General features: G+C 40.9%; 4 protein-coding genes across 7 annotated transcripts in view; 3 read left to right on the forward strand and 1 right to left on the reverse strand.

The window, feature by feature from the left end:
- Positions 1-9,494: 9,494 nt before the first annotated feature.
- On the reverse strand, positions 9,495-28,315 carry LOC110535973 (synapsin-1). 2 transcript variants are annotated; one of them, XM_021621403.2, is made up of 13 exons: positions 27,342-28,315; positions 25,154-25,211; positions 23,482-23,573; positions 22,757-22,913; positions 19,223-19,312; positions 16,785-16,847; positions 16,521-16,663; positions 16,255-16,329; positions 16,065-16,167; positions 15,790-15,939; positions 15,528-15,597; positions 14,783-15,374; positions 9,495-12,296 (listed from the first exon to the last, which is right to left on the reverse strand). In XM_021621403.2, exons 1-13 carry the CDS (start codon positions 27,665-27,667, stop codon positions 12,161-12,163), a joined length of 2,055 nt encoding a protein of 684 aa, XP_021477078.1. In that variant the 5' UTR covers positions 27,668-28,315; the 3' UTR covers positions 9,495-12,160. The 2 variants fall into 2 exon arrangements, with proteins under 2 accessions (XP_021477078.1, XP_021477080.1); XM_021621405.2 differs by having other exon boundaries at positions 9,495-12,258; positions 27,342-28,314.
- LOC110535974 (transcription cofactor vestigial-like protein 4) lies at positions 20,688-34,231 on the forward strand. Of its 3 annotated transcripts, XM_036935808.1 has the most exons (6): positions 29,935-30,444; positions 31,008-31,109; positions 32,015-32,138; positions 32,250-32,475; positions 33,029-33,116; positions 33,228-34,231. In XM_036935808.1, exons 1-6 carry the CDS (start codon positions 30,378-30,380, stop codon positions 33,536-33,538), a joined length of 918 nt encoding a protein of 305 aa, XP_036791703.1. In that variant the 5' UTR covers positions 29,935-30,377; the 3' UTR covers positions 33,539-34,231. The 3 variants fall into 3 exon arrangements, with proteins under 3 accessions (XP_021477082.2, XP_036791703.1, XP_021477083.1); XM_021621407.2 differs by lacking the exons at positions 29,935-30,444; positions 31,008-31,109 and adding an exon at positions 20,688-20,924; XM_021621408.2 differs by lacking the exon at positions 31,008-31,109 and having other exon boundaries at positions 29,951-30,444.
- A 20,443-nt stretch (positions 34,232-54,674) lies between these two features.
- Positions 54,675-61,804, forward strand: slc20a1a (solute carrier family 20 member 1a). The gene is made up of 11 exons (XM_021621409.2): positions 54,675-54,882; positions 55,834-56,533; positions 56,677-56,817; positions 57,058-57,143; positions 57,339-57,435; positions 59,358-59,477; positions 59,613-59,825; positions 60,021-60,501; positions 60,585-60,770; positions 60,947-61,031; positions 61,274-61,804. Exons 2-11 carry the CDS (start codon positions 56,182-56,184, stop codon positions 61,427-61,429), a joined length of 1,917 nt encoding a protein of 638 aa, XP_021477084.1. The 5' UTR covers positions 54,675-54,882; positions 55,834-56,181; the 3' UTR covers positions 61,430-61,804.
- A 1,011-nt stretch (positions 61,805-62,815) lies between these two features.
- LOC110535976 (U5 small nuclear ribonucleoprotein 200 kDa helicase) overlaps positions 62,816-71,575 on the forward strand; it is a 25,524-nt gene continuing 16,764 nt past the window's right edge. Inside the window, exons 1-19 of the mRNA XM_021621410.2 lie at positions 62,816-63,124; positions 63,505-63,668; positions 63,781-63,952; positions 65,501-65,693; positions 65,810-65,964; positions 66,075-66,227; positions 66,306-66,405; positions 66,494-66,630; positions 66,799-66,879; positions 67,057-67,230; positions 67,366-67,503; positions 67,671-67,826; positions 67,974-68,144; positions 68,325-68,518; positions 68,646-68,769; positions 70,784-70,933; positions 71,062-71,172; positions 71,288-71,419; positions 71,562-71,575. The exon at positions 71,562-71,575 is cut by the window's right edge and continues 175 nt beyond it. Coding sequence (XP_021477085.1) covers positions 63,080-63,124; positions 63,505-63,668; positions 63,781-63,952; positions 65,501-65,693; positions 65,810-65,964; positions 66,075-66,227; positions 66,306-66,405; positions 66,494-66,630; positions 66,799-66,879; positions 67,057-67,230; positions 67,366-67,503; positions 67,671-67,826; positions 67,974-68,144; positions 68,325-68,518; positions 68,646-68,769; positions 70,784-70,933; positions 71,062-71,172; positions 71,288-71,419; positions 71,562-71,575 — 2,564 coding nt within the window. The 5' untranslated portion in view covers positions 62,816-63,079. The remainder of the gene's footprint in view (positions 63,125-63,504; positions 63,669-63,780; positions 63,953-65,500; positions 65,694-65,809; positions 65,965-66,074; positions 66,228-66,305; positions 66,406-66,493; positions 66,631-66,798; positions 66,880-67,056; positions 67,231-67,365; positions 67,504-67,670; positions 67,827-67,973; positions 68,145-68,324; positions 68,519-68,645; positions 68,770-70,783; positions 70,934-71,061; positions 71,173-71,287; positions 71,420-71,561) is intronic.

A 71,575-nucleotide genomic window follows, 5' to 3' on the forward strand; every position in this document is an offset into this window, starting at 1 on the left:
GCCCACACATTTTCTATAGGATTGAGGTCAAGGCTTTGTGATGGCCACTCCAATACCTTGACTTTGTTGTCCTTAAATGTATTTGGCTAAGGTGTATGTAAACTTCTGACTTCAACTGTACTTTTGAGTTATTAGGACATGCTTTTGCTAATTCAAATTGTGTTTCTAGAATATTTATGTTTTCTAGTTTTCTAAGTTCCGATGATGCTAAGCTAATTGTGCTATCTATCGCCCATTCACTTAACATATTGTCATAATTTCTGCACGGGTCATGTTGGCTATCTAGGCTTATTTTCTTGTTGCCAGCTCGTGATAGAAATGCTGTTCTTTATTTGTATTCATTTGTGTGAATGTATATAGTGATTTTTCTAATACATTTTCTCTTTTCTGTATCTGTTACAGTTTTACAGACAAAATATGTTCTACTAAAGATTATTAATGGTACCAATTCCTCCCTGATTCTTTATTGGAAGAGTGTAAACTGTCTGCCAAGCTTTGTAGCTTATGTAGCTCATGTTTTTTTCCAATTATCTTGTTGATTGATGAACAACTAAGAGCATTGAGCATGACTACCTCAGAAGAACCATATCTCTACCTTAAACAAATCCTTGCTGCTTTGTTCTGTGCAATCTGTAGCCTCCTAATTTAATTTACTGATGCATTTCCCCAGACCACAGAACAGTAGTTAACCTGACCCCCCATTAACCTTTGGGTTGTTTAAGAATCTTTCCCGGTAAATATTTAGCCATCCTTCTGATCATGCAAGCAGTTTGAATATTTGTTTTCTTCATAGATTAGTTATTTGTGACAACCATGATAAGCAGTTGTCTAGCTGCACCCCTAGTAGATTGGTTTCTGCCACCTCAATTTGTCCTTCCCCCATACTTAATTGTATCCCATTCTGTGTTGGCCTTTTGCTGGTTGAACAGACCAACGTAACCTTGGTTTTCTTGGTGTTCAAAATAAGTTTGTTACGATAACTCACTCCCTGATATTTCCCAGATCTACTTGTAGAGCTTGCTGTACCTGTTGAACCGATTGGCTTGCTGTTTACAGTGGGAAGAAGAAGTATGTGAACCCTTTATAAATACCTGGATTTCTGCATAAATTGGTCATAAAATTTCATCTGATCTTCATCTAGGTCAGAACAATAGACAAACACAGTCTGCTTAAACTAATAACACACAAACAATTATACGTTTTTATTGTATTTATTGAACACACTGTGTAAATATTCATAGTGCAGGGTGGGAAAAGTATGTGAACCCTTGGCCAGGAGGAATTTTGGACCATTCCTCTTTACAAAACTGTTTCAGTTTATTCTTGGGATGTCTGGTGTGAACTGCATGGTTCACATCAGGCAATGCTTCTTGTGAATAGCAAACTCAAATTCTGTGTTTTTTTTTTTTATAGGGAAATTTCGTCTCATTGACTGTACTCCATGTTAGCTGACTCCTGACTCCAATGAGCTTTTGGAGAAGTCATTAGCCTAGCGGTTCACATACTTTTTCAAACCTACACTGTGAATGTTTAAATGATGTATTCAATATAGACAAGAAAAACACAATAATGTGTGTGTTATTAGTTTAAGCACACTGTGTTTGTCTATTGTTATGACTTAGATGAAGATCAGATCAAATTTGATGACGAATTTATGCAGAAATCCAAGTCATTCCAAAGGGTTCACATATACTTTATCTTGCCACTGTAAATTGTAGTATCATCTGCAAATATAGTAGCTTGAATTTCAGATAAGGCATAAGGAAGGTCGTTGGTTAAGTAAAGATGTGGCCTTAAAGGCAGCTGCCCTGCGGTATTCCACAGTTTAAAGCATGAGGGAAAGAAAACAACCCATTGATATAGGTGGACTGTTTCCTGTCAGATATGACTGTACCCAATTCATTGCTGCCTCCTTAAACCAATAATGCAATAATTTTGTCTAAATTATTTCATAATCCACTAAACCAAATGCTGCACTAAAATCTAAAAATAGTACACCCACAAACCTGCCATTATCCATAGCATTGAGCCACTGGTTAGTCATGTCAACCAATGCAGTGGAATGGTTTTTGCGATAAGCATGCTGATTGGCAGTAATCAGATCATTCTTTTCCATGTGCTCCCATATTTGTCTACTCACAATACCCTCCAATATCTTACTGAGTGAAGGGAGTAGACTAATTGGTCGACTATTGGCAGGAGAAATGGGTTCTTTGCTGTCTTTTGGGATTGGACACAGTTTAGCATGCTATACATTTGCAAATGTCCCCTTTTCCAGTGACCAATTAAATATGTATTTCAGTGGAGCTGCAATCTGGGGAGCAGCATAGCAAAGTAAAAACATTCCAGATCATAACCTGTAGATTTACCTTCATGATGGGATACCGTTTTTTCTCCTTTCATTGATCTCCGTGGGGAAGTGATCATTCATTCCAAAAACAGTGTTTCTGAGTTCTCTGCCCCTGCTCGTCTCCATTTCCTTTTTCTTAAAATGTTCAAAACATGCAATAATAGCCCGTGGCCTATTCCCAGAGGCCTTAGCCATTCTATGGACTCTGGAGAAAGTGACATTACGCACAACATCTGTGGGCAGTTTCAGTTGAGTTGACATAAAGTCTCAGACAGTGTCCTCACAGCCTCTGCTGTTGTCATTCTCCGGTATCCCTGAAAAGATTACATTGTCCCGCATTGATCGACACTGTACATCAAGCAGGGTTTCTTTAAGTTGTTTGTTCTCCCTTTGCACCACGTCCACCTTGCCATGAATAACGTCTACAGTACCTTTCAGCACCGTGTTCTCTTTCCTTAGATCATCAATCTGACATTGGCTGAATTTAGACTGGTATATAATGCTGGTATATAATGCTGATATATAATTGATGTCCTCTCGTAGTATATCCAAGATACTAAGTTTGGCAAGCCTTTCATTGATGGATTTCAGCAAGTCAACATTCATATCCGTAAACCTCTCCCCACACTCCACGCGTGCCCTCTTGTTTGGGGATGGTTTGACGTCATCGTTGATACCGCTTGGCCAACTTGGATTTCGTTTCCTTTGTTGATTGGGTGTGTTGTCCTTAACAGTGCTTAAATCCTCCAAAACTAGCGACATGTTTCTTTGAGCTCGTAAGTATCTCTCGATAATGAATCGTTCAAGCTCTTCAATAGATTATGAATCCTCCAGCGTGTTTGCAGGCAGAGTAAAACAAAAATAACAAAACAACGGATGCATCTTTCCGGACCTGTACAGGCCGTCGGTAGACACACACAAAGAAATTATAATTAAACGATTGTGTACTCAAATATTTCCTGCAAACAATTAAAAGAGAGAGGGTAACTTTAGGATAAACTCACTAGCTCACTGATGTGGCAGGGCTTGAAAACTATTACGGACTACAAAGGGAAACCCAGACGCGAGCTGCCCAGTGACGCAAACCTACCAGACGAGCTAAATGCCTTTTATACTCGAATCGAGGCAGGAAACAGTGAAGTATGCATGAGAGCACCAGCTGTTCTGGACAACTGTGTGATCACGCTCTCCATAGCCAATGTGAGCAAGACCTTTAACACGTCAACATTCACAAAGCCGCGGGGCCAGACGGATTACCAGGATGTATACTCAAAGCATGCGCGGACCGAGTCTGTAATACCTACACGTTTCACCACCATAGTCCCTGTGCCCAAGAAAGCGAAGGTAACCTGCCTAAATGATTACTGTCCCGTAGCACTCACGTCGGTAGCCATGAAGTGCTTTGAAAAGCTGGCCATGGCTCACATCAACACCATCATTTAAAAAAAAAAAAAAATATTTCACCTTTATTTAACCAGGTAGTCTAGTTGAGAACAAGTTCTCATTTGCAACTGCGACCTGGCCAAGATAAAGCATAGCAGTGTGAGCAGACAACACAAAGTTACACATGGAGTAAGTAAACAATTAACAAGTCAATAACGCAGTAGAAAAAAAAGGGGAGTCTATATACATTGTGTGCAAAAGGCATGAGGAGGTAGGCGAATAATTACAATTTTGCAGATTAATAACACTGGAGTGATAAATGATGAGATGGTCATGTACAGGTACAGAGATATTGGTGTGCAAAAGAGCAGAAAAGTAAATAAATAAAAACAGTATGGGGATGAGGTAGGTAAAAATGGGTGGGCTATTTACCGATAGACTATGTACAGCTGCAGCGATCGGTTAACTGCTCAGATAGCAGATGTTTGAAGTTGGTGAGGGAGATAAAAGTCTCCAACTTCAGCGATTTTTGCAATTCGTTCCAGTCACAGGCAGCAGAGAACAGGAACGAAAGGTGGCCGAATTAGGTGTTGGCTTTAGGGACGATCAGTGAGATACACCTGCTGGAGCGCGTACTATGGATGGGTGTTGCCATCGTGACCAGTGAACTGAGATAAGGCGTAGCTTTACCTAGCATGGACTTGTAGATGACCTGGAGCCAGTGGGTCTGGCGACGAATATGTAGCGAGGGCCAGCCGACTAGAGCATACAAGTTGCAGTGGTGGGTGGTATAAGGTGCTTTAGTGACAAAACGGATGGCACTGTGATAAACTGCATCCAGTTTGCTGAGTAGAGTGTTGGAAGCAATTTTGTAGATGACATCGCCAAAGTCGAGGATCGGTAGGATAGTCAGTTTTACTAGGGTAAGTTTGGCGGCGTGAGTGAAGGAGGCTTTGTTGCGGAATAGAAAGCCGATTCTTGATTTGATTTTCGATTGGAGATGTTTGATATGAGTCTGGAAGGAGAGTTTACAGTCTAGCCAGACACCTAGGTACTTATAGATGTCCACATATTCAAGGTCGGAACCATCCAGGGTGGTGATGCTGGTCAGGCGTGCGGAGGCAGGCAGCGAACGGTTGAAAAGCATGCATTTGGTTTTACTAGCGTTTAAGAGCAGTTGGAGGCAACGGAAGGAGTGTTGTATGGCATCATGCCGGAAACACTAGACCCACTCAAATTCGCATACCGCCCCAACAGATCCACATATGACGCTATCTCAATCGCACTCCACACGGCCCTTTCCCACCTGGACAAAAGGAAAACCTATGTGAGAATGCTGTTCATTAACTTCATTGGGATAGCAGGCAGCATTTTCACTTTTGGATGAAAAGCGTGCCCAGAGTAAACTGCCTCCTACTCAGTCCCAGATGCTAATATATGCATATTATTATTAGTATTGGATAGAAAACACTATGAAGTTTCTAAAACTGTTTGAATGATGTCTGTGAGTATATCAGAACTCATATGGCAGGCAAAAACCTGAGAAAAAATCCAAACAGGAAGTGGGAAATCTGAGGTTTGTAGTTTTTCAACTCAGCCTCTATTGAAGATACAGTGGGATATTGGTTATGTTGGCTTCCACTAGATGTCAACCATCTTTAGAACGTTGTTTGATGCTTCTACTATGAAGGGGGGCTGAATGAGAGGGGAATGAGTCAGAGGTCTGCCAGCAGTCACGAGCTCAGTCATGCGTATTCACATGAGAGGTAGCTCACGTTCCATTGCTTTTCTACAGACAATGGGATTCTCCGGTTGGAACATTATTGAACGTTTATGATAAAAATATCCTAAAGATTGATTCTATACATCGTTTGATATGTTTCTACGACTAGTAATATAACCTTTTGGAATTTTCGACCGACCTTTCCTCTGGAAGTTGCACGCGCGTTTCGATTTGTTTACCAAATGCCCTAACAAAATGAGGTATATGGACATAAATGATGAACTTTATCGAACAAATCAAACATTTATTGTGGAACTGGGACTCCTGGGAGTGCATTCTGATGAAGATCATCAAAGGTAAGTGAATATTTATAATGCTATTTCTGACTAATGTTGACTGCGCAACATCGGCAGATATTTATTTTGGCTTGTTTGGGCTCATTAATGAGAGGTTTATCTAAAGTTCCATGCATAACACTTGAATTTTCATCAACATTTATAATGAGTATTTCAGTAAATTGATGTGGCTCTCTGCAAAATCACTGCATGTTTTGGAACTAGTGAACATAACACGCCAATGTAAAAAGAGATTTTTGGATATAAATATGCACTTTATCGAACAAAACATGCATGTATTGTGTAACATGAAGTCCTGTGAGTGTCATCTGATGAAGATCATCAAAGGTTAGTGATTAATTTTATCTTTATTTGTGCTTTTTGTGACTCCTCTCTTTGGCTGGAAAAATGGCTGAGTTTTTCTGTGACTTGGTGGTGACCTAACATAATCGTTTGTGGAGCTTTCGCTGTAAAGCATTTTTGAAATCAGACACTGTGGCTGGATTAACACGATTTTTATCTTTAAAATGGTGCCTAATACTTGTATGTTTGAGAAATGTGATTTATGAGATTTCTGTTGATTTGTATTTGGCGCCCTGCAATTCCATTGGCTGTTGGCTAGCGGAACCCCAGTCCTAGACAGGTTAACCAGCTCAGCATTCAACACCATAGTACCCACAAAGCTCATTACTAAGTTAAGGACCCTGGGACTAAACACCTCCCTCTGCAACTGGATCCTGGACTTCCTGATGGGTCACCCCCAGGTGGTAAGAGTAGGAAACAACCCATATGCCACTCTGATCCTCAACACTGGGGCCCCTCATGGGTGCATGCTTAGTCATCTCCTGTACTCCCTGTTCACCCACGACTGTGTGGTCAAGCACGACTCCAACACCATCATTAAGTTTGCTGACGACACCAGAGTGGTAGGCCTGACCCAGAACCTATATACTAGGCAGTGTCAGAGGAAGGCCCCAAACATTGTCAAAGACTCGTCACCCAAGTCATAGACTTTTCTCTCTGCTGTCGCACGTTAATGTTATGTCTTTTTCTTGTGTTACTTTTGATCATTTAGGAAATATTTTCTTAACTTTATTTTCTTAACTGCATTGTTGGTTAAGGGCTTGTAAGTAAGCATTTTACAGTGTTGTATTCGGCACATGTGACAAATAAAATGTGATTTGATACTAGCAAATCTCCAGATTTACTTCCGGGTGTTTTTATTTAAACAATAATTTAGTTAGCATACAGTGGCAGGTAATCTCCCTAAATATGATTGTTCACACTTCATAGCTTTGACTGAATTTCCCATTTCATTACTGTGTAAAGATCCTGAGTGGCACAGCGGTCTAAGGCACTGCATCGCAGTGCTAGAGATGTCACTAAAGACCCAGGTTTGATCCTGGGTAGGATTGGTCGGGGTAGGCCGTCATTGTAAATAAGAATTTGTTCTTTAACTGACTTGCCTAGTTAAATAAAGGTTAAATAAAAAAGTATTGTAAATATCTATGAAGGGCGCAAAACATGTCCAGTCGTCAACCATTCCCTAATGTGACATGTCAGATTATGAGTTGTTCTGTTTTAGGTTGTCATTTTCTATTCTTATGCTAATTACTGTGTCTGTCTGGGTATCAGAGACAGTCAGAACCAGATGCACCTGTGCTCACGGTGTCTCAGGGCTGTTTAAGTAGGTCCGATCTAGAAATAGTGAGAGAAAGAGATGTCAGGGCCCCCTCCTCGCTCTGCCATCTTTGTCTTTGCCCTCCCTCCCTGTCGGTGACAATGCAAGGCTCATGTTATCACAGAAATTGTATTAATCTCTATCAAGATAATGAGAGCTGAACTCATTAAAGACATTTCCCCCAACACTGCATTACTGACTAACAGCACCAGGCAGGGCTTGAGTGGAGCTGTAGACCTGAACTACTTCCTAAAAGCTTTAGAATAGATTTACTGTATTTGCTCCTTGAACTAATATAACATGTTGCACTTGAATGTGTGTTATTTTGTCATATATAAACACTTTTCTTCCTTCTGATAGATAGGGTTGACAACATCTCATATGTCACTGTCACTCCACCTCCACTCTACATCATGTGGTTGTCAGTGCGATTCTCATGTCATATTGTGTCAACTCGAGAGGTGGAGAGGTAGCAGTAAACGACACTATGCCATTTGTATGCCAGGAGATCAGAGAGGGATTTTGTGCAAGTACTTATTCAACATGAAATCATCTCATCACTGTCGAGATGAAGGTCTCTCTATAGGTCATCAGATATTTAAGAAGATTTATAGTGAGGTTGGAAACAGCAGCGCTCTGAGTATCGAGATAAGAAATGCAGGCAGACAGAGCTTTAAAATCCTGTGTGACCTTTCAGAAAAAGTTAGCCGGTTAGAACCCATACAACATCCTGCAGAAATTGGATTCTGCACTCCAGACACACTAGTGTATAATGAAAACTTTCAAGGGAAACATAAATTGATCCATGGTGTAATTAAAATATCGAACTCCCTCATCCTTCCCTAGCTATGTCCTTCTGCTGCATGGGCCAACCATGGAGTTTTGACAGAGCTCAGGGACTTTTCTTTTACAAGACAGTTGTGCAACACAGCCATGGGTTGACTTTGTCTTAACAACCTTTTCTCCAAGCCAAGTCACAGCAAGAGCACTCAAGGGAGTACTTGGATTATTAATATACAAAATAAAGCTTAAAACAAACAAGCCATGAAGCAAGTTCTCTGTCCAGAGTAAAGAGACCAAGAATAACAATATTATCTAGATCTATTTGGCCGTATGGGGTAAATGCTGCTGTTGTCTGGTAAGACATTCCTATTGAATTTACAGGGTTGGTGTGTTTGCTTGTACTGTATATTAGCCTTGAATGAACACACATGTTGCACTGTAATAATAAAAAAGAAGCCATGATCAGCTTTGGATATTTTCTGTGCTTGCTGGCTCAGTTTTAATGAATAGGATCATTTGAAAGTGGATAGTATTTTGTAGTAATGCTGGCACCAAATCGTATATCCTACGTCTCACCATACTACATTTATTATCCATTTCGTATAGCTGGCATATCATGCATGAAAATAGAAATCTTACAAGGTTACCAGATGTTTAGAATATCCTCTACAGCCCATTTGTTGCTGTAATATGGTTCAAGCCTGTTGCATTCCTTCCTGTTAAGGTGGCGCCAACCTGTGGTATTCTATTTTCTGTATATATCTTTCTCTTATAACATGTTCTCCAAGCAATAACACATTATTTCTGTCCTTACAACAATATGATAAGAAAGACATTATCAGAAAATAATCATTTAGGCCACTCCACTCTAGGTACTGTATTTTGAAACTAGGATCTCATTTTGGTGCATTGTGCGTGTGGTAAAGTTCACAGTACATACTGTAAAGGCCTCTGAGCCTTCCACTGGCTGGTCAGTCAGACTGCAACCCTGCACCACCTTGTGGTCACATTGGTAGAGCTAAACCTTATTACACCAATATTATTGAGTCAAACCTTATGTATAGAATAGCTTATCTCTCTGTGTGTACTGTATGCAACTATGCTATCATTCCACAGAGGAAATGAGCCATTGGCTATTCACAGTTTTGCACTGGGCTTGCTGATGTCATATCTACTCAATGATAAGTTATCCTTTATCTGACTCATTCCTCATTTGAACATAACAAAGAAAATGTTTAATCAATGTTACTATTGGTCTTGAACTTTATTGAATATGTGCACATGTTGATAGCATAGTAGTTTTCACATAATTATTCAGCTACATTGCAAATAACATCAACTATACGTTTCTACATGTATTTTAACACTCCACCATGATTTACAATATATTTAATATTTCCTCTTCATTGTTGTTTATTTTAGATACATATATAGATTTCTTATTTTATACATCTGGCAGGCATCAATATTGACAATCAATTTCACAGAAATTCATAGTGCAGATAACAGATAAAACCTTTCCAAAATAAAACATCTGCATTTAGAAAACAGGAAAACCACTTTACCAAAGGAAAAAGGCATAGCCTACCAATTGTAAACATACATTCAAATATACCCATTAAAAAGAATGTAAACATTTAAAAGAAACATGTACCATGTCAACAAACACGTCTATGAATGTCAACAAATAGGATTCATCAAGATTGTTGTAATTATCACCCCAATGTGTAACCCACAGGAGGATTATAACTCCAAACATAGCTATGAGTTATAGGAGGGAGAGCATACCACTCTGTTACGAGCAGAGGCAGAGGGCAGAGTAAAACAGTAACAATGCATGCCAATCACGCCTTCATCTAGACAAGTCAATTTCACAGATTTGTAGGAGGTATCATTTGAGGTTTCTGTGATCCACACAAAATGGTATACCATGACAATTCTGTTTGCCGAGTTCTGATTTACATTGAGTCCTATTATAAGAAGTTTAATAGACGTTCGAAAATCAAAGACATGTAATCCTGAATAGAAGAGAAACTGAAGTTAAAAAAGCTTCTTCAAAAAGTAGAAATAATCCATGACCATAAATGCCAGTACTAAAAAGGGCATAATCCCCAAAAAATGAATGACAGAAATGCCAAAAATCAACAACCAACATCCACAAGTATTCATTGAAAACACACAAAATATTAACAAGCAAGTCAGCGGGGGGGGGGGGGGGGGGGGGGCGTGACGAATCTGCATAATTTGTATGTCACTATCTATACAACAATTCTATTTGGTTTGACAGTTTTACAGAACAACATGAACACGTTTATGCACCACTTATCACAAGGGGTCACTGTGGATACACAAAGGGGCAGATGCACAGGGGTTCTGCAAGGAGGTTGGGACTTTCCGAAATTGGCTCCAAAACAACATATTGCCATGTTGACATGGAACACACTCTTTTTGGAAGACATGTTTAGTGCCCTTGAAAGAGGTCTCAGCAATGGGCTCTCTTTCTGACCAATTATCAAAGGGGTCATTGATTGATATTTTGGGGAGAAAGTGTTATGAGTAGAAAATCTAACAGAAGTATAATGCAGTGCTATATCCCACAGGGGGAATCCCAGTGCGTTTATTTTACACTGCCTACATGATCCATGGGACATTCCTTGGCTGAGCATTTCATTGGACTAGGCCTCCTGCTCACAAGCTGTGACCCTGTTGGGAACCAGGGGACAGACAGCACAGGCACCCAGACACTCTCCACTCACAGAGACAGCAGCATTCCAGGCCCTTGTGGGCTGGTAAAATAGAGCTCTAAGACGGCTGTGTCTCTGCAATCTGACATTAAAATCAAAAAAACATCTATTGGGTCATTTCAAATAACAAATACATTCTACCTCAATAAAAACACATGCTTTTACTATCATTTGCAGTAGATCATTATCCTAATTACAGTGCAACGTATGGAAGACCTGACTCCTGACACGAGTGTGTCACAATCACCAGGACATCCCTGAGACAATACCATTTGATCTGACTGAACTCTGTGTCTGTGTAAGGCATGTTTTCCAAGATGAGTGCTATTGGGGTTTTGTCCTAATGTAACAGGAGAAGGGAGAGGGAGGCAGCAACGGCATTCTCACAAAAATAACACATACTTTTGCAATGCTAACTACTCTAGCTAATTACATGTGACAACACGGTTACAAGCGCCAAAGTGAGTGGTTGAAACTGCAACCATACCTCCTTTATTGACATGCATCTAAAGCAACATCACTTAGAATAAATGGGTAGCTCAAACAGCTACAGTGTTGCTTTACTGTAACAATGAAGTGACCTACTGTGATGGTTTAGTGATGGTTCATTTGAGAGCCAACCAAAAGTTGGTCAAATGTGTCACTGTGATTTTACAGTAACAACAGAAAACTGGCAACACTTTCATGAAGATTACCAGTGTATTGATCCCACTATTAGCATAAAAAACATTCAAAATGATCAAAGGATGACCAAGCAGATATCTTTCAATACATACCATACAAACAGCCACTGTCCCATTATATAACAACACAATCTATAAAGGGACAAGAATCTTCACCCTTTTTTCAGAAATTTAAACACACGTGCAACAACAAGAGAAGTGTGTGTGTGTGTGTGTGTGTGTACAAATAATTTTGAATGTGAAGGTGACTGGGAATGTTTCAGACTGACACCAACAAACCTAGCTGTATTATATTCTATGTGTGGTCTTGAAATGTATAGGCAGTGGATGTTTTATAATGAATGTTCACATCAATGTACATCAATGTCCATAATAGGGAGGTGAAGTCCTGTTGGTCCTTTGCGCATTGGCGGGGAAGGGTCTGTCTTTCAGTCTGTCTGTCTTTCTGTCGGTGTGGGAGGGGGGCTTACTCCATCTCTCAGTCTGAAAAGAGACTGGCAAAAGATTTGCGTAGGTTGCGTATGGTCTCAGCCTTCACCTCATCCTGGCTAAGGCTGGCCTGCGGGGCTGGGGTTTCTGGAATGTTGAAGGCATTGGTAAGAGACTGGGACTTGCTATAAAGAGAGGAAATGGCAATAGAGGAGAGGAAGAGGCTATTAACGTCATGCAGCAAACTCATGGAATGGTAAGACTAGGGTATGGCAGGAGAAAAAGAGAGAGAGACACACGAGTTCCTTCAGTATGTAATATAATTCATTACATAACTGATTCAGTGCATTGATCAGCTCAACTTGATCGGTGAATGACAAATGGCATGCTCCTTTTTCAACTTTGATTTTGACCTGGGTTCCAAGTTCTGGAGGGCACGAAGAGAAATGAATTGAAGGAATTGTCTGCAGCTTTGACTGTTAATAGCTTGTTAAAGCCATATTCCTGATGCAGTCCTAATCTACTACATAACACTTTCTCTTACTCCTTCCACATTTGGGCCCTCTATCACATGCACTAAGGAACACTGCTCTTTTAAATCTTTGTTTTATTGAACATGCCGTAATGATAAAGGTATTTTAATGACATGACGAGTGCCTTGGTCTTCCTTGTTTGTTTTTTTATGACCAATTAACCCCTATACCAAAGATCACCTTTGAACGACGAACACCTACTGTTGTGTATCCTAGTAGCAATTCCTCTCTTCCTTTCTCTGCGAACACTGCTCCAGTTTTAAAGGATGTATCAACTAAACTTCATTTTTCATTCATCACCAGAGAATTACAAAGAAATTCAACATGGTCATACCCGATGGTATTTAATACCAACCTCTCGTCAATGAGACCATCAAATCTAGCATGATCAAAAATAGTCCTTGTAATTTCCTGATCCTCAATGGAAAAGTAATAGTCATCATGTCTTTCATTACAATTATTCATTACTTTTTCAGTGTTTCCTGAAATTGGACATATTTCATGTTATTGTTGAATCCTGTGAAGAATAATCTGAATCTAAACTTGATCAGCCATGCACATAATCACATGCTTGATTGTAAAAGCTTTTAACACACACTTCTACCGTTTCTGCAAATTATTTTGTAGAGCAATGATAAAGGGGAGCACAACATATAGGCAACAACAAATTCCCAAGGTTTGACAAACAAAAAAAAGGGTTGAAGGAGTGCAGGAAATTCTAGATGATGGCAGTCACTGGAAAAGGGCTTGTTGAATAGTGTGCAGTACACGAAGTGTGAAAAAAACATTCCTTTGAGCATGATTTTACATGATACAGAAACAGTCCACAAGACTTATGCATATGAGTGATTCATGCACACCCAGTCCAAACATTTGTAATGTCGATCAAATAGCGATCTTATAACATATCCCATTACAAAACATAGATTATTTCCAAATTCAATATTTATCTCAATATCTAGCCTACAGGAATAACAGGATCATGCACATCAGTCCCCATGGTGGAGATAAAAATAAATTAAAGCTAAATCTGGAACACAGAATCCTCTCATCAGTTATATAACCATCTTTATCTAGAGTGAGATAGATAGAGCATCCTGTGTGGCTGACTGGTGTCATATTACATCTGACAAAAACAACAGGAGGATGTTACATCCTCTCCCTCAACGTGATCAAGACAAAGGAGATGATTGTGGACTACAGGAAAAGGAGGACCGAGCACGCCCCCATTCTCATCGACGGGGCTGTAGTGGATCAGGTTGAGAGCTTCAAGTCCCTTGGCGTCCACATCACCAACAAACTAACATGGTCCAAGCATACCAAGACAGTCGTGAAGATGGCACAACAAAACCTATTCCCCTTCAGGAGACTGAAAAGATTTGGCATGGGTCCTCAGATCCTCAAAAGGTTCTACAGCTGCACCGTCAAGAGCATCCTGACGGGTTGCATCACTGCTTGGTATGGCAACTGCTCGCCCTCCGACCGCAAGGCACTACAGAGGGAAGTGCGTACGGCCCAGTACATCACTGGGGCCAAGCTTCCTGCCATCCAGGACCTCTATACCAGGCGGTGTCAGAGGAAGACCCTAAAAATTGTCAAAGACTCCAGCTACCCTACGGCAAACTGTACCGGAGCGCCAAGTCTAGGTCCAAGAGGCTTAAGTCTAGGTCCAAGAGGCTTCTAAACAACTTCTACCCCCAAACCATAAGACTCCTGAACATCTAATCAAATGGCTACCCATACTATTTGCAGCCCCCCCCCCCCCCCCCCTTTACGCTGCTGCTACTCTCTGTTATTATCTATGCATAGTCACTTTAATAACTCTACCTACATGTACACATTACCTTAATTACCTTGACTAACTGGTGCTCCCGCACATTGACTCTGTACCGGTACCCCCTGTATGTAGCCTCGCTATTGTTATTTTACTACTGCTCTTTAATTATTTGTTACTTTTATGTCTCATTGTTTTTAGGTATTGTTCTTAAAACTGCATTGTTGGTTAAGTGCTTGTAAGTAAGCATTTCACTGTAAGGCACATTTGAAATATTAAGCTATTGAGTAATAAAGGTGGCATACACTAAGCAAAAATATATTGTTTTGAATGTTTTGGGATATTTTAGGAAAGCTTTGCTTACTTCAGTGGAGGGGTGGCTCCCATAGTAGGGTGGTCATGGCTGGGCTTCAGTGGGGGCTGGGGTTTCTGCTGCAGAGGAGGTTTCCCTCCGGGGCCTCCCTGGCCCTGGGCACTAGGGCGGGGCTGCTGAGTAGTAGGGGCCCCGGGGCGACCTTGTTGGGCTGGAGCCCTCTGCTGCTGTGGAACCTGGGGACCTCCTCCCTGGGACTGTTGCCTGGCAGGCTGACCTGGCTTTTGCTGGGGCCTCTGCTGGGGCTGGCCCCCTGTGGGCTTCTGGCCCGGGCCTCCAGGGGGGGGTCTCTGCTGCTGCTGGGGTCCTGACTGCTGTGGCCTCTGGCTCTGAGGGGAGCCACCCTGGCTCATGGATCTCTGGGGGGAGCCCTGACCAGAGGAGGGTTTCTGCCCTTGCCCTGGGGGACGCTGCTGGGCCCCAGCTCCTGGGCTGGCCTGTCTGGCCTGCTGTGGTGCCTGGGCAGAGGGGTTCTGGGTGTTGGAGCTTTGGGCAGGGGACTGGCCTTGGGGTGAGGGGCGCTGCTGGGAGGGGGAGCCTTGGCGAGGGGCTATACTGCTGGTGGGGGCTTGTTGTGGGCCACCTGAAGGAGACAGAGCACTGTTTATCCAGAGTCCAGAGTCCCTATCAAGCAGTCATTTAAAAACAACTATGTAGCTATCTTATTACCAGCTAATGAACAAAAGCAACAGTGTCAATTGGGATTTGGGGCCTTAATATAGAGCCATTTTCTTACCTTGGGGAGGAGGGCGTTGCTGAGCCTGTGGCACTTTGGGTTGTGAGATGGGCTGAGGGGATGCAGCTTTCTGAATGGCCAACATATCATAATGAGACACAGAGTTAATGGGTTACAAATACACTTTTAGTTGATCAATTGACCAAATATACTGGCCAATTAACAAAAGAGACCACTCATCTAAACACACGGCTTTTGACAATTGTTGACTCATTTTAAGTGTAATAAACTGAGTTGTGGTTAGCAACAGTGTGTCTGTCACCTGTGCGGGCTGTGCAGCTGTGGGGCGGACAGGAGAGGGACTTGCAATGTGTGGGACTGTCTGGTTCATTTTGGAGACGACCAATTCTGCAATTTGTGCACGGTCTTCATCCTGCTGGTCTCCAATCAGGGGCATGGAGCAGCCCACCACCTGAGGGAACGAGGGGGGGAAAATGACATGTTAATACAATGCTGTTACCAGTGTAAATACAGTGTTACTACACAGGTATAAGAGCAACATAATATAAATAGTTAAAAATACTTCTAATCCTTTACCTCTATGATGTAATCCTTGCCATCTTTCCCATGCAGAGCCTCCACAGCACACATATCTAAACCACCAAACACCTCAGAGCAGGAGTCCACCCACATTCGATACCTACAATGTTGGAGAACACTGTTACTAACTAGGAAACACACGGCTGTCTGTCTGATGCACAAAGGCCCAGTCTGTGATAGAACTCACCTGTCTGACATGGCTATCTGCTCCAGCATGGCTGAACCAGTGTTGGTTTTCCAGTTCCCTGAAATCGATGTCCGCCTGTTAAAAAGACAAGATCTACCATTTAGCATGTTCTCTCTTGATCATCTAATTCACATCAATGTTGGGATATGCAGTCTAAATGGATCTTGCTGGTCTTTGATCTGTAGCCTGTGCTAAATAGCTTGGAAATTTGTAGAATGGATTGACCTCAGTCACACCACAACAAGGAGCTCATTTATTTCACTCACATGTAGGCCTTGTAATTGTCTCCAATCTTCTGGATGCGGACATCGTACTTTGCATCAATGAAAGGTTCAGATGTGGCATAGGTCTTGGTCAGAGCAACAACACTGGCAATATCTTGGAAGTCATATTGATTGTCCACTTTCACCTACAGGGTAAAGATACGATTGAAATAGATTATGTTAATAGTAATTACTTGTGAAGCATAAACACTGATCCAGGCCTACTTTATCTCATTTAAAACAGTAACAAGAGCAGGCCTATCCTACCTTCCCCATCCCTGAGTGGGCGTGGCCCATTTTCACCACCACAGGGAAACCAGGAGTGGTGATCTGGAGCAAAAGACAACACAACACCCTCCATTGGCAAACATCATACTACACAGTCTCCAGATATGTAGGTTTGTTTGACTAAAGGGAATGTGCAGCACAGAGTTTCTTAGTAAATTGCTAATTGAGTAAACTATAAACTCAAAGTTGCTGTTCTTTGCTAAAAGAGTCAGGATACAGCTAAATAAGAAAGCCACACTTGTTAATGGGCTATATAGATAAGATGATACAGTGAAATCAACTGAGTGAGAACCCTTGTAATTAAAACATCTACTGTATACTACCGTTCAAAAGTTTGGGGTCACTTAGAAATATCCTTCTTTTTGACAGAAAATACATTTTGTCATTAAAATAACATCAAATTGATCAGAAATACAGTGTAGACATTGTTAATGTTGTAAATAACTATTATAGCTGGAAACGGCATATTTTTAGGTGTACAGAGGCCCATTATCAGCAACCATCTCTCCAACGTTCCAATGGCACGTTTTGGCACGTTAGCTAAAAGTGTATCATTTTAAAAGGCTAATTGATCATTAGAAAACCATTTTGCAATTATGTTAGCACAGTTGAAAACTGTTGTGCTGATTAAAGCAATAAAACTGGCCTTCCTTAGACTAGTTGAGTATCCGGAGCATCAGCATTTGTGTGTTCGATTTTCAGGCTCAAAATGGCCAGAAGCAAAGAACTTTCTTCTGAAACTCGTCAGTCTATTCTTGTTCTGAGAAATGGCAGCTTCATTAAATAGTACCCTCAAAACACCCGTCTCAATGTCAACAGTAAAGAGGTGACTCCGGGATGCTGGCCTTCTAGGCAGAGCTCGTCTGTCCAGTGCCTGTGTTCTTTTGCCCATCTTAATCTTTCCTTAGACTAGTTGAGTATCCGGAGCATCAGCATTTGTGTTCGATTACAGGCTCAAAATGGCCAGAAGCAAAGAACTTTCTTCTGAAACTCGTCAGTCTATTCTTGTTCCGAGAAATGGCAGCTTCATTAAATAGTACCCTCAAAACACCCATCTCAATGTCAACAGTGAAGAGGTGACTCCAGGATGCTGGCCTTCTAGGCAGAGCTCGTCTATCCAGCGTCTGTATTCTTTTTCCCATCTTAATCTTTTATTTTTATTGGCCAGTCTGAGACATGGCTTTTTCTTTGCAACTCTGCTTAGAAGGCCAGCATCCCAGAGTTGCCTCTTCACTGTTGACGTTGAGACTGGTGTTTTGTGGGTACTATTTAATGAAGCTGCCAGTTGAGGACTTCTGAGGCATCTGTTTCTCAAACTAGACACTCTAATGTACTTGTCATCTTATTCAGTTTTGCACCGGGGCCTCCCACTCCTCTTTCTATTCTGGTTAGAGCCAGTTTGCACTGTTCTGTGAAGGGAGTAGTACAGTGTTGTACGAGATCTTCAGTTTCTTGGCAATTTCTCGCATGGAACAGCCTTCATTTCTTACAACAAGAATAGACTGACGAGTTTCAGAAGAAAGTTCTTTGTTTCTGACCATTTTGAGCCTGTAATCGAACCCAGATACTCAACCAGTCTAAAGGCCAGTTTTATTGCTTCTTTAATCAGACAACAGTTTTCAGCTGTGCTAACATAATTGAAAAAGGGGTTTCTAATGATCAAGTAGCCTTTTAAAATGATAAACGTGGATTAGCTAACACACCGTGCCATTGGAACATTGGAGTGATGGTTGCTGATAATGGGCCTCTGTACGCCTATGTAGATATTCCATTAAAAAAAATCAGCCGTTTCCAGCTATAATAGTCATTTACAACATTAACAATGTCTACACTGTATTTCTGATCAATTGTATGTTATTTTAATGGACAACAAATGTGCTTTTCTTTAAAAAAATAAGGACATTTCTACGTGACCCCAAACTTTTGAAAGGTAGTGTACATCTACTTCATTGAGTGAAATATGCCGAGGCCAGCATGAGCCCAAAAAGGAAAAGGAAAACTGGAGTGATTATGGAGTGATTCATGTTGATTGTTGAGGCGAGCTGAGCCGAGAGCAGGCCTGCGACTGTAGTCATGGAGGGGGAACAGCACTGCGGCAATACAGGCAGACACTGATCTCAGTGCAGTGCTTCTGAGGGGATCCGTAGGGCACAGGAATAATCGAATCCACTCTGGCTCAACTAGGACCTGTACACATGCACTCTGAGCCAGTATTAAGATTGATTGCTGTAATTAGATCTGAGAAAATAGATGTGAACTAGCTATTCCTTTATCCTTTTCTTACTGGCCACAGAAGCATGCGTGTCATCCAAACAGAGGGGCAACCTAATAGTCTGTGCTTAGGTCTGTTTAGTGTGAGGACATGGCCATGCCGTGGTGGGGGAGGAGTAGAGAGAAGCAGATGGCAGAACACCCACCATTTCCCTGTGGTTGGGATAGTAAACCTGCTCGATCAGTGGGAATTCCTCTGGTCCCAGTTGTTTGTACAATCTCACCATATTAGCAAACTGAAACAAGACATGATAATACAGAAAATACATTACCTTTACAGTAAAATCAATAGTCATGATCTGTCTAGCTCAAGAAATAAACAATTTAACCTGCTTTATATTGCCATGCTTACCACTAGTGTTGTTAGAATTTTGACTTCGATACTGATACCAGGTTTAGTATCACAATACTCGATTACCATCACGATACTCGACACCAAAACAATATAAAAAAGGATACCAAAACGATACCATGGCATAAAAAGAAGGCGTATTAGCCTAAGTCACATAATGGCACTAGATCCAGACAGATCTTTTGAGTTCAATATCATTTCATTTGAAATGTTTGATGTAAATTTTTCCAGAGACAGCCATGTATGTATTAATGAATCAATTATACAAGCATACAAACAATTTGAATTTGTTTTTACCAATCTAACTACATAATGTTAATCTGAATATTAAATCAAGCTGTAGACTAGGCCTATTCACAATACAGGTGAATGCATATTCAATAGGAATGTGTCCATGCATTGAGTTATTGAGCTTATTTTGGCTGATTTCATACAGATGAAAAATGTTCTGTTTCCTTTCTATTTGGGACCTATTTTATTATACTGATCAAAAACATTTGTATAGAAGAAGCAATCTCTTATTTTATCAAAGTGTGCACTGTCTCTTTAAGATCAAATGACATCATTCACACACAGCGAGAGAAACAGGAGAGATGTGACTGAGGCGAGGGAGACAAAGTGAATGAATAACGTTTTTTGCAATGATTGTATGGTTTTTGGTGACAATCCGCTTTGAAATCAGCCAGTCGCGACCCGTCATTCAGGGCAAGTGGGGCTAGCCGTTGCCTGTTTTGCATGTTATTTTATAATTAATACATGTCACATATCATTTTGCAAACAATGTAAAAAATATATATAATTGAGTTAATAAAGCGGCATACAAACATGGTCTCTTTTTTGCTTTCTTGAGTAAGGCAGCTCCAAAATGCAGGTGTTTCAGCCTAGTACAGTGCTTTCTGAGGTGGTGGGGCAGCCAGCGGAAAATACAGAGTGTAGGGGTTGGTAATGTTCTGTAGTTGCACTGTGATTGGCTTGGTGCTCATCGGTCATTTGACATAAACATTCCACAACAAGTTGGAAATCGCAAATTCAACAATGAGTGGTTTGTACGGAATCAGTGACTAACTAGCCTGCTATTCAGTGGAGAGGGTGTGTGGTCCAAGTCTGGGTAAAAGGGTCCCTCTTCCAAGCTTAAAAGGATAAACATTCACATGCAACACCACGGGCCAGAAAAGGTTGAATACATTGGCCATGCAATCAATCCAGCATGACTTCTGCCGCGTTCAAAACAACCGGAAACTGGGAAGTCTCAGACTTCAGTGAGTTCAAGCCAACTGGGAACTCTAGCTCTGACTGGGAGATCTGAGAAGTCGGGAACTCTGGCCTCTTTCTGAAGATCACTGATTTCATGATTCAACCTAGTTTTTTTTCCAGTTCCCAGTTGTCTTTAAAGAACCATAAATCCAGAGAACGCCAGACATTGATGACAAATTCTGATGACAGAATATGCCCACAAGTCCACGCCACCTTCCTGCAAGTGAGCAAGGCACAACAAGGTGAGTCCAAAAAGGTATTGTGTGCTACTGCATAAATGATGTAATATGCCAGGAAGATATGTATACTGTAGCTAAGAAAGTAATACAAAGTCTATGTTGTGTAGTTAGCTGTTAGTAGCCCATGTGCCTCACTCTAATAATTTGGTCCCTTTCCCCCTCATGACTTCTGACTTGGTGGTGCACATGAGGCCTATAGCCTGTTTTAGAGAAATGTCATCATTTAATATTTTAAGAGCTTAAATTGTCTGCTTATATTCCCCCTCTACTTATCCTATGGTTCTGACTTGGTGTACAGGGAGAACACTGTAAGAACGGCCCATGTTCGGAATTCTGTCACTGTACATTTCAAAAGCGCTGAACAAATAATTATATTGACTAGGTCCGTCTTAGCTCACTCATTAATGTCTTAATCGAAATTACGAATTGCCTCTTTCCCTTATGCCATAGTTTGTACATCTCAATTGTCAGAAGAAACAACATTTGTTTAAGCAACTCAGCCATATCAGCTATATTTTTTTTAAAGTCAATAAATTAGGTTGAATTAACTGTTTTGCTGCCAGACAATGCTCAGCTGATAGTGAGGTATAGGGTGGTAAGAATTCACTCCATGGTGCTAAAAAGAAAGCTCTACTGTTGGGACAGCTTTATGTAGGCCCTAACAGTTTGTGGCACTGTTTGTCACCATTATAGTGCAATTAATGTATTGTTTACTGTTGTGTTGTTTATTGGCTTTACTGGAATGCGTCTACATAATATATATATTTTTTGCCCCACAGAAAAATGTACATGCTAAAATCACCACTGAAATCATCTTGTAGAAGTAGGCTTGTGAATTGATATTAGCTTCAACTGTAAGCTAGAATGGAAAGTTAGCCTACAAAGCTGGAAGCTACCGGTATCTTGCATTGAAAGTGTTCTTAGCATGTAAACGACATTGTTTTGGGAACAGTAATGAACAGTTGCAACATTTTGCCATGTTGCATTATTCAAGTGTGTTAACTTTTCTGCAGCACAATGGAGTGGGGAGCTAACATGATGCAGCCCAGACTGTGCAGGTGTTCCTCAGGACAGGCTAGAACTAGCAATGAGTTAAGCTTACCGTATGCTTCCCAGACTAAACAGTTTGCGCATATTTTATGCTGACATTTTCTGACGTTTTGGTTAGTTTTGGTCTTCGGCAGGGTTTGTTTTCTTGACTCAAGTTAAGGTTCGGTAGCCAAAGTCTACGCCCCTTCATCGGTGATTGGTCAACAGTACTACTCCTAGTAGGAGTGGGAGCTATGGACGGGATTATTCAATTAAGTGCTCGTTGTCATTCAACGAGAAAAGACTAGTTTTCATGCAAATTTTTCCACTTGAGAAATACTGCACCAAACATCTTAGATAGATGTAAAAGGACCTCCTCGGCAAAATCGTCTAAATTAAATATAGATTTTGGATTTATTTTAGATTAATTCTACCTATTTTGAGAAAGTGTTACTGGGTATGTTATTGCTACGGTGGCTCAATAGGGACAAACAACAGTTATATTGCCGCTTTTTTCTTCTTTCAACGAAGGTCTTTAGGGAGTACGCGAGCACAGATGTTCATTTCGCATAGTCGAGTTCTGCCAGAATGTATAAGGACTCCTTAAGTGGAGCAGGCACGGTGCACTTGCTCTAAAAGGGGACATCGGCTGTGCTGACAGACAGACTTGATCCTCTCTCAATTACTAGACAACGTGAGACACATTTGATAGAAGTACCGAAAGTAACAAAAATTCTAGTACCAAACCATTTTTTATGTTCTAGCATCAAAAAATAAGTTTCAGTATACCGGGCAACACTACTTACCACCCATGGCTTGTCACAGAAGTTGTAGACAGAGTGCAGAGAGTTTACACCTGGGAGACCAGCATACTGCAACCCAATCACTATGTGTCGGTGGTCTCCATTCTTGGCCATACTGAAGGCATGCTGTCTAACCAGCACAAAGTCAGGCCTGAAACATCTTGCAAAATAGAAAATACAAAACAATTCCACAAATTACCAATACATTATATTCAGACAGACATATGAACATTTTATTCTGGTATTGTACTTGAAACTTGCAAGAAATCCTGCATGTCTTGTAACATCAGCAAATCATGAAACACACTGATGATCTTTTTAAAAAATGTATAACTATCTTAAAGATCCATTGCAGAAGTTTTTTTCTCAATATCAAATCATTTCTGGGTAACAATTAAGTAACTTGCTGTGACAGTTTTCAATTAAAATAGTCAAAAAGAAACAAAAATAGCTTTTTCTCAAGCAAGAGCAATTTCTCAAGCAAGAATGTAGCTAGGACTGTCACCAGGCAGACCAAAACTCCATCCCACCAAAACAGGCAGAAATGTCAGGTATTATCAAGCAGCTCTTACACTAAAAAGGCATTGTCAGAATTTTCACAATTTCACAGCATTATTCTAAACTCATAGTGTGGAAATATAAAACACATGAAAATCATGTTTTTGAATGCACTCAGCCTTTAAACAGCATGTAGAACACTGTATTCAAAGGATGTACAGTGGACTTACTTGGTGACCTTGGTTTCATTCCGGATTGCTTCTATATCAACACTATAGGCCCCCGTAGCATGAGCTATCAAGTTGATTTCAGAGAAGTCAGCCTGAATGGAAAACATCAGTGTCAATCCCCAACCTGGTCTCTGATTATTTTGTATTATTCTGTATGTAAATCTGGGATACTACATTTAGTATGATATGTTAAGTTTCATATAGTTACATAAGACAGATGGTTACTTAAGGCAAAAACTAAAGTAAGGTGGTTGGTAGGGCTGGATGTGTGTACGTATAACACAAACGTCTAGCAACCCAAAGGTTGCGAGTTTGAGTTTCATCCCAGACAATTTAAGGTATTTAGCTCATTTGCAACTACTTAGCATGTTGGCGAATTCTTCCCCTAACCTTAACCATTTTAGCGAACCCTTCGCCTAACCATAACCTTAACCCTTTTAGCTAACCCTTCCCTTAACCCTAACCTTAACCCTTTAACCTAACTCATAAACTTAACCCTAACCTTAACCCTAACTCTTAGCATATTGTATGTTTTTCAAATTCGTAACATATTGTACGGAATAATACGAAATGCTCTGAGACCAGGTTGCAATCCCAGTCAAACAGCATTGTGATTCTAATAACAGTGACATTCTAAGGTTATAGTTCACTCCAGAAATCGACGTTTGTCAGACGTGATTAAATTAGATGATAGAGTTAAGACAGATGGATCTAGAAGGCAGATTGTGTGGAATACCTTACCGTATTAATTCAATGGCTTTGTCCCCAAATATTATGAAGATTGTACAAGGTAACGACTATCACCTCTGCAGATAATGAGACATTCATTGCACAGGGCTATTCCTGCTGAGAGACTCATGGCACACATAGCGGAAACACTCTAATGCAACATAAAAGGAGAAGACAGAAATAGGAGACATGGAAAATGCCACAAGGCAGAAAAAATAATCCCAACATTTTTTCAAGTCTTCATTTACAAAGCACAGATGGTAGCATTAACTCCACCACCGGGTATAAATGTTTTGGGGTCCCACATAACATCATCTTATTTTCCATAGATATTGTTATCAGATTCAGAGTGACAACATATTATCACACTTAATGATTATCCAACTCTCAGTCCACTTAACATAGTTCAATATGTTATTCATGTCTTGTGTTTTCTTTGATTCATTGTTTATTGCATATAGTAAGTGCAGGTCTGCAGCACCAATGTACAGTCTGATAATGTCACTAGATGCAAGTGTTGTCTATCTGTGTGCTTCAATCCCTACACTCAATAATGCCCATCATGAGGTTACCTGTGAGTCTCATTGGGTGTTGTATTACCTAAAATCACCTCTCCAACTCCTGTGTGGCTCAGTTGGTAGCGCATGGCACATAAAATGCCAGGGTTGGGGGTTCAATTCCCATGGGTTACCAGTACATATGAAAATGTATGCACTCACTACTATATGGTTCTCTGGATAACAGCATCTATTAAATGACTCAAATATAAAATCAACTCTATTCTAAATTGTCCTTCTTTATTTCAAGCAAACACCCCTTTAATCTACAAAAATGTCAAGCTAAAAAGCAAGTCTTTAATGGCTTGTATGGGAAAACCAGTCACCAAAATAATTCTACAGGGAAAAGAGACAATGAAAAAAACAAAGGTGCAAGAGCAACCCACCTGTTCCACCTTAATGTCGAATTCACCATGAACCTTTTTACCTTTGAAGACCTTTACCCTATGGAGAAGAGAGGCAAGAGGGTTAGAAATATATTTGACTTGCATAGCAACTAGGCCTACTTTGGACAGGAGTTTTTAATGCTATCCTATCACACAAGCATACTCAAATGATGGTGAGATGTACGTACATCAAATAAAACAGAAAAACATTAACTATTTTAGAACAATACATCGTCATGGTATCTTACACAAGTATCTCAAATTGAGTGTGAAGCTCAACAAAGACACTTACAGATGATTTGAACATGATGTGCAAATTCTAGCTGTCCATATGCTCCTAACTGAGAGCTTGTTTATTGCTTGATTAATTGAGTGATGTGATTGGCTCACTGTTTTTCTCTGCCCCTTTATAAACTGTTTGCGGTGGGCAATACAGTGGAAACCTTGGTTTTGTGGAGAGAAGTATTACTTGGATGAGATTATTTAAATTAAGGTTATCATGGAAATGCTTTCCATCCACTTAAACCTGTTTTTGTTGGATTAAAATGTGATTGTGTTTTATGTATCCCTCCATTTTGTTGCGACGCTAAAATAGTTGATGATAAAATACCAAATTGGGGAAGAAATAAATGAGCTTCCTAACCAACAATAACGCTTCATAATAAATATAAACATCTAGAGCAAGACTTTACAACTTTCACATTGAGGATTGGAGTTTTGGGCTTGAATAAAAAATGTTTTTGTTAGATTCAGTTTGATAATGTGCAACTGCGCATTAGTTGGCTGGCATATGAAACGAATGGGTAACAGAAGCACAATGCACACAATGCTTTACCAAGCTAGCTATTTTAAGATTAATACATATTTTAATTCGCTCTCCATTATCCCATACTGCCGGTTAGCATCACTATTTAGCACAACATAACTAGCTAGCTAATCCACTGACTCTCAACAGCTAGCAGGCAGCTGCTTCATTCTAAAAATGAATGCATTGTTATTTATGTTGCTAGCTACACTAGTTATCCAGTTAATGCCAAGTATCAACAAAGGCGTACTACAAATTAGATTGCCAGTTAGCTTACTTTAATTACAGCAGGCACAAGCCAAAAAAGATACTGCCACCTTATGGCCTGCTGTATTTCAATTTAGTAAATTGGAGGTAAAACTGTTCTATATGCACAACAAGAAGTTAAAGGTTCACTGTGTAGAAATCACTCCGCCATTTCCTGGTTGCTAAAATTCTAATAGTTCGTCTAACTTCAGTTAAATGGGATAAAACAAGCAAGTATGGTGTAGAGAATCAATGTACCATCTAAACCCCTATTTTCATTAACAAAAAAAATATTTTCAGCTGTTTGAAGCTGGTGTACATAACCGAAATTAAAAGACGCCAAAACAAAACTTAAGATCGGGAAGCATTGAAATAGCAGACATAGAACAGATCTACCACTTAGACTTGCTTTCAATGAGAATGACAATCAAGAACTTATGTTTCTATGTGAACTTGGTCAGGTTACCCAAAAGGTTACATATAGCAGCTTTAACTGCCAAAGCTAGGCAGAGGTGCTAAGTAGACAGTCATATTTCTCAGTGTGTCTGACCTATTACCTGCCTCTGACTTACCTTTCATGTATTTCCACTCAAGCCCATTCTCAAATAACCTGCTCTCTTTGCTCTTGGTGTAAACCTAGGGTGTTGTAGTCGGTTCTATGGTACTGAAATGAGTTAAGTCAAAGCTCTCGGCCAGGGTGTGACACGGTCATACCTTGTCCATAGGCTGCTTACAGGGAAAGGAAACCAATGTGTAATTTGAGTGAACCATCCCTTTAAGAAAACCAAAAACTCTAAAAATGGTATATTATGCATGCTTATTTGGCACGACATAATCATCTGAATATGTAGCATAGTCTCGTTTGCCATGCCTGGCACACGCGAGACCACCTGGAATGCGCTGGTGATGCAAACGAGCAATTTCTGTGTCCTGTTTAGGTAATGACTGTGGATAACATGTCTTTGACATGTACACTGTATCAGACTCACTTTGTTTCGCTCTATATGCATACGTGTGTGTGTTATGACTATAGTAAAGATGAAGTATATCCTAATCATGACCTGTTTATTGGAAGCATAGGCTACTGGCTCACATTTGAGTATAATGGCGTCTAACCTTACACATCACTCTCCTTACCAGTCTGTCTGTTGGTCATCAATAACCAGGAGTATCTTGGCACCAGAGGCAACGCCTGCTTTGTCTGCTACCTCGGTGACTTTCTCAGCGACAGCGGCAGTGGTTTGTTTGACAGCTTTAGTAAAGGAGGATAAAAAGCCAGCTCCGGCTCCGCTTCCAGTGCCCTCAGATTGCTGGTTGGTAGACATACGCCTCTCTGGTGGTCCAGGCGACACTATTGCAGGGTCTTGCTGAGGCGGGTCAGGGCGTTGTAGGTCAGTCATGTACCCATTGGGCAAATTGGACATAAAATTACTGTCCGACAGCCGACGACGCAGGTAATTCATGTTGAAGATCAAAAAAGTATACGAAAAGGTATATGGCGAACCCTCCCCTTTGATGCAAATTAACAATGGATGAATTAACCTACCAATAGCCTATAACCAAACCTATTTTTCCATTTGAATAGAATAATCAGTTGGAAATTAATCAATCCGGGGTCGCAGAAGAAAAAAACAGGTTGTCAAAATGGGTATCAATTAAATTCGTTTATTTTCTAATTCTACCGATGGAGTGGCCTGCACCTGCTTCAAGGTTTAGACCTGTTCAATTGACTCGAGGAAGGATATGTCTACTGGTCACGGTAAGAAAAGTCAACACGAATATCTAACCTTTGCCTACCTCAAATAATTGTCCAAATTCGATTCGCATCCATCAAAAGATTCGTGGGTGGCTGCGTAAAATAGATAACAGGTGAGTCTGGCTTCCACGTCCTCTGACCAGACAGGACGTGCTTCGGTCTCAGTTCTAGGGAACGGATGATCCGTGACTTACAATTGGGTGTACATATTTTTTCTTATTGCAGCACCCCCTACCCAATCCTTCTTTCGAGGTTCGGCGCAGTTTTTCCTTCTATCCTCCTGCGTCACTCCACTGTATCCTTCGAGACGAGCGGGGCAGGTTGGGATGAAGGGTGGTGCTGAAGAGAGACTATTGATAGGCGCTTAGCTTTCGTGTCGGGGGAATGACTGCGGGCATTCTGAGAAATAAAACAGACACTTCACCTCCTACACTGTAATCATTGCATTACAAAGTGTAGGAAATTAATAATTGTGATGTGGTAAAACAATCTATACAGGAAATGCGCCATCTGTTGTCTATGCTCGTGATGAATGAAAAAAGTGAATAAAGCGGTAACAATAGCGATATGTTGAGGCATCTGGTTACATTTTGATATTAAAAGAAAGTCTTTGATTTTAGAGAGTTTTGTGATGCATTATCATAGGCTAATAGGCAAATTTATAGACAAAGCAACGAGTGATTGTTACAGAGAGAATGACTTCTTTGAGTTAAATTGTTGCCTGTTCAGAACCCTGGACGGCACCATCACTGATTCCATTACTGAGTTCACTCTGGTTGAATTTCTTACTGGTGGGTTCATGTTATATAAATACAGGTCCAGCAAAGCTCTCCTGTTCTTGTTACTCTCAATTAGCCTACTCACCCAGAACACTCATAGAAACCAGTTGGTCTACTAACAACTAGCCCATAGAACCCAGTACATTTTTGCTGAATGGGAACTGCTCACAATGTTGTTTCTATTATCCACACTACATCAAGTTACGCCTCTTTTGCATGTTGATTGGTTGACATTATGGCAGGAAATATTCCCATAAAACAAAGCAATGAGACAATGACTGCAGGAAAGAAAACATCACTAAATAGTCTGAAAATGCAGGATAATTTTCTGTCCTATTAAAATGAGTCCTATTAAATCATCCTATTCTATTGAATGTTGATAAAACCAAATGTAATGTAATTCATGTATAACATTGGTGATCATGAAGGAATGTCAGTTTTACTCTGCACACAGTATTCTTGAAGTATATATACATTATAATTAACAAAATCCTCTGAATAACATTTTAGAAATTCCAGTGTGCTCCTCATGGGGTCACTGTTGAGCTTGACTTGCTTTAAAGCAGCACCAATCATATTCTGACACGAGTAGTCTCCATATTTGTTGAGTGCATTCACAGACCTTCATCACCACAAAAATAATTGAGACAGAATATACCAATAACTCCAGAATGCATTCTTACAACACATAAACCCAATAAGATATTTCAATGAGTTATTACATCCTTTAATCAAGGTACAAAATAAATATAAAATGTAGGCTATAACAAAATGTAATCCACTAAATGAGTCCCCCCATTCAAAGGCATATCAATCAATACAAATTCTAAATGTGCTAATTTTTAAAGAGAAAATTTAAAAGTTGTATTTATTTATTTTTAAGTGACTTTATATGTGTCTGGTCCTGAGTGTTGAGTGTGCTCATTTGTGTCCATACTCTTCAGCATGCTCAGGCAAGATTGTTTCTCAGGGCAGTAGCATTTCCAGGACTTAGGAGCCTTTGTCTGGCCATCAACAAAAGCCTTTGGATTAATGGTGAGGCTGGCTCACAGTACAGCTGTGTGCGTGTATGGGCAGGTCAGTGGAATGATTGGAGCACCAGTGGGCTAAGCACTCTAAAAAATGCAGTTTGGTGAGATTGTAGATTAGGAGCGAGGGAGGGGCTGAGGGCAGGTGCTGACTTCCAGAGAGAGGAGAGTCTCTGTTAAATTAACTTGTGTGTTGAGTAATCTATACTACAATCCTGTTTATTCCTGAAATAGCTAGTCGTCTGGATAAGTGAAGTAGATGCTTGGTTGGGTGGTGCAGGGACAGTCATAGAATAGTTTACCATTATTTTCCTTCTCTGAGGTACCTACCTACCTGTGATTACACACTTCCTGCAACAATAACAAAAGCATCTAAAATGGGGGAGGTTGTGATCGGAGCAACCAATGACAATGCAGGAATACATTTTCCTGAAAGACACTGCAGCTCTGTACAGCCTCCTGATACGTTACCTGGGCAAGCTCTAGCCAAGCATCTCATTGCCTTTCCATTACCAACCAGAACTTAGGCTCATTGTGTCCTCTAAGCTCAAACAGACAAGGTGGTCCTCTGTAGTTGGCTTTATTCACAGACAAAGACAATTAAGGAGCCATGGCTGTTGCAAATTTCCAATACATAACTCGGATGAGCAGTGGTTTCAAAGTCTACATCTTGGAAGGTAATAATTCTTATTTATTTTCTCATACTATTGTTTCACAAAATATAATTGTGCTGCAGTGATCTGTGCTGCTTTAAATAGCGGTCTTCACAGCTGCGTATTGCATTGTTATCATGTATGATGACACAGTTGTTATGTTGTTATTAGTTAGTAATTAGTTCACAATGTTTTTAGAAATGCAAATGTTTATGGCCATTATAAAATAACTTTTACTAAGTCGGCGTGAATGTCAATGAAGCCATTTTAGCTGATGGTTTGAGTTGTATAAACACACAAACATATGTAATCCATTCTAAAACATTTTTCTCCCATTAAAGAAACCAAGACAAACGTTCACTTTTACAGTCTGAGTTATAGATAATGTAGACGAGTGTGATAATGATACCTCACTGTATAAACTTTGGTGCAGTTTCAACTTCCTAAAATGTGTCATGGCACTCAAGCATCATTTCAGAGGGGTTTAGGTCAGATGCTGAAAATAACTGTGGTAGATGGAGATGCTCTGAAGATACTGCCCTCTTGTACCTCTACTCCTGCATGGGAAACAAATAACCACGCCTCAGGCATCAGAAAGTCAGTCAGGCAAGGTGTGGTTTCCCCCCAGTCCCCCTCCACAGGCCTCCACTGTGACACTGCTATCCAAAGGACAGAAGGGGAGGTCGTAGGTGAGAGGTTGCGATTGGAGGGACAGTACTGTTTGGGATGTGGATTGGATTGAGGATTGTGGATTGGGGGAGTATTTGAGGTTAGGGGGACCAATCATGTAATAACATGACCTAATCATTCAGCGTTGCATCTCAATGTGGTAGTAGAGCATTGCATGCTAATGTGGTGGATTTCTTTTGGCATTCATTTGAATTTAGCTTGAAAGGAACAACATGATGTGAGGTATGAAGAGGTCTGGTGTTAGCTTTACAAAATACAAAAAACAGTGTCATGTATTGGTAAGCTTCACATCGATCTCTCTGTCAGTAACAAAAAGGATGTTAGCAGCTGCTGATGTGTTTCAGTTAGTTTCTCGCAATAAGGAGAATGCTTCTGTGTGATGTGTGTATTGTAATGACAGTTGTGAGACATTTAGTTCTCTTTTAGTAAGAAGTGATACTTCAATCAAGGCATTAGCAACTGAAGTGTTAAGTTTGTCCAGTTCAAATCACATTTTGAGTAGAAACTAATATTTCTCTCATAGATATGTAAATGAGATGGGTGTCATCATCACTGTATGTAGAAAAACAACATTTACCGTTCACATTGAATCAGCTGGAAAGAGTTGTAATACTCACCAATCTGGTTGGTCTAGTTCAACAGCTTAACGGAGTTTACAATTAACGGTGGCATGAAAGCTTTCCCACGAACCACTCATACAGGTGATGAACCATATGTCACAGTGCCACAAACCAAAACAACCAGTCACCTATTTACTCATTGCCACACCTAACGTCTTTTCAGTCAGTTACAGTTAGGTGTAAGTCATCATTATCTGTGCCAATATATCAACCAATATTTATACTGTATATTATTTCAAATAGTAACCATGAGCTTTACTTGTGCTTGATCTTTCCTCTTGTAGGTCAGCCCAACCAAAGAAGTGAAGATAGATTCAGGCATATGGCCAATGAGAGAGTTCGAGTGCCCCAAGTGCATCCGGTCAAGCGCAAGCACAGCTTTGAGTGTGGTCTAACATTGGAAGAAAGGTTTGTAAAACCTCCCCATGACTTTATAACATCATCATTGACAACCACTGGTTTCATAACTCCATGTCCTGTGTGTGATTCCATGTTTCAATGTGTGGTTTTGTGTTTCAGGCGAGAAAGGGCACAAAGCAGGAGCAACATGAGAAGGCCAACTGTGTTTAGTGTTCCCCAGAGTCCCACATCCTCCTGGAGCCCAACCCCCAGCCCCACAGGTCATTTGCCCTGCCATGTGTATCCCACACCACCTATCGATGAGCCACTGGACCTAATTAAGAAACCAAGGAAAGAGCCTGAGAGAACAGAGGAGAAAACCAAAAGCACCGCAGCCATCAATCAGGTAATTTCAAGAGGAAGAATTATAATAGTGAGTCCAGGTGCTAACAACTTGAAAGACGGGATTTATTGTTTGTGTCAGTCATATTGTATGTGCCTTTGTAATCTCCCAGTGTAGCCCTAGGCAGTCAGAGCCTACATATCTCGGAGATCTCTGTAGGGAGTCTAAACTCTCAGGCACATTCTATTCCCAAGAGACTTTATGGGACTCTGCTTGTCCATGATATCCAATCCAGCCTGATTTGGGAAGATAATGTGAGCAATGGTGGGAGGATGGTCATCAGTAAGAGCAAACAGACAGCTCTCTTTTTGGCCTGTTTGTGCCACCCTGATGAGGGTGAACAGTTTTCAGGTCCCATCCCATAACCAAATGTATTTTGTTTCCAATAACAAACTGAACCCTCGACAAAGACTTAGTGATGGTGAAATGTTTTATGTTTACATTGACATGTTAATCCTATTGTTTTGGGGGAATGAGAATTTCAGCTACATTTCAGCTACACAGCTACAGAGTCATATACTGTTGTGAAATGAACCAATGATTTTGCCTTGTTCAGATGCGTCCTTCTGTGATCACCTGTGTGTCCTCCACAAGAAAGCCCACCTGCAGATCTGAGGTCGGCAGCAGTAGCCACTCCTCCACAGGTCAGTCTCATACTCCTTTTATCTCATCAAAACTAGTGCTACAATGCTGCTGTTATATTGCAGACTTGTTAAGAATTATGCCTGACCTTTGTTGTATTCTTTCCACTGTAGTGTTATCTAAGCACAGCTATGACCATGTTGTGGAGGAACATTTCAAGAGAAGCCTGGGGATGGACTACCAAATGGCCAGCTCCCGCCAGCTCTCCATCAGCGTCTCTGTGGATGACCATTTTGCCAAGGCCTTGGGAGAAAAGTGGTTTCAGATCAAATCGAAATCCTCCTCATGCTCCTCGTCTACATCCTCTCCACCCAGCAGCCCCAGTTTCACTTACTCCCCCAGCTACGGCCACAGCCCAAACCAAGCTCCCAAAGAGTCTCCAAGTACCACCACTCCCACCTCCAGCTTCTGGTCAGTCAAATAAAACTACAGACAGCTTTCCTGGAGAAAGAGTGAACTTTGAGACATAGCATTTAATGCGATACAGCGGCAGATCCATGCTTTTCAAGGAATAAGAGCACCAAGGAGACAACGTTGGTGAAAGTGTATACTGGAGAACAGGAATGCAGGAATACTAAGCCACTCTATATGGTTGAACCATTGAGTGCATCTCCACGAGTCTATTCCCTGCCAGTGGAAGGGGGAGTTATTTCAATTTCAGGGGACAAGCAAATGTTGCAGTGATGTCTTTATTTCTCAATTTCTGTCCCAGCCTGTCCCAGCCTTTTCAATAGCATATCTATCTCTGAATAGATGGTGATGTGGGATGATAGTTGGAGAAAAGAAATGTGCCATTATATTTCATTAAATGTGCCATATTTCATTTCATTTGGTGATGATGCCACTACTTTCGTGATACTGTATTTATACTATGTTTTTTAACTAACCTGGATCTTATTTTCTGTCTAATAAATTATCTACTGTATATAGTGCTAACAAATTCACAAAATCTGTTCAACACAGTAACTTCATGTTTTTGTATAAACTATGGACAACTCAAAAGGAAAAACCTATTTGTGTTGGGATATTGCAAGTTATTCCATTAGCTTTATGAATTCAAACTTAAGCCAACCTTATTATTGTATAAAAAATAAACCTGGAAATTTCAGAAAGAAAATGTGTGTGCAATTTCTACATGATGTACTTGTTCGAAAAAAATGTCATGCTTAGAAAACGGTTGAAATGCATGTACAAAACATTAGGAACACCTTCCTAATATTGAATTGCACCCACAGTCTCTCTTTGTCGAGGCGCTTGGGACCTACTACCATACCCCTTTCAAAGGCACTTAAATCTTTTGTCTTGCCCATTCATCCTCTGAACGTACACCATCCATGTCTCAACTGCCCCATTCTTAAAAATCATTCTTTAACCTGTTTCATCCCCATCATCAACACTGATTTGAAGTGGCTTTAACAGGTGACATCAATAAGGGATCAAAGCTTTCACCTTGATTCACCTGGTCAGTTTATATGGAAAGAGCCTAATGTTTTGTACACTCATTCAGTTCATTATCATTACCTCCCTTGAGTCTATGATTGTAATTGTTGTACATAAGTTTTTAATAAAATACCACTGACTTACACCAGACTGATTTGGTAGAAGAAAATACAATCGCAAAAACAGATATCCTTCATGACCTTACTTCTAAAGAAGACACGGTCAGAGAGGTTGGTTGTGTGTCACTTCCACATATGGGTAAAGAAGTCAGAGTCTCATGTGAACACAAGTCCTGCAGCCGTTCAAGGTTGCGTTCCAGACGGCTTCATTTCAGTGGTGAGTCACTGTGTGTCTGGGCTGTGCGTCTGGGCCAATATACTATGCACGTACACCAGGTCACAAGATGGCGGCCTTATGGCATTCAGCACTTGATTCTTTAGGGAAAGGGGAATGTTTATTTAGCCTATGGTGATTTAGTCATGGCAGCGTTCAGGGGGGTTTGAATCCCTATCCCTCCTGGGTTTAAAACTAAAGGAAAGGCGAATACATCATCCTCAGTACATCATCCTTTTTTCTGGGAGTTTTAGGGAATGTCAGGAGCATGTTCCAGCAGGCAACAGGGCTTGTACTCAAACATTCCTGTCTCCTGAGAAAATTATTCTGAAAGAACCTACAGATCCTGTTTGGCAAGGGAAGGGAGGGAGGGATAGGGGTAGGATGGGCAGGTCTAATGTAGGCCCTGGCTTCAGAACTGATCATGCTTTTCAGTTGCTTATTTGCATGTTCTATCTTGTCAAACAAGTGTAATGATATGATACTCTGAAACATTTTCCAGAAATGAAGACTTTGAACTCTATAGCAACGTGTCTTTGCAGTTTTATACCTACATGTACAGAGGTGTAAACTGGAAAAACTGAATGTGTAAGTTAACCACTATTGACAGAATAGACTATAGATCCTGCAGGTTTGGTTTCAGTAAAAATGTGTCACTAAATAATACACTATAGACTGATTGATTTTATTTCTGTTGTACACTAATTGGTGCCCAGCCCATACGGGCTTATAAGACACAATATCAAGTCTGTGTACGCAAAACACTAAACACATTTTTTACATTGAACAAAGGAAATGCATTTAACAATTAAATTAATAATTAGCACTCATAAAAAAAAGTACAGTTTTCACCTTGTTACATTACACAAACAATACACTTCTCCTTCTCCCACATGCTTTGAAAATAAATTGTGCAATGTCAAAAACTCCCTTTCTGAAAAGAAAACAAACTTCAATTTCTATTTCGCAGAGGATCACACAATACACAAACATGTTCCTCTTCAGGGATTCTGTTGAATCTACCTGTCTGTAGTGTCAAAGGGAGGGGGGCAGATCTTAGCTGGACACAAACTAACTTTTGAGCTTTTGTTACATTCAGATTTACATATAGTTCAGGGCTTTACTTCTCTTTGAGAAGAGTACACATTCTAAGTTGAGGATTAAACCAAATATCAGTTGGCAATTTTTCCTTGTGGATCAGAAAAAGCTTGTACCTGATTTGGTTAACACCACATGGTAATTTGTGGCGCAGCAGACTTAGGCACTGCATCTCAGTGCTAGAGGCATCATTACAGACACCCTGGTTCGAATCCAGGCTCTATCACAACCGGCTGTGATTGGGAGTCCAATAGGACGGCGCACAATTGGCCTGGTGTAGACCGTCATTGTAAATAAGAATTTGTTCTTAACTGACTTGCCTAGTTAAATAAAGTGTTTTTTATTTTTTATTTTTAAATATGCTGCAAATCAGTTTCACAAAAACAGATTCTCTAACCCACGGATAGTTATGAGTAAGGTCCCAGCCAAGCACTTTTTTGTGATTCTGTGTTCTGTTATATTTATCAGTCTATTCCATAGATGCACCATGTGACACTGTTGCCTAACCACACACGGTTCCCAACCCATATCTCCACAGATGGCTAGGTTCGGAGTCAGTTTATGCACACCAAGAAAGCAGCGGATTGCTGTGATTTGAACGTTGTTACAATTAGTACGTACTTTGGATCCCCATACCCCAGCAGCATAGTCCATCACTGGACACACACAGGATTTATACAGCTGAGAAGAAGCACACTAACCAAGGTCCTTACATACTTTAATGTTCTTTAACACTGACCCCAAGACTCTACCTGCAGAATCTTCTAGTGATCTAATGCCACCTTCAAAAGTCATGTGTTCATCCAGAGTGAAGCCAAAGTATTTATAAAGCCCAGTGTAGAATAATAGGGTTGTACCAAAATAAAAGTTGTGTGTACTTCTCTACACACTCTTCTTTCTGAAATGAACAACCTGGGTCTTATCCTGATTTATCACTAATCTCCATTTAGTACACCATAAATTAACAATATTTAAATGAACATACACTGAGTGTACAAAACAACTTTCCATGACATAGACTGACCAGGTGAATCAAGGTGAAAGCTTTGATCCCTTATTGATGTTACCTGTCAAATCCATTTCAGTCTATGTAGATGAAAGGGAGGAGATAGGTTAAAGAAGGATTTTTAAGCCTTGAGACAATTGAGACATGGATTGTGTATGTGTGCCATTCTGAAGGTGAACGGGCAAGACAAAAGTTTTCAGTAAGCCTGAACAGGGTATGGTAGTAGGTGCCAGGCGCAGTTTGAGCGTGTTAAGAATTGCAACACTGCTGGGTTTTTCATGCTCAACAGTTTTCCATGTGTATCAAGAATGGTCCACCACCCAAAGGACATCCAGCCAACTTGACACAACTGTGGGAAGAATTGGAGTCAACATAAGCCAGTATCCCTGTAGAATGCTTTTGAAACCTTGTAGTCCATGCTCCGAAGAATTGAGTCTGTTCTGAGGGCCAAAGGGGATGCAATTCAATATTAGGAAGGTGTTCCTAATGTTTTGTTGACTCAGTGTGTTTTGTAGGTCATCTTATGTCTCAGCAAGGAGAACTATGTCATCAGATGCCCAACAAAATGCCAAGGAATATATCCTCAACTTCAACACCAAGTTTAGCATGTTTGATTTGTAGGGCTATATATGATTAACATATAGTGTAAATAACGTGGGTGAGAGTATGCTCCCCTGCTTTACATAGTAAGGGGTTGGAAACCAGCCAGTCCTGAGGTCATTGACCTGAACACAGGTAACTGGAGCCCAATAAAGAGCTTGATAGCATCATAGAATTTACCATCAATTCCCATTTTAATTAGTCTAAAAGCAAGGAGGTCTGTATTCACCCAATCGAAAGCCTTTTGAAAATCAATAAAACAAGCAAAAGTTGATTTTCCCTCTTGAATTCTAGGCAGAACCACCGTAAAGACAGTATAGATGGGATACACGCTATGGCTTTGCCTAATTCATCTGTACTATAAACAAATAATTTATACATGAAAAAGAGAATCACTTAAATTACCATATTTTCTGCATTTCAGAATGGGTTACAATGTGAGGTCATCTACAAAATGGTATTTGTGACAATACCATATAATAAGTGGCTTCTAAACAGCTTCTACCCCCAAGCCATAAGTCTCCTGAACAGCTAATCAAATGGCTACCCAGACTATTTGCACAATAGCCCTGCTATTGTTGTTTACTGCTGCTCTTTAATTATTTGTTTTTCTTATCTCTTACTTTTTTAAAACTTTTTATTTTCTTAAAACTGCATTGTTGTATAAGGGCTTTTAAGTAAGCATTTCACCTGTTGTGTTCGGCGCATGTGACAAATAAAATTTGATTTGATTTGATTTGAATAACAATGCAATGCAAAAGTATTCATCAATAATCTGACAAGAATGATATCTGCTTTGACTCTGAAGAAATTGATGGAGTGCATATTCTGAGAACTGATAGCAGCAAGTTTCTCAACTGACTCTCGAACTGGAAATGGCTGAAATTGAAACTAACTCACTCAACCCTGTTCCAACGAAATGCTGCCTTTCCAGGACTTACTAAACACGTACAGAGATATTATTGCCATCTAGAGGACTTGAAGGTAAATTGTGTAGAAATATCTGAAACGAGGCCAATAGAAAGGGGTTACGCGTTGACTATATAATCAAGGTGATTGTATAAATGTGATCTTGGTTACTAACTACAGGATAAATCCCCCCAACACACACACACACGCAGGCACGCACACACACACACACTTTCTGCTATCATTGGGCCTGACCTACAGCCTCTGGTGTGCTTTAACATATCACCAAGGGGCGTCTCTTCAATGGGCTATTTTAGCCATACCAGTTAGGATTTAATTCCCAAGCACTAAATCCATTTCACAGATCTTTAACAATGGGGCTTAACAAGAACTGGGACTGGGAGGTTTTCTAATAATTTTCATCTGGTTTCTTTCCGTATGCTTTCTGCGAGTGTGTGTATGTATGTGTGCATGTGTACATGTGTCCAGGTGTTTGTGCGTGTGGTGTATTTTATTTTATTTTTTACATTTTATTAGGATCCCAATTAGCTGTTGCAAAAGCAGCAGCTACTCTTCCTGGGGTCCACACACAACATGAAACATAATACAGAATGACATACAGAATATCATTAGAAAAGAACAGCTCAAAGACAGAACTACATACAACAACAAAAAATTTAAAGGCACACGTAGCCTACATATCATTGCAGACACAAACTATCTAGGTCAAATAGGGGAGAGGTGTTGTGCCACGAGGCGTTGCTTTATCTGTTTTTTGAAACCAGGTTTGCTGTTTATTTGAGCAATATGAGATGGAAGGAAGTTCCATGCAATTAGGGCTCTATATAATACTGTATGCTTGCCTGAATTTGTTCTGGATTTGGGGATTGTGAAAAGACCCCTGGTGGCATGTCTGGTTGGATAAGAAGTGTGTCAGAGCTGTGTGTAAGTTGACTATGCAAACAATTTGGGATTTGTTTCTTATAAAAAGAAGAAGTGATGCTGTCACGATCGTCATAGTGAGGAGACCAAGGTGCAGCGTGATATGAATACATGTTCTGTATTTAATGAAGAAAGAGCACTGAAACAAACTTACAAAACAACAAACGCGACACTATATAATCTAACTGTGCATACACATGCAACTAGACATAGATAATAACCCACGAAATACCCAAAGAAGATGGCTGCCTAAATATGGTTCCCAATCAGAGACAACGATAAACAGCTGCCTCTAATTGAGAACCAATCTAGGCAACCATAGACATACATAAACACCTAGATGGTAAACAACCCCATAACCTACAAAACCCCTAGACAGTGCAAAACACATACATCACCCATGTCACACCCTGATCTAACCAAAATATATAAAGAAAACAAAGAATACTCGGGTCAGGGCGTGACAGATGCAGTCAGTCTTGCCGCAACTCTTAGACAAGAGAAACCGGCATGCATAGTATTTATATCAACCCTCTGATTACAATTAAGAGATACATGTGCTGCTCTGTTCTGGGCCAGCTACAGCTTAACTAGGTATTTCCTTGCATCCCTGGACCACAAGACTGGACAATAATTAAGATTAGACAAAACTAGAGCCTGCAGAACTTTCTTTTTGGAGTGTGGTGTCAAAAAAAGCAGAGCATCTCTTTATTATGGCCAGACCTCTCCCCATCTTTACAACTATTGAATCTATATGTTTTTACCATGACAGTTTACAATCTAAAGTAACGGCAAGTAATTTAGTCTCCTCAAGTTGTTCAACAGCCACATCATTCATTACCAGATTCAGCTGAGGTCTAGAACTTAAGGAATGATTTGTACTAAATACAATGCTCTTAGTTTTAGAGATGTTCAGGACCAGTTTATTACTGGCCACCCATTCCAAAACAGACTGCAACTCTTTGTTAAGGGTTTCAGTGACTTCCTTAGCTATGATTGTTGATGCGTATATGGTTGAATCATCAGCATACATGGACACACACACATGCTTTGTTTAATGCCAGTGGCAGGTCATTGGTAAAAATAGAAAAGAGTAGAGGGCCTAGAGAGCTGCCCTGCGGTTCACCACACTTTACATGTTTGATATTAGAGAAGCTTCCATTAAATAAAACCCTTTGAGTTCTATTAGATAGATAGCTCTGAATCCACGATATGGCAGTGGTTGAAAAGCCAAAACACATACGTTTTTTCAATAACAGGTTATGGCCAATAATGTCAAAGACTGCACTGAAATCTAACAGTACAGCTCCCACAATCTTCTTATTATCAATTTCTTTCAACCAATCATCAGTCATTTGTGTCAGTGCAATACATGTCAAGTGCCCTTCTCTATAAGCATGCTGAAAGTCTGTTGTTAATTTGTTTACAGAGAAATAGCATTGTATTTGGTAAACACAACTGTCAGTGTGTGTATGTGTGTATGCTCTCGCAACAACTAAATGCAAACATTCTAAGCTAACCAAACTAGCTGTTAACCTTGTGCAGTATATTTCTTAACATCTCCTGTCCAGACATGTTACTATCTTTATTGTTTAAACTTATGTAACAATATTAAGCATCAAGAAATACTTGACACATGACCTTGATCAGGCATTATTCAACATCATATGTACAATACAACCACGGAATGCCTTAGGAAAGCATAATGGCAATACAAACATTATACTTTTTTTTTTAAATCTCATTTTTGCTGTCTATACCATTGTTATGTCGAGACTTTTCTTGTAACAATATCTTCATTATGTAGGCTTCTCTGATTTCTTACCGAGAAATATTTTTCACATGTAAGACCCCATTGTTAATAACACTGTATCTTTCTCAGCCTTGTTACAACTCGTGTCTTCAAGTTTCCTATGTTTACACTTTCCATCACACTCTCTCCCACAAGCGTTTCTTAGTTATGAAGAACAGTATAATCTAACTAAGTGGTGTTTTAGTAGAGGCTCTTTGTATAGTATTTCAACATCAGCCTGCTCTGCTCATTGTGAAAGATCCATTCTGCTTATTATGTGATCAACCAATAATGGTTGGCGGTATTATGCATACTTTAAATTGTGTGTATGTATGATCATACAAAACAGAAATGAGAAACCACGGTATTAGAGCGCAACTAACAATTACTGTGGGAAAAGGCTCTACTGTACATCCTGTATAGTCAATGTGAAGCCCAAGCCTGGGAATGTTTTTTTTTTCAATATGTTGGGGCCGGGGGTTTGGTTCTCTCACACGAGTTATCCTTGTCACAAAGTTATTTCTCACGCCTCAAAAGAAAACATGCAAAGACCAAAATGACACATCCCTATGATTTTCAACAACAATGCCATCAGCTTCACTAAAACCATAGAAAGGTACATTCATCTAATGATTAGTTTGGAAGTACTAATTAAAGATGCATTAATGTAATTGTTTGATTATACTGTACATTTTCTGGAAAATGTAAGACATTTTCAACGGTTAAATAACTAATGTGCTAATTCAATAAAACATTTTAAAAAATGGTCAAGAGATGATTTCTAAAACTATTTTGTTTTATTGTGTTTTTACATCTAGAGGATGCCGTGCCAGCTAGTGTAATGAGGCAGCTGTAAAAATAGAGAGACTCAAACTCCTATGATTGTGTAATGAAACCATGAAAGTAGTGCAGCTAATCTGAAAGCTGGTGTTTGGATGATGTTTGAATGTAAACCCAATGTAAGTGTTTTGGTACACAGAATGTGTTTAAAAACAGAATCGAAGTACTCTGAAACACCCAAAGTGGTTCTTCAATCTGAATATTGGTGTTTTTTTTTTTTAAATGTTGTGATAACACTTTTTGGGGTTTCAGTGCATGTAAACGGCAGCATCAAAACACACACACAAAAAACATGTTCTGCAGACTCTGTCTCTCATACAATCAAATTGTTAAGAAATACACACTCAAAAAAATATCCATATTGTAAAAAAATATTCTGTGGTGAATTAAAATGGACAAAAAAATAAAAATAACATATACTAAATTAAAATATTTGACTTTCACTGAGGTCATTTCAATGATTTGTTAATTTCATTTTACCAAACATTTAGGAATAAATCCAACTTAATATGTTACTCAAAAAGTAAGTATACATTATTAGGATAACAAAAGAGAGAAAATTGAGTGACTTAACTTTTTAGAAGATTGTTGGTAATTCAACCTTTTTGACTTTATGATTCTTATACACAATGTTGTTTGCATGTTTGAAGAAAGAAAAGTATACTTCTATATTAGTATTAATCAGCTCGTTGTACCATGAGATGTAATGGATCATGATGAACGGATATCAAAACCGTCAGACAAAATTACGGTCAATGTTGAGAGGAAGCATTCCTACATCTAAACATGAGAAAGAAATACAGTATTCTACAATACTTACTGTAAAACATCTAATTATTGCTGGTGGATTGAGAGCTGTACTCAACATAGCCTGCCAAAATGGGTTAAACTGGCAAATTATTAGACAGATCAATGTTAAACATTAAAGTACTTCATAAGGGATCTAATTCCGCACTAGACAGAATTTTAAACACCAAAGTGTTTAACCATTTCCGCTAGTGTGCCCAGTCCCTGGCAAGGTTTTGCACAACACTTAAGTTTAGTTACAACACCATGTAATCTTTCAAAAACATCTCAGGATGATGTGTTTCAATACTCCAGCAAAGTTAAGGTTTCATCTCCTTCGCGTTGGTGGCACATCAGTTGTCACTAGTTTTGGTGTTACAAAGCACTTAATTTTAAGTGCGGAGCAGGGATCATTAACTACATTCAGCTGCGGGCCTTTTTTTTCTTGAGTGGATGGTCGGGGGGCTGGAACATAATTACATATTATTTGTAGACTGCAAATTGACCGCAAGAAACCCAAACAGATATGTTTGACTAAAACAAAATAATTTCACACCTTGCTTACATTTATATTCGATTTGTGTGGGAATACTTGGGAACAGCTTTCTTAAATGAAAATCACTTGGAGCTGTTTTCCTGGAGTGTTTTTTTGTTTTCTAATTACAGTCTTATGTCCAACTACGAAAATTCCACACCAAATGTATTTGAAATGTTTTGCTCAGTACTTAGGGGGCCAAATTCAGCCTGCCAGTTGGGGAACCCTGGTGTAGAGAAATAACTGTGTGGGTGAGACTCTTCAAACCACAATATTTTAATTTAAGGATGCTCTTCCTTTTGTCCCACATTTTCCCAAATTAAGAATTGAGTGTGGTAACGAATAACAGACAACATTACGTGACGCTGAAGTTTCTTAAATTAGAAAAAGAAAAGGCCCGAACAAGTCTGGCACATGCAAAGAGGACAAACTCGTAGAGAGCTTTTCATTCAGATCTTTTCACTGTTCACTCTAAATCACAGCCTTTCAAGAGCCTGAAGCCAGCTAAACACATAATGTATACACAACAAAAATGGTTGTGGGTTGAGGAGAAACATGCATCACACACACACACACAACAAAGCAGAAACAAACAATACAAAACACATGAGGGTCAAATTGAAGGAGTTTCAAAATGTATATTGGATCGATCAGATTGTTTGGAATGTTACATACACCTTTACAAGAGATTCAGGAATCATTGCTGGATCTAGTCTGTTCAATTGTTCACCCTTATGTTATTAACATTCCATTGACAATATTATTAGCTTCAGCAATGTATAACGAAGGCGGAAGGAGTCAGGAAGCAGGTGCAGTCGGTGAGTCTAATATGAACAACCTTCGAGAATACAAGAACAAGAGTAGCGTCTGAACATGAACGCAGAAACAATACTGCCTGATGGGTGATACAACGGAGTGCTAGATAAAGGGGAAGTAATCAGAGAAGTGATGAAGTCCAGGTGTGCCCGATGAGGCGCATGTGTAATGATGGTTGCCAGGTGTGCATAATGGGTTGACAGGACCAGTGGTTAGTAGACAGGTGACATCGCGCACCGGAGTGGGGGTAGACATGACATTACACATTACACTTTGAATGGACCCACACATTGTGGGCTGAGCTTCCGGCAGGACATGCAGAGCGGGAGGTTCCTGGTGGAGAGCCAGACGAGATCACCAGGATGGAACACTGTAGTCTCACTGAGGTGGCGGTCCGCCTGCTCCTTCAGGCGGCAGCAGCCATTTGGAGCCTCACATGGACAGCGTTTCAAACCTCCTCTGCGTGCCGGAACCACTCATCCACCGCAGGAGCTTCGGACTCGCTCGGTGTCCATGGAGCCAGGGCCGGCTGCTACCCCACAACGCACTGGAGTGACGAACTGAATTCTGGGCGTACGCTGCCCAGGGAAGGAACCGGTCCCACTGCTGGTCATGGCAGTGACTCTTAAGGAATCTCCCCAGCTCCTGGTTCATCCTCTCCACCTGCCGTTGGACTGAGGCTGGTACCCGGAAGTGCGCATGACCATGACCCCCAGCTTCTCCATGATGGCTCTCCACGTGGAGACGCTGTCCTTCGGAAGGCCATAGTGCCGAAAGACCTGCTGGAACAGTGCCTCAGCGACCTGAGAGCGGTAGGGAGACCAGAGACAGGGATAAAATGGCATGATTTTGAGAATATTTCCAATGGACAGATGAGAGCAAGGCTGAGGCACAGGAAGGAGAAGGAGTTTCCCTGCTGGAGCATGCAGGGGAGATTTGGTTTGGGCACATACGGAACAGGAGTTGATGTAATGAGCGACGTCCTGCACCAAGGTGGGCCACCAGTACTTAGCAAAGATAGATTGAATGGTGCAGGTGATACCTAGGTATCCAGCGACAAGGGATGTGTGCGCCCAGGTCAACAGCCGATCCCTTACCTCCGTGGGAACGTAGGTGCGCTTCGGAGGGCAGTTAGCAAGCGGCGTTTCCCTCTCCAGAGCCTGGCGGATGTCCATGTCCCAATGCACGGCACATTGATTCGGGAGGGCGGAATGATGGGTGCACTCAGGACAGGAACCTCTCCCAAATCGTGGAGATGGGAAAGGGCATCAGCCTTGATGTTCTTTGAACCTGGGCGGTATGACAGAGTTAAATATAGCGAAGAAAAGGGCCCACCTTACTTGGCTTGGGTTCAGCCGCCTCGCTGTCCGTATGTACTCCTGGTTCCGATGGTCGGAGAGAATGTGGGTCCTTGATGCCCTGCAGCCAGTTTTTCCACTCCTCTAGTGCCAACTTCATTGTCAGGAGCTCCCGGTCGCCCGCGTCAAAGTTCCTCTCCGCAGGAGACAGTTTTTAAAGTTATATTCACATGGATATAATTTGTGGGTTACCTTGGCGTTGTGACAGGACAGGCCCCACGCCCACCTCTGAGGCATCCACCTCCGCCACGAAGGGCAGCGTAGGATCTGGGTCTTTCAGCAATGAGGCGGAGGTGAAACGCCCCTTCAGTATGCGGAAATCCTCATTGGCTGTGGGATTCCACACCAACTGACGGAGACGACCCTTGAGGAGAGGCGATGGAGATGAAGTTCTTAATGAAGCGGCGGTAGAAGTTGACAAACCCCAAAACCCATTGTAGTCTCTTTATGGTGATTGGGACTGTTTAGTAAAAATTCGGGCCCCGCAGATCTTTTTGATGGCGGCTGTCACCAACGGGAGAGGGTAGCGGTAGTGATGGAATTGAGACCTCTAGTCGATGCACAGGCATAGACCACCCTCCTTCTTGGCCACAAAGAATAAGCCTGCCGATGCAGGGGAGGTGGATGGGCAGATGAAACCCTGTTGGAGAGCATCCTGGTTGTACTCCTCCATAACCTTGGTTTCAGCCACCGACAGGGGTTAGATGCAGCTGCGCGGAGGCGCAGAGTTTGCTAGAAGGTCGATGGCATAGTCCCAGGGGCAATGTGAAGGGAGACCTCCCGGAGATCCTGGTCAACCTCCGGGATGTCGACCTGTAGGGTAACCATAGGACTCTCAACTGACGTGGATCCACAAAGGGAAAGAAGGTCTTCCGACATCCAGGTGCCCAGGCAGTAATCTCCATTCTCCACCAGGAGTTGTAGGGGTTGTGGCGTTGGGACAGAGCCCCAGCTGTCTCCGACGGCGTCACTCAGTCGTGGGGAGACATGTAGGCTCTGAATCAGAACGGTCAACGAAGGAGGGCGAGAGGTGAGAAAGACTCCTTTGATTAGAGCCGTAAACCTCTCATAGGAACCCAGTTCCTCCTCTCCGCTCCCCCAGGCGGCTGTAGCCCACTCCAACGCCCGTCCAGTCAGCAGGGAAATAACTGTGGCAACCTTGGACCTCTCGGTGGTAGTAGCTCCCACCTGATGAGTGAATTAGAGGGAACACTGAAGGAGAAAGCCAGGACATTTGAATGGAGTCATTTGTCCGAGAGGGACAAACGGGCATCGTTGACCTGAGTGCCCTGCTGAATGGGCTGATGTGCTGGCTCGACTCATGGTAGAGGATCCTTCGATCGTTGGAGGTGACGCCTCGAGGAAGATCTAGATGTTGAAGAACGCGGAGGACCTCATCCATCAACGTCGCTAGTTGTGCCAGCTGGTCATTGTGCTGGCGAAGCAGATCTTCCTGTTCATTGACCATCTGGGAGATGTCTCGGTTGGCTGCTGCTTCCATTTTGTGAGGCTGTATTCTGTAGCAAAGACACAGGGAGTCAGGAAGCAGGTGCAGTCGGTGAGTTTAATATGAATGAACATAGCAAGAATACAAGCACAAGAGTAGCATCTGAACATGAACACGGGGATGATCCTGCCTGATGGGTGATATAACGAAGTGTTAGATAAAGGGGAAGTAATCAGGAAAGTGAGGAAGCCCAGGTGTGCTTGATGATGAGGCGCATGTGTGCGTAATGATGGTTGCCAGGTGTGCGTAATGATGGGTTGCTGGACCGGTGGTGAGTAGACCTGCGAGCGCCGGAGTGGGGGAGCGGGAGTAGACGCGACACTAAAAAGTATGACTTGCTTTTACAAATGTAATCTCTTCTATCTTCCCACTGTAATCTCCCGTGTTTGATTATTCTTTGTGTAAAAGGGGGTAAAAAAAATCCCTACATGCTTTTCCATTTCAGAAACATCACACAAAAGATGTTCAAGCTTCCCAAAACTGTCACACACTTGTTCACACTCTTGTCTCTGTAACTGAGTTAATAAGATGGTATCGTAAGCTCACTCCACAGCAAGCTTGAAATGTTGGGGATGGAGCTATCAAATCAAATTACATTAAATATAACCGTTGGAATGTTGTCAAGGATGGTAGTTACGTGTGTTGCTAAGCAGAGGATCACTGGTTTTAGCCCAGTATGGGGCAGTTGGACAGTGGAGGAAGCAAAACTAGTAAGTGCACACTGACCCCATGTTGTCAGTGTATTCACAATTTGTTTATCACTTTAATTTAACATTTACAGTGCCTTCAGAAAGTATTCAGACCCCTTGACTTTTTCCACATTTTGTTATGTTACAGCCTTATTCTAAAATGTATTAAGGCACACGCCTTTCCAAATATGTAAGATCCCACAGTTGACAGTGCATGTCAGAGGCCTGAATGCTGGCCTGAATGCCAAGCTTCACGTCTGGAGGAAACCTGGCACCATCCTTACGGTGAAGCATGGGGGTGCAAAAGTACAGAGAGCAAAGTACAGAAAGATCATTGATGAAAACCCACTCCAGAGTGCTCAGGACCTCAGACTGGGATGAAGGTTCACCTTCCAACAGGACAATGAACCGAAGCACACAGCCAAGACAACGCAGGAGTGGCTTCGGGGGCAAGTCTCTGAATGTCCTTGAGTGGCCCAAAAAGAAATGGAAGAACTTATTCAAGAAAGATCCAGTGTAATATATTATAAAAAATAAAGTGAACTGGATGGAATATGCACCAAATTATTTTTCAATCTTCAACATAGAAATGCTACCAATTTTTTTTTATTGAAGCTTGTTACAAATGATGGAGTCATGCATGATTCACTGAATTATATTTTGAAAGAGGAAGTAAAGAACTTGTTTTCATTTCAGTCTCCTCCATCTCCACTAACTGAAGCTAATTGTATGGATTTTTTTCCAATTAATGATGTAAAATGAACATCTATACAGAAAGACTCATGTGCAGGCCAAATTACAGAGGAAGAACTTCTTGATGCAATTAAAGCCTTTAAGGCCGGGAAGTATACCAAGCTTTTTTTTATAAACTCATAGGACCATTATTAGCATGTTTTAACCACTCCTATATAAATGGTAGATTATCGGACACACAACAAGAAGGTCTGATTTCAATATTACTGAAACAGGATCCAAGTGGCATGTATAAAGATCCAGTCCATTAAAAAAATTGGGGGCCTCTTACACTACAGTGTTGTGATGCAAAAAATCTATCTAAATGCTTGGCGCATAGAATTAAAAAGGTATTGTTATTATTGATCCTAATCAGACAGGTTTTTTACATGGATGATACATTGGAGATAATATAAGACAAGTACTAGAAACAAGAGAATACTATGAAATATCAGGGACACCAGGCCTTGCTGATTCTGAAAAGTATTTTGATAAAGTATGACTGGAGTTTATATATAAAAATATATATGCCTAGAATATTTCAATTTTGGAGAATCTCTTAGAAAATGGGTTAAATATATGTATAGTAACCGTAGGTGTAAAATAGTAAATAATGGCAACACCTCAGAAAGAATTAAACTGTCAAGAGGAGTAAAACAAGGTTGTCCTCTATCGGCACATCTATTTATTATTGACATCGAAATGTTAGCTGTTAAAATTAGATTAGGGATTAGAAATCCGTGGTTTTAAAATAGAGGTGTCATTGTACACTGATGATTCATGTTTTCTTTTAAAACCACAATTAGAATCCCCCCACAGCCTCATAGAGGATCTAGATACTTTTGCTGACCTCTCTGGATTAAAACCAAATTATGACAAGTGTACTATATTTCGTATTGGATCACTAAAAAATTCAACTTTTACATTACTGTGTAGTTTACCAATAAAATGGTCTGACGGGGTACCATTCTCGGGATACAAATCCTGAAAGATAGAAATTATCTCACTCCAATAGATTTTTATAGAAAGTTGGCAAAAAGAGATCTTGCTACCATGGAAAGGAAAATAGCTGCATATTTGTGGAAAAATCAACTTCTTTGGGATCGATGTCCCTTCCACAGGACAGTTGAGCTAACATAGGGTAATGTGATTAGCATGAGTTGTAAGTAACAGGAACATTTCCCAGGACATAGACATATCTGATATTGTCAGAAAGCTTAAATTCTTGTTAATCTAACTGCACTGTACAATTTACAGTAGCTATTACAGTGAAATAATAACATGCTATTGTTTGAGGAGTGCGCACAATTTTGAACATGAAAAGTTATTAATTAAAAAGTTATAAATTAGGCACATTTGGGCAGTCTTGATACAAAATTTTGAACAGAAATGGAATGGTTCATTGGATCAGTCTAAAACTTTGCACATACACTGCTGCCATCTAGTGGTCAAAATCTAAATTGCACCTGGGCTGGAATAATACATTATGTCATTTCTCTTGCAAAACAAAGATGATGGTACAAAAAAAGACAAAAGAACGGTTTAATTTTTCTTTGTATTATCTTTCACCAGATCTATTGTGTTATACTCGCCAACATTCCTTTCACATTTCCACAAACTTCAAAGTGTTTCCTTTCAAATGGTACCAAGAATATGAATGTCCTTGCTTCAGGGCCTGAGCTACAGACAGTTAGATTTGGGTATGTGATTTTAGGCAACGATTTGGGTATGTGATTTTAGGCGAAAATTTAAAAAAGGGGCGGATCCTTATTAACCCTTTAGTCATATCACAGTTGACCTATTTGCTTATGGTTTCCCCTACACCTAGTTTAATATTATATGAACAAGACATATTACATTTTATTTGGAACAGCAAGCCAGACAAAATTAAACAGGCATATCTATATAACGAATATGAATTCGGAGGGCAGAAATGATTAAATATTAATGCATTAGACCTCTCACTAAAGGCATCAGTCATACAAAAGTTATACTTAAATCCGAAAAGGTTCTCCAGTAAATAGGTAGGAATGTCTCACCCCATGTTCAAGAATGGCCTTTTTCCCTTTATTCAGATTACAACTGCTCACTTTCGGGTGTTTGAAAATGAAATCATCTCCAAAATATTGTTATTTTTTTAAAACCTGCCTTAGAAAGATGGGTTGCAATTTCAGTTTAATCCACCTGAAAAGATAGAACAAATAATACAACAAATATTGTGGTTAAACTCAAATATACTAGTTGATTTTAAAAAAACTTATTTTTCGTAATAAAAAAAAAAAAGTATCATTTTTGTAAATGATATCATAAATAGGACTGGTGGAGTTATGTCACACATGCAGCTAACACAGACATATGGAAATGTCTGCTCTACCCAAAATTACAACCAACTAATTGCAGCATTACCACAAAAATGGAAGAGGCAAGTAGAAGGGGGGAAAAGTAAGGAACTTGTCTGTCGGCCCTGCATTAAAGACCATAAATGGTTAAAAAAAATTGTGATAAATAAAAACATATACCAATTTAATTTAAGGACCAAAAAATTGACAGCTGTGCCATATAAACTGCAAAATAGAGATTTTCGATGTACCCATTCCATGGCACATGGTTTATGAATTGAGAAGCTAAACAACGCCGATTCAAAACTTCACATTTTTTTTATTTAAATTATTACACAAAATTCTTGCAACCAATGGAATGTTATATATATGGGGGATACAATCTTCCCAGGTCTGCAGATTTTGCTGTGACGAGGCAGAGTCATTAGATCATTTATTTTGGTACTGTCCAATATGTAGCTCGTTTTTGGTCACAGGTCCAGGAATGGCTGAAGAATTGCAACATTTGCCTAGAACTAACGCTGCAGATAGCAATACTGGGTGATTTGAAAGGTCATAGTCAATCAATCAATAATATAATAATTATTTTAGCAAAAATGTTTATCTTTAATTTACAATCTGTAGAAGCTATGAGAATAGAAAGGTTCAGTACTTTTGTGAAGCATCACAGCACAGTTGAAAAATACATGGCAAATAGAAATCCAAAATGAATGGTGTTAAGAGATAGATGGGAGGGGTTGAATTGAGCTGATGGGTGGGACTAATAACAAGATAACCGATGTAAAACATATGGGATCTGTAAAATGTATTTAGGTTCAGACATTCTGTGAAATAGCACAGTTACAAATACAAATCAAACTGGATGGACATCAGAAATAGAGGAAGGACTAAAAACAAACTAAATATCATTATTGTAAAATAGATTGTGTCCGTAAATGTGTCTAATATGTATAAACTGAAGGTAGAAGCCTAAGTGTTATTGTTTATTAGTTTACTCCAATTGGGGGAGGGGTGGTTGGGTTTGCGGGGAATAATAAAGGTATATTCTAAAAAAAGTATGTATGTATATATGTGTATATGTATGAATGTTTATGTATACATATAAAAGTACAGAGAGATCATTGATGAAAACCCACTCCAGAGCGCTCAGGACCTCAGACAGGGACGAAGGATCACCCTCCAACAGGACAATGACCCTAAGCACACAGCCAAGACAACGCAAGAGTGGCTTCGGGACAAGTCTCTGAATGTCCTTGAGTGACCCAGCCAGAGCTCAGACTTGAAGCTAATCGAACATCTTTGGAGAGACCTGAAATAATTGTGCAGCAATGCTCCCCATTCAACCTGACAGAGCTTGAGAGGTTCTGTAGAGAAGAATGGGAGAAACTCCCCAAATACAGGTGTGCCAAGCTTGTAGCGTCATACCCAAGAAGACTTGACGCTGTAATCTCTGTCTATGGTGCTTCAACAAAGTACTAAGTAAATGGTCTGAATAGTTATGTAAATGTGATATTTCCATACATTTTTAGAAATTAGCAAAAATGTATAACCAGTTTTTGCTTTGTTATTTTTATTTTACCTTTATTTAACTAGGCAAGTCAGTTAAGAACAAATTCTTATTTTCAATGACGGCCTAGGAACAGTGGGTTGACTGCCTTATTCAGGGGCAGAACGACAGATTTTTACCTTGTCAGCTCGGGGATTCGATCTGGAACCTTTCGGTTGCTAGTCCAACGCTCTATTATGGGGTATTGTATGGAAATTGAGAGAGAAAAAAAAGGCTCTAACCTAACAAAATGTGGAAAAAGTTAGGGGTCTGAATACTTTACGAAGGCACTGTACTGTATGTGCAGTATCAATAGAAACATTACACGGTTATCAAGACTTCAGTTAGAGAATCATCAGCTCTGTCTTCCTGGCACAAAAAGTTCCATCCGAGGGGCAAGCGGACCACATAAATGCTGACTAAAAGGTTTAGATCACATGCACTTCAACTACCACAGCTTTAACACTACAGAGTACCAAATAATTAGTGATGTTTAAAGGGAAGCCATCAGCAGTTTTGAGGGCAATGTTGCAATTCAAACCTGGGCAAATTCTGCTGACTGACATGGGCCTGCAGATTTCCTATGTGAATTTCACAGAAAAGGTGATTAATAGTTAATTGGAGGTTGACCTAACCCCTAGACTTTTAAAGTGACCGCATAGTGCTGATGTGCAGAGACATTACACTGAGTATACCAAACATTAGGAACACCTTCCTAATATTGCCCTCAGAAAAGACTCAATACATTGGGGCATGGACTCTACAAGGTGTCGAAAGCGTTCCACAGGGATGCTGGCCAATGCTTCGTACAGTTGTGTCAAGTTGGCTGGAAGTCCTTTGTGTGGTGGACCATTCTTGATACACACGGGAAAATGTTGAACGAGCAAAACCCAGCAACATTGTATTTCTTGACACAAACCGGTGCGCCTGGCACCTTCTACCATATCCCATTCAAAGGCACTTAAATATTTTGCCTTGCCCATTTAACCATCTGAATGGCACATACACAATCCATGTCTCAAGGCTTAAAATCCTTTGTTAACCTCCAAAAGTCTAAGCCATACTATAGCCCATAGAAACACATTGAATAACACATTCATAAATGGCAAAAAAGACATTCAAATTATAAATAAGGAATAAGGCTTTGAAGTGTCTGTCCTATATCTAGGAGATATAGGACATATTTGAGTTGTTTTGGACACATATTCAACCTGTTATCTTTGTAAGAAAAAAACTACCTCCATACTTCAATTCACATACTAAAGTAAAGATCTCTTAATAGAAAATGACTCAAGTAAAAGTGAAAGTCACCCAGTAAAATACTACTTGAGTAAAAGTCTAAAAGTATTTGGTTTAAAATATACTTAACTATCAAAAGTAAAGATAATTGCTCAAATAAATAAAAAACAATATTTTTATCCTTATATTTATCAAACCAGAGGGCACTATTTTCTTGTTTTTTATTTATTTATGGATAGTCAGGGCACACTCCAACACTCAGACGTAATTTACAAACAAGCATGTGTGTTTACTGAGTCCACCAGATCAGAGGCAGTAGGGATGACCAGGAATGTTCTCTTGATAACTGTGTGAATTGGACAATGTTCCTGTCCTGCTAAGCAGTCAAAATGTAACGAGCACTTTTGGGTGTCAGGGAAAATGTATAGATTCAAAAGTAGATTCTTTTCTTTATGAATGTAGTGAAGTAAAAGTAGAAGTTGTCAAAAATAGAAATAGTAAAGTACAGACAGATACCTATAAAAACGACTTAAGTAGTACTTTAAATTATTTTTACTGAAGTACTTTCCACCACTATAGACACGTTCATTTGGATGAATTAACTCCAGGAGTATTGCCTAGCCTGTAAAATAAAAGTGTTTTTTGTTGTTGTAGAAAGCAACATGCATTGAAATTGGTTGATTTTGCAGCACTATTCATAAACACATGCGCATACACTGGAAGATGGGCCATGATATTTACTTTCTGCATCCCATGATTTGTAGTGGTCATGAGAGCAACGTCACTAAAAACGATGTAGAACATAATTCGAAACTCTGATTTGATTATCAAACAATTAAGTAAGAGGCCTAATTTAGATGATATACACAACGCCTTGAAGAAAATGGTCTAGTTATCTGAACAAGGTGTGCCTTTTGCTAAAGGAGCTGCAATTAATGTTTCCTGTAAACAGGCTATTAAGCTTTGCCTCTGGCGGCGACGGTCTTATGATTAGAACTGAACGTGCGTGCGCATGAGCCGTTAGGCTACTCTCCACCCATTGCCGAACAAATATAAGCCAACAAGCAATTTAACATATAACAACATTGGCAGCGCCACTTGATATAGACCTCTCCTCCGATGACTGTTTAGCCTACAAGTGGACAGGATACTGCAGATGCTTGCTTTCTAGACACACAGTCTTTTCAATGTCAACTACTTATTGTAACAGGAACAGTGGCGCGCCAGCCTTCGGAGAGACACTTTTTTAACGACATTATTGGTGAGTTTTAAGCAACTTGTTCCTCTTACGGTTTTCAGAATTGGACAATTAAAAGGCTACTACTCTATGATGGTTTTATGTTCCACTTGTTTTAATTTCATAACTGGTTTTAGTATAAAGCACACGTGAAGCAGCCTAACCAGTCAGTTATTCATTGCAGGTTATGCAAGATACAGAACTTTCTGGTTGCCTAGTCGGCCTATTGCATAAGACCACTTTTACTGTGTTAGTCTATAATAACTGTATGTAGCATTCATGGATAAGGCCTCACTAAATCAAATAACACTGAAGTGCTTGAAATCTACTTTTGTGCTCATTTATTATATAAGTATGTTACTTTTATGTTAGTATATGATCACTGACAACTTGTGAAGGCCTACAGAAAGACTACTTTTATACTGTATTCTTTCAGCGATTTAATTTAATTTTGAGCCATCATACATGATTTCTAAAGTACCATCTCTCAAATTACAGTACAAAACATAGACTCCTTAGGGTAATGATTCACACCATGGTTAACCCACCATTCTTGGATGTGCTCTTAGTTCACAAATGAAAGGCTACTAAAAGAAGCCCAGACAGTTCACTAATGTTAAAGTCAATAGGTCAGCTTGACAGAGACTGTGCCAGTGAGCATGGTGGAGAGAATGGATTACTATCAAATGTCAAAAATTCCAAAACAGGAGTTCTGTTTGCTTTTTTTTCACATATACAATGGTCATTAATTTGACCCCACCCAAGTTGTATCCATATTGACTTTGATCTGTCAGCAGACATGCTGTAACATTGTTGATCCATAGTGACTGTTTTGGTCCTGTCTGTTAACTCCTGGTCTAATATGTTTATGTCACTTCAAGTATGTAATTAGTGTTCAATGCTGAAATGAAACAATGCTTTATATCTTCTGATTCGGTGTGGTGGATTAATCTTTTTGGTTGTTTTTTTTTGCAGAACATTGTATATCATCAACCACCTGCTGAGGCTACCACACAATGGATGTCCTTTGTATATCATCGCAGTGTCTAAGAAAACTCTCACACCAGCTTTGTGTACTTAGATAACAAATATTGTTTTACCCTTCCCATCAGCCGCTTATTGAACAGAGCTCGGAAAGGAGTAAGAAAATAGCTATATTCTTTGATTTGAGGCTGGATACCTGAAACATTTATTTATTGAATCTCAAAGAAGCAATATACCTTGTTATTTATTAATCATATCGGAAAGCATTGTTAAGTAATTTTGAAACTATCCTAATATTTAGAATTTAGTTTTGAGATTCAAACACACAAGTTTTTTGCAATGGAGTCTTCCACTAGAGCATCTCTCGCAGCAGCCACCACTTTAGCTACCGCGGCCTATTCAAGCGATATGTCAGGCTACCTGTGGCTACTGATCCTGGGCTTTGTCATTGCCTTCATCCTGGCCTTCTCTGTGGGGGCCAATGATGTGGCCAACTCATTTGGCACGGCGGTGGGCTCTGGCGTGGTCACCTTACGGCAGGCCTGCATCCTGGCCACTATCTTTGAGACCGTGGGCTCCATGCTGTTAGGGGCCAAAGTCAGCGAGACCATCCGCAAGGGCATCATCGATGTGAACATGTACAATGGCTCCGAACACGTGCTGATGGCAGGCTCCATCAGTGCCATGTTTGGTGAGTGCTTATATGATGGTCACTGTTAGGAGTTCCGAAACTCCTTGCATGCTATGTTGATTTGAAAGGTCTCAATGGCATTTGTTGATATCCTTTTGAAAAGGGCATCAAATTAGGATTTTGTTCATCCTTGTGTTCTACAGGTTCTGCTGTGTGGCAACTGACCGCTTCATTTTTGAAGCTCCCTATATCTGGAACCCACTGTATTGTGGGTGCGACACTTGGTTTCTCCATGGTAGCCAAAGGTCATCACGGGGTCAAATGGATGGAGCTACTACGCATTGGTATTTAAATGACTGTGGAGATATTCTGCAATAGGGACTTGCTCAGAAATTATAATTGTGAGATGACAAGACTATTAAAAGGGTGCTTATGACAAGTCTTACAATGTGTTATATCTGTATCATAATGCATTATATATGTCTGTGTTAAGGAAAGTGTTGACGAATAGTGTTGGTCAGAGACTCGTTGAAATATGCATTGAAAGGATTCTCTTTTAAAATACCCCTATTTTCTCTCTGTAGTGGCATCTTGGTTCCTCTCACCCCTGCTGTCAGGCATCATGTCAGCAATTCTCTTCTATTTTGTTCGTAAATTCATCCTGAATAAGGTAAGATAAACCTGTAATTCACTATTGTTTATAGTGTTTCAACTTTCCCTTGGGGAGTGAATGTAGAAGGATGGAATTACTTTTTCAACACAACATGGGGAGTGTCTGAGGAATATATGAAATAACAATGATATTTAAGAAGAGATCCTTAGCTATGTACTCCAAGCCAGACCTTACCCATCCTGTCTTCCTCAGGAGGACCCTGTTCCCAACGGCCTGAGAGCTCTCCCTGTCTTCTATGCTATCACCATGGCCATCAACCTGTTCTCCATCATGTTCACTGGAGCCCCCTGTGAGTACAATACACACTATGGCACAATGCACACATACACACCACCTACTTCATCCTCCCAAAACGCTCTCTCACAGCACTAATGCAGGGACCATTGACACCCCTGGAGCACACTTGATGCCTTATTAAAGTGTCACTGGAGGCACCAAGAAGTCTGCTTTGATGACATCTGTAAATATTTCACTCCTATGTTTTGTCATTCAGCATATTTAACTACCTGATTCTTAGAAAAGCAAGCATGCCGCTGTCAGAACCTCTGCAATGACATTTCTTATACTGTGTTTTGGAAACAATTTTATTTTCAAGTTGAATGAGCCACTGAGAGAAATATGGATATTAAAATGGGACATTTCCACTCCTTTGTGTTTCACTTGCAGGGCTGAACTTTTCAAGAAGTCAACTGGCCTGGGCCCTTCACTGAAGGCTGCAGGCCGGTGTATGTCAAGGATTAATATACACCATAACCCCTGCACACAGCACACATTCAACACACATTCAGCACACATAGACAGCAATATATAGGCTATTTTGTATGGTATTGCTCATTTAGCAGGATAAACATTTTAATGCTTGCCCACATACTCTTTTCACATACACTTGCCCACTTTTTCTGTTTCTCAGACACTCACAGTATCACAGCTGATGCTGATAATCTCACTCACTCCAACAGGCACGTAATCAGAACCACACAATTGCATGCAGTATCATTGAGAGCAGGGCTTTCCTACCCTGTTCCTGGAGAGCTACCGTCCTGTAGGTTTTCACTCCTACCTTAATCTAGCGCACCTTATAATTAGCTGGTTGATAAGCTGAATCGGGTTAGTTACAACTGGGGTTGGAGCGAAAACCTACAGGAGGGTAGCTCTCCAGGAACAGGGTTGGAGAACCCTGATTGAGAAGATAAGAAGTGTTCTCTTGGGAGCCTCTTGCTGTATCTATGGCAGTAGGAGATTCAATGTCACTACATTACAGCATTTTCCATCCTGTATATTTTTATTGTTCATCTCTTCCTCTTGCTGTAAATGGTGTTTGGCTCCCTCTCTCTTACTTCTGTCAAGTCTTCATTAAAATAGGCAGAGCTAGACATCTTCTTTTGCTTCATATACCACTGAGACACTTTGAAAGAGCATCTCTTAATTACATTTACTAGTTAGCTATACATTAGTCTGTTACATTTCATTCACTACCGGATTAAACAGGTAAGTATTTGATGAAAATGGTGTTACTAACCATATAGTATAAACATGTTAATACATAGGAAACAAAAACATAAAAACAATTACTAGTGATTGGTACATAGTAATGCACTGGCCTATTTTAAAGTGACCCTAAATCACATAATCACTATGCCACAGTGCCTGTCTGACTCCCATTATCTGTTGTGCAGAGCATGTCCTCTGTCTGATACTGCTAATCTCTGAGGACATACACAAACAGCTTAGCTGGAAGTTAAACATTTCTCAAGAAATTCTACCACGTGTCTCCCATCTCATGTGATCATGAAGTAAGCAGGGGCATAGAAACTACCAAGAAAGGACAGCAAGAGGGGTCATTTGGTTTGTGCCATCCTAGTGATTATCTAAATGGACTTTGAAGGCACAAGCAATAGTATACTCAATAGTGTACTGGACACTGGCATAACTTAAATGAAATGGTCACTTTCTACATTATTCAAATTACTGAATTATGTACAATTTCTAATTTTAGAAAAGGCATCTAACCCAACTACGAATGTAAACTGAGATATATTTAATGTTTTGTGCAGAATTTTGTTGCTATGACTGTGATAAAATACAGTGGGAAATGTTGACAATCCCATGGCAGGTGCTGTGTATGATGACCTTGGATTATGTGGAGGGTACATGCTTTAGTGAAAGCGTCCTCTGAGCATTCTGTTCTTTGTTCCATTGTCCTGTACATAGTGCTGGGGTTCAACAAAATGCCATGGTGGGTAACACTGCTCATATCGCTAGGCTGCGCCCTCGTCACAGGCCTGGTCGTGTGGTTCTTCGTCTGTCCACGGCTCAAGAAGAAGATCAGGCGTAAGTGGCATTGCTGTACTTTTTCTTTAATTTGCAAAAAATAAATACTGGACTTCAAACTTGTGTTGATTTAAAGGGAATTGACTGATATGAAAATAATCCTGAGTGCTCCCTTTCTGCCTGTTTGTCAACCAGGTAAAGTTGCCTCCAGCCCCTGTATGACTCCACTGATGGAGAAGACCCCTTCCAAACCTGCCCTACAGGAGCATCCCTCCACAATTCAACCTTGTGACTCTGTTCCCCAGACACCACCAGCCTATGAGAAAAGGGCGGCCTTTAAGATTGGAGGTTCGGAGGAGGCTGATCTGGACAGCAACATGGACACCAAAGACTTAGGTGCTAGCAGCGGTGAGATCCCCCTACTTTGTTGCAAGTGGCTAGTGACCATTTTAGTTAGGGCACAATACATTATTTGTAAATGTATACATTTTATATAGATAAAGTATTATAATATTATTACGTTACTAAATTAAGTGTTATAGTATTTGTACACTCATCTGTATTGTTTGAACTGAATGTATTGTTGCTGGTTATCCCTCTTAGGTATTAATGGCATGGGCCCCATGACCATCACGGACCCACACAGTGGTCAGGCTCACACTGTACACAAGGATTCAGGGCTCTACAAAGACCTGCTGCACAAGCTTCACCTAGCCAAGGTGGGTGACTGCATTGGTGACGACGATGGGCGGCCCATACGGCGGAACAACAGCTACACCTCTTACACCCTGGCCATCTATGGCATCCATGGGGACCCCAGATACAAGGAGGGAGAGCTAGCAGATCAGCGGAGGAGATTGCGGCTAGACAGCTACAATAGCTACTGCTCGGCAGTAGCAGATGGTGGCACAGTGGCTAAGGAGGAGGCAGGGGCTGTGGGGCTGACACTGGAGGCAGGCCAGGACATACTCCAAGAGGAGGATGAGCTGGAGGTGGACCGGCCAGAGGTCACACATCTCTTCCGGTTCCTCCAGATCCTCACTGCTTGTTTCGGCTCTTTCGCCCATGGAGGAAATGATGTCAGGTATGCTAGGATAAAGAATATGGAGAAATAATTACTGTCTGTGAATTATCATAGGCTGATTATAGGCTGTTATTCTCTCTCAGTAATGCGATTGGTCCTCTGGTGGCTCTGTGGCTGGTGTTTGAGAGTGGCTCTGTGGTGTCCAATGCTCCCACACCTATCTGGCTGCTGTTGTATGGAGGAGTGGGCATCACTGCTGGGCTCTGGGTGTGGGGACGCAGAGTGATCCAGACCATGGGCAAGGACCTCACCCCAATCACCCCCTCCAGGTATGCCATGCACTCAAACTAAATAGCTCTGTTTTACATAAGTCTGTGGGCCAATACAACAACATATCACATTGTTCAAACTCCCAATGTTTATTCAGTATGAATGTCATTCATTGTACTCTTGCATCGTATTACACAGTATAGTGTATAATGTGGATCTTATTTGCTTCCTCCAGTGGATTTAGCATTGAACTGTCCTCAGCGCTCACAGTGGTAGTGGCCTCCAATATTGGTCTCCCTGTCAGCACAACTCACTGCAAGGTAATTCAACTTTAAATGTATAGATGAGTCTGTCCAATTTCTTAGCCTAACAACAAGAAACTCTATAGTGCTAAAACACTGTTAAGAAATATTTTGGAAAATGTGTGTTTTATAACAACATAATGGAGGAGTCGCATGACATGTTAATAAGTCATTCATTCATTGACCAGTGTGAGCCGGTAGAAACAAGTGTGAACCTGTGCATAGTGTCGAGTAAAGTTGTTTCTATTATGCTCACTCAGGTGGGCTCTGTGGTTGCTGTTGGATGGCTGCGCTCCAGGAAGGCTGTTGACTGGCGTTTGTTCAGGAACATCTTCATCGCCTGGTTTGTAACCGTCCCCATCTCTGGGCTCATCAGTGCTGCCATCATGGCTCTCTTCACCTATGTTATCCTGTGAGGTTCAAATGGACCTGGGATGACCTTGACTTCACCCCTGACGAGGGTCTACTACACCGCAGCCGGGGATACTGTTGTTTTCTCACTGACCATAGTTTAAAACTGTGTTGAAAAATGTGTGTTTCAGCATGTTTATGTTATCTGTACATATCAAGTCCTGACTCTGTTTCTTTGTTTCTTTATACACATGTGTTTACTGCACAGTATTCAGCATCATTGAAGTTGATTACTATGTAATGTTGATCGTCTATCTATCATGTAATGAATTGTTTGAAAAATTGTAAAATGTCTAGTTTACAGAAGAACTAGGAGGTGTCCCTCCAATGGTGTTTCTAATTAAATTTTTGATTCAAAATAAAATGACATTACTAACCCATTTGTTGTTGGAGTTATGATGTCAGTACACTTACCAACAAAGACAATACAATGCAGTAAAAACATAGACAATTCATTTTAAATAGTCAATTAATATTTAGTTTGAAGAAACAATAGATAAATACCCTCTGTCATGATTTGCGCAGGCACATACAATACAGAGACATTGTAATCCTCATAAAATGTAGATTATTCTAGTCTTTCATTCACTTAATCAAGGTTGCCATTCACTCTAGATTACAAACATTTATGCTATGTGCGGCACTTGGGTGATAAACATCTAGAGGATCATAATGAAGTAGTGGATGCCACTGGACAGTATTTACATCTATATGTAGGCTAGTGTGTGTGTGTCCAGATAATTTGACCCTGGGTGGGACTGAGGTGATCTGTCACACAGTGTAAGTATTTAGTGATGGATAAGATCCAGGAGATGAGGCACACACTAGCCTACATATAGATTTAAAATGCAATACATCATTTTGTTGACTATGAAATAGGCTGTGCAATAGAGATTAGACTATACTACAACTATATTATTATATTGCAGTATGTACAATCACAAAGCGAATTGAGCAACTGCAGGCAATTTCATGACCATTCTTTAAAAAAATGGCTCAGCAGCCCAATTATTAGCTATGCCTTTGCTGGGCAGTATTCACAAACCTATATGATCTCTTGCAATTATATAATTGCCACCAAAGCCCAGTCTGGCTAATAATACTGTCAGTGCTGGTTGAGGATGAACAGTCTAGGGTTTGGACCAGGGACACTGTGTTGAGTGAGTTCGTGGGGTGAATGCAATACCGCATGGGCAATAAAATAAATAATTTCTTAGCAGATGCAGCACTAATATATGGGGAGGCTAAACCCACTTATTAACAGAGTTGAGATTCTAGAAAACCAAATCATTGCAATAATAAAGTTGGCCGGAGCGGTGACGCTTCAAATAGTCGATAGAGGGCATTGTAGGAAAAATGTAACGTCGAATTTGACCTATAACACGGACGGAAGCGGAAGTAATGACTCTTGTTGTTACATCGTGTTTTCCGGGACGTATGGCCAACGCTTTTATTAACAAAAAGTACATCACGTATCGCTAAGTGTAAATATAGATATATCTATAGATACAGAGGATTTCTGCTTATGTGTATTTATTGATCTAAAGCACACCAACATTGGCTGTGGAGCTAGCCAACCTTAGCGGGCTGCTCCGCAATCTAGCCATCGTTTTTCCAGTGTTGAACAACAAAAGTGCGATTACGTTCATTCAACAATGGCAGATGTTACTGCGCGTAGCTTGCAGTATGAATACAAAGCGGTGAGTATGAAATTGAACTAAGTTAGCTAACGTTAACTACTTGGAAATATGTTCACTCAGGCTATTGTTTTGTTGCGCCTATGTAGCTAGTTCGCGTTGCTGTATACAGGCTTTTAACTTTAACAACCAAAACTGACTAAAGTTACGGGTTACTAACCAGCCGCGCTTGTACAACCAGTTACCAGCTAGCTAGCGAGACAAGTTAGTCTGCTAACTAGACAGTTGATTGTCCAATGTTGGGAAACACGAATTCCTCAAAATAAGTTGTTTTTGTGCCTCAGTAACTGTATAACCAGCCAACATAATAATAACTTGGTGTAGGGATGTTTACATTGCATTACAGTTCCTCCTTTTATATTTTGTCTCTTGTCCAATAATAGAACTCTAACTTGGTCTTACAAGCGGACCGTTCGCTCATTGACCGCACAAGGCGCGATGAGCCCACAGGAGAGGTGCTGTCCCTGGTGGGAAAGTTGGTGGGAACCAAGATGGGTGACAAGTCCCAGAGGACCAAACCTTCAATGCAAGGAGAGAAACGGGCAAAGTAACTACAAGTGCCTCTTCATGTCTATTTCCTGGTGCATGTCTGAATCACTTCTTGACTAACTAACCCACATATGACTCTTCCTTCCACCTTTGTCTTTTAAACTGTGCAGGAGGAGGAAGAGAGACGAGGACGGGCACGACATGAATAAGATGAAGGGCTTCACCCTCCTGTCAGAAGGCATTGATGAGATGGTGGGCATTGTGTACAAGCCTAAGACCAAGGAGACTAGGGAGACCTACGAGGTCCTTCTCAGCTTCATCCAAGCTGCCCTGGGAGATCAGGTCAGAGAAACAAACAATAAGGCACTTGTGCAATTATGTCTGTCTCAAGAGTCACTGATTTGAAAAGATTGAAGAACACTATGCAGACAATATATACTGGTGGAATTAACCTCTCTAGGGGATGTGGGACGCTATGGGGGCGGCAGGGTAGCCTGGTGGTTAGAGCGTTGGACTAGTAACCGGAAGGTTGCGAGTTCAAACCCCCGAGCTGACATTGAAAGTCAATATATATATAAAAAAATATTTAAAAAAATATTTAAAAAAATAAAAAGAGTTCTTAACAGGGCGTGTTTTTTTTTACCCTCGCAGGTGTCGTCTCCTTCAGACATGAGCTCGTCTCATCTGTCGTTCTGCCCCTGAACAGGCAGTTAACCCACTGTTCCCAGGCCGTCATTGAAAATAAGAATTTGTTCTTAACTGACTTGCCTGGTTAAATAAAGGTAAAATAAATAAATAAATAAATAAAATATCGTCCCACCTGGCCAACATCCGGTGAATTTGCAGAGTGCCAAATTCAAAAACAGAAATACTCATAATAAAAATGTGTAAAACATACAAGTGTTATACATCGGCTTAAAGATTAATTTCTTGTTAATCCATCCGCGGTGTCAGATTTTAAAAAGGCTTTATGGCGAAAGCATACCATGCGATTATCTGAGGACAGCACCCAGCTCACAAAACATTACATACAGTTACCAGCCAGGTAGATTAGTCACAAATGTCAGAAATAGCAATAAAATGAATCTCTTACCTTTGATGATCTTCGTATGGTTGCACTCACAAGACTCCCAGTTACACAATAAATGTTTGTTTTGTTCGATAAAGTCCCTCTTTATATCCAAAAACCTCAGTTTTGTTGGCACGTTTTGTTCAGTAATCAAATGGCTCAAAGGCAGTCACAAAAGGCAGACGAAAAATCCAAATACTATCAGTAAAGTTCGTAGAAACATGTCAAACGATGTTTATAATCAATCCTCAGGTTGTTTTTAGTCATAATAATCAATAATATTTCAACCGGACAATAGCTTCGTCAATATAAAAGAAAAACAAGAAAGGTGCGCTCTCGGTCGTGCGCAGCAAACAGCTCTGGGGACTTCTCACGATCCACTGACTCAAAGTGGTCTTACTCCCTCATTTTTCAGAATTACAAGCCTGAAACAATTTCAAAAGACTGTTGACATCTAGTGGAAGCTATAATCTAGGTCCTAACCATTGACATACTGTATAGGCAGGCAAGAGAAAAGCACCCACATCAAAAATATCCCACTTCCTGGATGGATTTTACTCGGGTTTTCGCCTGCCATATCAGTTCTGTTATACTCACAGACATTATTTGAACAGTTTTGGAAACTTTAGAGTGTTTTCTATCCAAATCTACTATTATATGCATATCCTAGCTTCTGGGTCTGAGTAACAGGCAGTTTACTTTGGGCACACTTTTCATCCGGAGGTGAAAATAGTGCCCCCTACCCTAGTGAGGTTAACAACGTTCTATTCAAATCAATGATGACTTAAATATGCCTGTGATGTGTGTCTGTGTCTCCACAGCCAAGAGACATCCTGTGTGGAGCAGCTGACGAGGTGCTGGCTGTGCTGAAGAATGACAAGATGAGGGACAAGGAGAGACGGCGTGAAGTGGAGCAGCTACTAGGGCCTGCAGATGACACACGCTACCACGTGTTGGTCAACCTGGGCAAGAAGATCAGTGACTACGGGGGTGACAAGGAGCTCCAGAACATGGGTAAGGAAATGAACACAATGATGAAGGAAAGTTTACATTATGTTCACTCAACTGGAACATGCCTTTATTTTAGGCTAGTATTATGCACTCAAATTAATCAATGTTTCAACACACAGATGACAACATTGACGAAACATACGGGGTGAACGTCCAGTTTGAATCTGATGAGGAGGAGGGTGATGAGGACCAGTTTGGGGAGGTGCGAGATGATGGCTCAGATGAAGAGAGTGAAGGAGAGGAAGCAGACTTGGGCTGCACCCTGACGGCCAACGTAAGAACCCTCGTTTACATGACAGCACACACATCTGTGTTCATACTAAACCACAATGTCTTTTTTAACCATTGCACTAATGAAACATGCATCTCCATGTTCCTCTGTAGCTTGGTGTGACAGGTGATGTGATGACAGCCAAGAAGAAGGAGCTGCACCCTCGTGACATTGATGCCTTCTGGCTCCAGCGTCAGCTCAGCCGTTTCTATGACGATGCCATAATCTCTCAGAAGAAAGCAGATGAGGTTCTGGAGATCCTCAAGGTGTGTGTTTTATTTGTTTCAGTGTGTCTGTGTGGTTGCCTTGGTCTCTGACTGACTCCCTGTCTCTGTATTCCACAGACGGCCAGTGATGACAGAGAATGTGAGAACCAGCTGGTCTTACTGTTGGGATTCAACACTTTCGACTTCATCAAAATCCTTCGGCAGCATCGGCGGATGAGTGAGTACCTGTCATTTCCGCAATGGAGAACATCACAGCCTGCGTTGCCAAATTTGAAAGGTCACTCATAATCAATTTACCTTCACAGTCCAGTACTGTACCATGTTGGCAAGTGCTCAGAGCGAAGCAGAGAAGGAGAAGATTATAGGAAAGATGGAGGCAGATCCAGACTTGTCCAAAGTTCTGTACCAGCTGCAGGAGACTGAGAAGGAGGATATTATTAGGGTAAGACGCCATCTTCATTGTTGCATTAATCACTGGATAAATCATTGTTTCTATACTGTGTAATATAAACATATCGGAACAGACTGAAATAAATAAACAAATGATCACCTTAACATTTCATGTTGGTTTCCTTGGTCTTAAACAATGTCTGGTGTTCCATGTCTTTAGGAGGAGCGATCTCGTAGGGAGAGAGTGAGGAAGTCTCGCGTGGACAATGACTTGGAGTCTATGGACATCGACCACGGAGAGGTGAGGAGGAGAACCATGAATAATGCACACACTAATATAGCCCGTCTACCCACTGTGTAGCACACAGACGATTTGCACATACATTGCAAACATGACACACATGTTGCCATTCCACACGTATTTAATATGAATACATTGATGCTAAATACTAACTTGAATCATTTACCCCCCTCTCAGTCCATGGCCCCTAAACAACTGCTGGACCTGGAGGACCTGGCCTTCACCCAGGGAAGCCACTTCATGGCCAACAAGAGGTGCCAGCTACCAGACGGCTCCTTCCGCAAGCAGCGCAAAGGCTACGAGGAGGTGCACGTTCCTGCCCTCAAGCCCAAGCCCTTCGCTGACGATGAGGTGTGTGTTTGTGTGCGCCTGTGCATGTTTTATTTTTTTGCTGTAGTCAGTACTGAGGCTTCTAGCAAGTGAATGGTCTTGTTTTCAAGAACTTTCTGCCAAGCCTCTTAATTAATTTATTATCTGTGTTATTAGGTGCTGGTGGTCATTGAGAAGCTTCCCAAGTATGCCCAGGCAGGTTTTGAAGGATTCAAAACACTGAACCGCATCCAGAGCAAGCTGTTCAAGACTGCTATGGAGACCGATGAGAACCTGCTTGTGTGCGCTCCTACGGTTAGTAAATAAACCACGGTCAATTATAATACTTCTTCCCACAATACACTGCTCAGCACGCTGTCATGTTGCATATGTTTCGAAAGTGCCACTGTCGAACTCTGTTATGTTTTCTAACTTATCACTATGTATGGTTTCCCTCTGTCTTTTCCCCTGGGTGCCTCCAGGGGGCAGGAAAGACCAACGTGGCCCTTATGGCAATGCTGAGGGAGATCGGCAAGCACATCAACCTGGACGGAACCATCAACTTGGACGACTTCAAGATCATCTACGTTGCTCCTATGCGCTCACTCGTACAGGAGATGGTGGGAAGCTTTAGTAAGGTGAGACTTGTTGTCCTTTCTATGGGGTCAGAACTCGGTGTTCAATGCTGTCAAGGGCTTGAATTGCCAAGGAATCTGTGTTTGTATAATTAATCATAAGGCATAATGTCCTGTTTGATCAGTTTTGCTTGTCTCCCGCCATCCCAGCGTCTGGCCAGTTACGGCATCACAGTGTCTGAGCTGACTGGAGACCACCAGCTGTGTAAAGAGGAGATCAATGCCACCCAGGTCATCGTCTGCACCCCAGAGAAATGGGACATCATCACGCGCAAAGGAGGCGAGCGCACCTATACCCAGCTAGTGCGCCTCATCATCATTGTAAGTACAGACACTCAAACGGTCCTCTTGTGGACCTCATGCATAATCGTTTGAGTGTTTAGTCAAACATCCCATTATTACATTTCCCAAGCATTTACATTCTTTTACATTATTTTTTAAACTAGTTCTAAACTCATTGGGTGTAAGTACTGTATATAACGGAGTGTGTCTTATGGTCAGGATGAGATCCATCTGCTGCATGACGACCGCGGGCCAGTCCTAGAGTCTCTGGTGGCCAGGACCATCCGCAACGTGGAGCTGACCCAGGAGGACGTGCGTCTGCTGGGCCTCAGTGCCACCCTGCCAAACTACGAGGACGTGGCCACCTGCCTGCGTGTGGACCCCGCTAAGGGACTCTTCTACTTCGACAACAGGTCAGCCAGGGCTCAGGAAGGAGGGACAATCTCTTCTACACTCATAATCCCACTTCAGTTTAATAGGTTTTATCGTGTTAGTGGTTGCATTGTCAGCATAAGACTAACAGTCTTTTCTGTCCGGTAGTTTCCGCCCAGTGCCTCTGGAGCAGACGTATGTGGGCATCACTGAGAAGAAGGCCATCAAGCGCTTCCAGATCATGAATGAGATCGTCTATGAGAAGATCATGGAGCATGCTGGGAAGAACCAGGTGAGGCCAGCTCAGTCTAGTGTTCTTCTGTTTTATTACATAGAAATGTTTTATCTTGTCTTATTGCTGCAACTCTCCAACGGGCTCGGGAGGCAAAGGTCGAGTCATGTGTCCTCCAAAACAATATGACCCGCCAAACCACAATTCTTACAGGGATACAAACTAGTCACCGTTTTGAATCCAAAATAGGTGACCTATGTGATTCGTGTAGATCTGATGAGACATGTTTGGGGGGGGGGCTTTGGATGACCACTGGCTGCATGTGAACTAGTGATGCGTGTTTGGAGCAATACTGGCTGTATCCAAGGCTCAGCCAGTCATTCACATAACAGAATGCAGCACGCGACTGAAGAGATTGGCTAGTTACAGCATCAGCGCACGTTCTGGAAAGACCGCAGGAGAGTTGAAAGGCAGTTTACCAGTTAACTTACAGCAGCGCGTCCCCTGAACGATAACTAAGGTAGGTGAGAAGCCTGACCACGGAGACGAGGGCGAGAAGGGGATGAGCTTCATGAGCTGTAACCGAAAAACAACTGGCATTTGGAACGTTTGAGGTGAGGAAGAAAGTGTGGTAGAACAAGTATTGTTAGCATTGTTAAGTATTTTTCTAGCTGGATCAAATTATCCGTTTGCTAGCCAGAGAAATGTTGAGCAACATTAGCCAACTTTACTGATCAAATAATTGAGTTCATGGTGTGAAAATTAGCAGACTAATAAAGTTAGTCTGAGCTAACGTTAGTAACCTAACCAATTCGCTATAATATTAACTGGTAACGTTATACGACTCCTTGCCGTTCCTCAAGTTATAATGTGTTAGTTGCTTACTGGACCCTGGCAATCTGTGTGACATGTTGACTAGCTAACGAACTAACTACAATCTGTGTGACATGTTGACTAGCTAACAAACTAACTACAATCTGTGAACTAATGTTTTCCCTTTACAGTATGTGGTTAATTTTCAGAATGAGAGAATTAGATGAAAAATGAGATGTTGCTTGTTAAACAAGTATAGCTGGTCCTGGCTTAAACTGGATGCCACTAGGTGAAAGGAACACCACACACTTTCTCACTTTTTCAATACAGTGGATACAAAGGGTTATGCCAGGTGTACTCTCTGCCTGAAAGAGATCAATTATGCCAACAAAGGGTATCATGCTGTGCTGGCTTATTGTAGAACAGATGTCCACAGGTAAAGTGCAGTGTAGGCCAAAGATATTGCTTTTGTTGTGTTGAACTTGACTAACACGTGTGTGAGTGAGGGGGGATTATTACATTTTTTTACTCTGTGAACTTTATTTTTGCACACATGTAGCCTTAGAGCAAAAATAGAATACCTGTTTGTTTCATTTTATTTCTACTTAAGATGTTTTTTTCCCAAGTATAATATTTAGAGGTGTGTGGTCACAAGCGTTCTATTATAAAGGTTGTCCATGGCTAACTGCAATATTAATGTATTGGTTTTTCTCAAGGCTTGAGTGTCATTTTCAGTGAAGTCTAGGCAACAAATAACATTGGATTGCTTTCTTTACATTTTTTTTAGTTAGTTTTACATCAACTACTTTTTATTTTACACACAGAGACTGATGATTTAGATCATATTCTTTGTTTAATTCGTTAACCTGCATTTCCCCAGGAGGGATTTTTTTTTACATGTTTCAGTGCAAAAAAAGTGTCACCTTTTTGGGCCCTCACCAATTTGCATCCCTGTTCTTAACACCCGCCTGCTTAACACAGAAGCCAGCCGTGTTGGAGGAAACATTGTTCAACTGACAACCAAGGTCAGTCTGCAGGCGCACAGCCCACCACAAGGAGTCACTAGAGCGCGATGAGCCAAGTAAAACCCCCTTCGGCCCAACCCTCCCCTAACCCGGACAACGCTGGGCCAATTGAGTCGTGTTCTGTAATCATCATCTGACTCCACGTTGCTCTAGAAAATCCCAATGTCTGTTTATCAGAGGAAGAGCAACAGAGAGTTCCACAATCTAGTATCCCTGTGCTAACTTATGTTTGTTAGGTGCTGGTGTTTGTCCACTCCAGGAAGGAGACTGGGAAGACGGCCCGGGCCATCAGGGACATGTGTCTGGAGAAGGACACTCTGGGGCTGTTCCTGAGGGAGGGCTCAGCCTCCACCGAGGTCCTCAGGACTGAGGCAGAGCAGTGTAAGGTGAGCTCATCTGACCTGGAGACTGATTTTTTTCTGTCAATCTATGCACTTCATTGAAAACCAAATCTTACAATCTGATTATAAAATAAGAATTCTCTAAACAGTACATACATTTTTTCATCCACCAGAACCTTGAGCTTAAGGACTTGCTGCCTTACGGTTTTGCCATCCATCATGCTGGTATGACCAGAGTGGACCGTACCTTGGTAGAAGATCTCTTTGCTGATCGCCACATCCAGGTTAGTCTCTTCTAAATCTCTACTAACCTCTTTCCCGTGCTCCTATACAGTCAGAGTTATTGTTACAATGTCACTAGACCTGTCCCACTGAAAAGGCTTTGTCCGTCTGTTTCAGGTGCTGGTGTCCACAGCCACATTGGCCTGGGGTGTGAATCTGCCTGCTCATACTGTCATCATCAAAGGCACCCAGGTGTACAGCCCAGAGAAAGGCCGATGGACAGAGCTGGGAGCCCTGGATATTCTACAGGTTTGTCTGCATTGGCTGGATTAGATGACTGAGATACATACACAGGGCTAGACTTCATTGTAGCACAGTGCAATTTGTTAGCTAAATAATCCTCAAACTCTGGCCGTGTTTGTGAGTTTGAATGACACCTCTCTGTGTTCAGATGCTTGGTCGAGC

The sequence above is a fragment of the Oncorhynchus mykiss genome, chromosome 11, assembly GCF_013265735.2.
Source record: "Oncorhynchus mykiss isolate Arlee chromosome 11, USDA_OmykA_1.1, whole genome shotgun sequence".
Lineage (NCBI taxonomy): Eukaryota > Metazoa > Chordata > Actinopteri > Salmoniformes > Salmonidae > Oncorhynchus > Oncorhynchus mykiss.

Coding starts and splice junctions, on each gene's coding strand:
- LOC110535973 (XM_021621403.2), bottom strand. CDS start 27,667: ATGAATTACCTGCGTCGTCGGCTGTCGGACAGTAATTTTATGTCCAAT. Junction 16,664..16,784: donor CCCACTCAGGGATGGGGAAG/GTAGGATAGGCC, acceptor TTTACCCTGTAG/GTGAAAGTGGACAATCAATA. Junction 12,297..14,782: donor GGAGCCACCCCTCCACTGAA/GTAAGCAAAGCT, acceptor CTCTCTTTATAG/CAAGTCCCAGTCTCTTACCA.
- slc20a1a (XM_021621409.2), top strand. CDS start 56,182: ATGGAGTCTTCCACTAGAGCATCTCTCGCAGCAGCCACCACTTTAGCT. Junction 57,436..59,357: donor CATGTTCACTGGAGCCCCCT/GTGAGTACAATA, acceptor TCCTGTACATAG/TGCTGGGGTTCAACAAAATG. Junction 60,502..60,584: donor CATGGAGGAAATGATGTCAG/GTATGCTAGGAT, acceptor ATTCTCTCTCAG/TAATGCGATTGGTCCTCTGG.
- LOC110535974 (XM_036935808.1), top strand. CDS start 30,378: ATGGCTGTTGCAAATTTCCAATACATAACTCGGATGAGCAGTGGTTTC. Junction 31,110..32,014: donor GACAGAAGGGGAGGTCGTAG/GTGAGAGGTTGC, acceptor TTCCTCTTGTAG/GTCAGCCCAACCAAAGAAGT. Junction 33,117..33,227: donor CAGTAGCCACTCCTCCACAG/GTCAGTCTCATA, acceptor TTTCCACTGTAG/TGTTATCTAAGCACAGCTAT.